General features: G+C 44.3%; 1 protein-coding gene across 3 annotated transcripts; it reads left to right on the top strand.

Moving 5' to 3' along the window:
* The first annotated feature begins 41,515 nt into the window (after positions 1–41,515).
* Positions 41,516–58,807, top strand: IRF1 (interferon regulatory factor 1). 3 transcript variants are annotated; one of them, XM_053288401.1, is made up of 10 exons: positions 41,516–41,677; positions 48,477–48,570; positions 49,373–49,472; positions 49,783–49,959; positions 50,633–50,673; positions 51,351–51,486; positions 52,133–52,258; positions 52,747–52,787; positions 53,762–53,894; positions 57,780–58,807. In XM_053288401.1, the coding sequence occupies exons 2-10, from the start codon at positions 48,484–48,486 to the stop codon at positions 57,872–57,874; spliced, it is 936 nt and encodes a 311-aa protein (XP_053144376.1). In that variant the 5' UTR covers positions 41,516–41,677; positions 48,477–48,483; the 3' UTR covers positions 57,875–58,807. The 3 variants fall into 3 exon arrangements, with proteins under 3 accessions (XP_053144376.1, XP_053144374.1, XP_053144375.1); XM_053288399.1 differs by having other exon boundaries at positions 53,759–53,894; XM_053288400.1 differs by lacking the exon at positions 41,516–41,677 and adding an exon at positions 42,582–42,632 and having other exon boundaries at positions 53,759–53,894.
* The last annotated feature ends 12,423 nt before the right edge of the window (positions 58,808–71,230 follow it).

Below are 71,230 nucleotides of genomic sequence, written 5' to 3'. Positions count from 1 at the left end.
GACCAAGTGGATGCTCTCCATCCCTGTTGCCTGTGCCCCCCCCACGTGCTCTCCTCAGCGTCTCCACCTGTTGCTCCTGCTGCTGTTGGCCTGCACACTACCGCGTTATGCAGTGACATCATTATTGTTGGAAGTGAAGGACTATGAGCTGTCTCTTGTCTCAATAACATAGGAGGACAGACTAGTGAGTCAGACGGCTAGAGGGTCAAGACATTGGTCATCCCTTCTCTACTGCCAGGGGCGTAGCTATAATTGAGCGAAAAGGTTCAAAGAACATGGGCCCCCAGCTCCTAAGGGCCCTCCAGATCCACCTCTCCCTATTTTCTTCCTTATCTCCCTTACTCTGGGAGGCCGCCAGAGAGAGAGATGAACATGGGCCCCCTCTCCCCTAGCTATGTCCCTGTCTACTGCTCTGACACTATCCCTTTGAAATGTAGTTTGCTACTCTCAGGGATACTGCCTTCCTTCCAGCCACTTCCTTCCTCTCTCACTTCTCTTCGCTTCCTTCTACCTTGTGCTCATGTTACCAAGTCAGGCAATAGTGGCAAGGACATTCCTCGCTCAAGAAAATGAATAGCATGAGAAAGGTGGCAGCAATGAACAGTGAGGTGGCACAATACTGATGAATCTCATTATCCCTGAGAGTTCCGTTCTGCAGTACAACCATGGATAACAGAACCATGGATAATGGGGCATTGTGGCAATGGGAATAGAAGGTGTTAGGTTCCTGGAGGCTGGAGGAAAGGGTGAAAATGGGGGGGGGTGTTTTGAAATAAAGTGTCTTACCATGCTCTGCGGATGTCCAGCTATCCAGGAATACCCCCTTCAGTCCAAAATCCATCATTTCCCCACAAAAGATTGCGGAGGGGAATGTTTTTTTAAACACACACACACACAAATGAAACAAAAAATGGCTAATCTCCTCAAAATGGTGGCCAGAAATGACCTTGGAGGTCATTTCCAGCCACCCCAAACCTGCAGATATGTGAAATTAACCCTTTGTGAACCTTCTTCCACCCGCCATGTATGTCAAGGTCAGGTGTCAATTACCCAACCACGGACACGCAAAAATGTGGATGTCAGATCTGCGAATGGCAAAGTTAGCCCATACTGATGGAAGGGGAGCCCAGCACTTGCTGCCCCTGCGCCCCTCCCCACATCTGAATCTGAAGCAACCACCTCATCTTGCCTCATGGAAGGGCCACTCCTGGTATCAGCCAATAGCAAACTATGATTTGATTAGACCAAGAAGACAGCAAAGGAATTTGAATGTATGAAGGGTAGTGCATGAACCCAAGGCCCAAGTGCACATGACCAGGCAAGTTATATTTTTGGATGTGGGATTTTGGATGCACATCTCTTTACTTTGTACAATTTCTTGCCTGTAACAATACAAAGCAACAGCAGAGGGCAGTCATTCAGGAATGTTGACTACATCTTGAAACCAGCAGGTGGCATTTCTGTATTAAAAACAGAATTGCCACAATTGGCAACCCATAAAAGTTCCAGAGGTGTCTGCTTGCAATGCCTTCTTCACGCCTATTTCTCATGCACTAGCACAGCTCCCACACCACTCTTTCACACACACATCAATGCTTTAAGCTATAAAGATGGCAAACTGGCTGTGCCATCAACACCTTTCAGCTGACCCCTGGGGTGCTCTAGTTAGGCCATACCCTCGAATGGTAGGGCCAGGACACCACTAGTAAGGGACACTGACATGGCCAAATTGGTATGTCCAGAGTATGGGTGAAGGATCTGTAGAGCGGAACATGTGGTGAAGCAGCTGTGATGCTTCTTCATCTTTGAGCAGAGCTTTTAATCCAGTTCACAGCAGCACCGCAAAGTGATATCAAGTAATAATTTGCATATGTGAATAACATCACCGACAGAACTTCAGTATCAAAAAACTTTTCCCCCCAGTGAGGCTGTTCACACATTCAGTTAGAGATGCTTGGGTGATGAACATGCATGCTAATCTGTGAGTCTGATTCCCCCAAGCACTTTTAATTTGGTATTGGTGTTCACCTAGTTCAGGGGTTCCCAACTCATGGTACTCCAGATGTTGCTGAACTACAACGCCCATCATCCCCAGCTACAATTTATTAAGTGTACCACCTTAAGTGGCACAGTGGAGAAATGACTTGACTAGCAGCAAACCTGAGGATGCCAGTTCAAATCCCCGCTGGTATGTTTCCCAGACTATAGGAAACACCTATATCGGGTAGCAGCATTTAGGAAGATGCTGAAAGGCATCATCTCATACTGCGTGGGAGGAGGCAATGGTAAACCTACCCCTCCTGTATTCTACTGAAGAAAACCACAGGGTTCTGTGGGAGCCAGGAGTCAACACCAATTCGACAGCATACTCTACCTTTACCTTAGTTCAGCAACATCTGGAGTACCACAAGTTGGGAACCCCCGAACTAGTAGAACTGAGCAGTGACTACACTTATAGAAAGGTATCATAATATGGAGACCATCTGGGCTAAATCATTTTACTTGTGATTATACAGAGAGTGGTGTGGGCTGGGAAGGTTTCCTTGGCTTTGTAGCTTGGCCTGTGCTACAGAACAATGTTGTGTTATGGTTTATCAGAATGTACAGTGTTGTGCTTATGTATACTTTGTATACTATGGATACAATCTACAATCATTTTGCTCTAGCCCAGTCCTATTTAAGTTAATGAGGCTTCTTGAAAGTCAGTGGATTCTAGGCTTTATATGTCACTGCTTGGTTTAATTTTGTGTATGAATACAGGCAGGGGTGTAGCGACAATTGAGCAAAGGAGGACAATTGTCCCCAGGCCCTTCCCCCTCAGACACAGTGCCCCCTTGCCCCCTCCCACACCCAGATGGTGAGCAAAGTGCTCACTGACACACCCTCATGCTGGCTGGGAAGGGATGGTCTCCCCCCACCACGGCATTGGCCCTTCCCCTGCATAAGGGGGTGGGCAGTGCCAAGATCAGCCCTGGAAGAGTTTCATTTCCCCTGTGAGCAGTTCATGGAATAACTGAAAGGAAGTGCCTAGTTCAAAGACCTAAACCCCAACTGTCCACTCTCACTCAAAAAATGGCTTATGCAAAATATATTATAAAGGACCATTAAGGTTGCATATTTTAGAGAGTTATTTGTTTTTTTAAAAGACAATTAAGGCTGAGTAAAAATTCTTGGCTCACATACAGCATGTGCAAGGGAAAGTGGGCGTCTTGAGCCACTGCCACACCCCTGCACACTCATAAACACTGTCAAGGGGTCTGTTCAATTGTGTGACATAAAGCCCATTGAAAGCATGGGCACATGGGGCAGTGCTCAAGCCACTTGTGTCTTTCCATTGCCTGTAACTGTTAATTGTTGTAATTGCTGGCTGGTCGTGGGCCATAATAGGAACATTGGAATATAGGAAGCTGCCATATACTGAGTCAGACCATGGGTCCATCTAGCTCAGTATTGTCTACACAGACTGGCAGTGGCTTCTCCAAGGTTGCAGGCAGGAATCTCTCTCAGCCCTTTCTTGGAGATGCTGCCAGAGAGGGAACTTGGAGCCTAGATGCTCTTCCCAGAGCAGCTCCAACCTTCATCCCCTAAGGGGAATATCTTACAGTGCTCTCATGTAGTCTTCCATTCATATGCAACCAGGGCGGTCCCTGCTTAGCAAAGGGAGCAAGTCATGCTTGCTACCAAAAGACCAGCGTAATAAATGATGATGATGATGCACTGTAGGTGAGCCACTATTTGAGTGCTTGAGCCACTGTAGAAACACCTTGTAGAAGCACTTGCTGTATTCTGTTCTATTGAAAAATGCTCTCTCTGGGATTGAGCTTAGGGAAAAGTGGTTTTGTGGTAGCTTACAGAAGAAGTCAGCTATGAGCAGCACTGATTGACTAGCATTAGTGTGTAATTAAGCTACCCTATCCCCAGAGCAATTTTTCAGCTCTTTTATAATTGAGTTTTGTTGGTTTTTTTAAAAAGTAAGATGAGACAAATTAACATTTTAAATGTATAAGTGTACAGGTGTTAGGCATATGGGCAGCCTACTCAAGCACAGGAAAGGACAAAACTGATGACTGAATCTGCATTTAAATTGCCAGTATGTACATCCTGTTTAAATAATGAAGCTGAGGAGAAACTAGACTCATGCAATAATAATAATAATAATCATAAAACAAACAAACAAACAAACAAACAAATAAAGTTACAGACATGTAAGCATGCAGCCTACATTGCGTCAGTTTTGACTTTCTTAACAACTGTAAATAGCAGCCTGGATTTATTTATGGGAAATGTTAAGAATTATTGGCAGACATGTTTGGAAAAACCACCACTACTACCAGAAGCTGTTCTGAGCATTCTGAAGGTGGGAATGAGGGAGTCGTCAGGCACTAGGACCCCTGATGGAGGGGTGCACAGTTAATGGCGAATGTATAGTCAAGTATATCTGGAGTGTTACATGAAAAAATTAATAAAAGCTGTAATATTTAAGTATGGACTGTCTCTGTTTCTTAACCATATTAAAACATATTTTTATTCTGCCAAGTAGTGCAGCTGTAGGCACTGGCAAACTGTTTGCCATATCTTTGGTACTAAATGATAATTCACTTGGTGAAGGCAGGCAGTTGATGGAGCCTGGCCAGGCATTGCGGACAAGGGCAGTTTCTTCTTAGAAACCGGCAGTTCCTATTAGAAATAGAGAGCCATCCAGCAAGAACGAGAGAACAGGCAGCTCCGAGCGGAACTTGCTTAGGCCTGGCTGCAAAATCTGCCTCTTCCTCAGCACTCTCAGAGATTGCTTCTACACATACCTTAGCCTCTCATTCTTCAACAGAGTTGTGCTCCTTGATCAGGAGTTTCCAAGTGGCCAGACAGAACTGCCAGCTACTGCCTCAACCCAAAACCCTCTTCTTTCTAGTACTGAAAGGACAAGCTTGCAGGCAGTGCTCAAACTATGGAAGGAAAAACAGGGAACATCCTTAATGAGACCTACAAACCCCAGCCCCTGACTCCATATCATTTTGGTCACACCTTGGCTCCCCCGTAGCTTAACAAAACAGTACTAGCCTCAGTCACCCCAATCCTGTAACTGTTCTGTAAGGGGAGAGTGTCTAGCTAGCTTGTGTTTGTGTTGGCAATAGCTTAACAGGAGCTTCCTATTTCAAATGTAATCAGAAGTTTCCTCATCAATGGCAGCAGGGGGCGTAGCAAGGCTGGAGTGGGCCCAGAGACAAGATTTTAAAATGGGCCCCCCCTCACTGAAGCTCAACTCATGAAGTAAATGAGGCTGAATAGTGGTAACAAAAAGCAGATAGATAGATAGATAGATAGATAGATAGATAGATAGATAGATAGATAGATAGATAGATAGATAGATATCTCCTATGTGCCACAATAGAACATCATCCTAAATTATTTTTTTAAAGGTTTTGTAAATTGTGGATGATACAAGTCATTTAATGGTACTAGAGAAAGACATGCTGTTCTGGTAGCTCCAGGTCTTAACACTCACATCCATTTCGGAGGATGAATACAACTGAAGGAAGCCCGGGCGGGTGTGTGGCTGGGGGAGTCAGTCATGCGTGGTGCAGACCTGAGTTCAAATCCCCATTCAGCCATAATACTAGCTGGGCCAGTCACTTCTCTCTCAGCCTAGCCTACTTCACAGGGTTGTTGTGAAAGAGAAACTTGAGTATGTAGTACACCGCTCTGGGCTCCTTGGAAGAAGAGCGGGATATATAATTGTAATAATAATAATAATAATGAGACCTGTCTCTGGGGGCAGGGCAAGGCAGTGGGCCCCCAGACAACCGTCTCCCCTTTCCCTATTATAGTTACGCCCCTGAATGGCAGACTTGTCTTGGGTACTTAGGAGTGCTGGTAATCTTCAGCAAGGGCTGTGATCCTTTCTTGTCATCAGCTGAGAATAAGTTGGCATCACAGCCATCATCTGTTCAGAACTTTTACTACCACCCTAGCCTCTTTAACACTGGGAGAGAAGTGAGGTGCTTGCAATGCATGGTGGGATAATCCTTATCTACACATCAAGGATGGCTTTGGACATTATTTATACCCCATTTGTAAGCACAGATTGGCTGCCAAAACTACCAACAGCCCAAGCATGCTAAAGACAGGGCAGCAAATGTTGCTTCGCCTCCTCAAATGCACCTCCTCTCTTTTTGTTGGTGGTGGCAGCAATGCTTGCTGCTGTTTTACTAGGTGTATGCACACCTTTGCCTTCTCCTCCTCCATGGCAGCAACCTCTCCTCCTCCTCCTCTACCCAGCATGCATCCTCCTGCCTCCATTGTGTATCACTACTGGAGTAATGAGCCCCTGGTGGCACAGTGGTAAAACTGCCGCCCTGTAACCAGAAGGTTACAAGTTCGATCCTGACCAGGGGCTCAAGGTTGACTCAGCCTTCCATCCTTCCGAGGTCGGTAAAATGAGTACCCAGAATGTTGGGGGGCAATATGCTAAATCACTGTAAACCGCTTAGAGAGCTCCGGCTATAAAGCGGTATATAAATGTACGTGCTATTGCTATTGCTATTGCTGCTATTGCTAATGATAAAAAGAGGAAGAATAAGGCAATGAGAAAAGGGCAGCGGAATACAGGAGATGCTTGAGCTTCTCCAGTAAGTTACTGCACTTTCCTCTTTTTTTTCTTCTGCTTCCTTCCCCCTTTCATTGCTAGCCCAGCAGTGGCATGCAAGGAAGGTAGGAGGGTGCACAGAGTCAGGCAGTGGCAGGTTGTCACCATGGAGATGGAGGAGGAGGAGGAGGAGAGTCGCTGAGCGGCTCTTTCCGGAGTGGTGGCTATGTCACCACTCAGCAAAGAACTACTACATGCCAGTGGGCAGCAGAAGAAGGCAGATGAGGCAGTGGGGGGCATCCTGCCACCCCAATGACGCTTCAGTGATCTGCTGTCTGAAGTGACCGTTATCACCTCGCCTCATGAAAGGTTCCTATCCAAAGCCGCTGGTAATTAAAATCCACTGCAATATACAATATAGCAACAAACTACACATGCTCAGAGGATTTCACAGACTCACCTGCATGCTTAAAAAAATGCACGTGTATTAAATATTAGCTAGAAAATATGTGGGCAAGGTTTTGCATGTAACTGGAACTTGGATCAGTCCCATGTAGAAAGCTATTTTGAAAGTACATTTGTACCGGAACTTCCCATAGGCCCAGAATGTCACTTCAGTATTAAAGAGGAAGTGCAGAGAAACGGAGGCTCAGGCGGTAAATAGTCCTACACTAGCATGACACTTCTACAAATATCAGCTTCTCTTTTTTTTTTTCCTCTGGGAAACCAACACTGCACAGGCTGAGCTGAAGATGACCCGTGACTGTGCAGAAAAGCAGTACTTTTCCTGCTGCAGCTGCTGAAACACACACTGTAAGGAAGGCATTTCCATTTTTGTGCACCTCAGCTGCTATTTCTTCAGAACCATATTATATTTAATCAATATATACCTTTCTATAACATTAATACCCAAAGCAGCTCAGTACGGAATGCCATCTTGAGTGGTAGGCCAGCCTTGCTCTGTGTGTCGTGTCGTGTGTGTGTGTGTGTGTGTGTAAATAGCACACCTAGCCACACAAACCTACACTACAACACACTTGCCCATAAAACTAACACTTTCTGTCCATCCCCCGTCCCCGAAACTTTTGTAAAGCTTCCTTGGCTGATCATCTAGAAGCAATTCTTATTCAATAATAATAATTCTTATTCAGTCATTATTTATTCTTAATTCTTATTCACTAAGCAAGTGGTTATTTACAAGCCTGCATAGGTCTACGAATATGATGAATATTTTTATACCACTTTGCAACAAAAGTTTCCAAAGCATTTTACATAGAGATAGATAGATAGATAGATAGATAGATAGATAGATAGATAGATAGATAGATAAAAATGGTTCCCTGTCCCCAAAGGGTTCATAATCTTAAAAAGAAACATAAGATAGACACCAGCAGCAGCCACTGGAGGGATGCTGTGCTGGGGATGGAGAGGGTCAGTAGCCCCCCCCCCCGCCAAATAAAAAGAATCACCACTTTTAAAAGGTGCCTCTTTGCTCAGTTAGCAGGGCCAAATGGTTGGTTGTCAGAGTCATTATATGAATAGTTATTAGCTCTCTGATTAGAAGTGCACAAGAGAGTAAAAGAAGGAATGAAATGAGTTTCATGGTTAATTTAAGTCTGCTTACATATTTATTTATTTATTCATGCATCATTTGTACACCGAGCTCTTGATAATTTGCAGCTGAATATGGGAATGGCTTCCATCAAAAAGCACTGTGTTCGCAGTGATCACAAAATCCTCCGTTTGTGGTGCATGATACCCAACAGCTCTTTCACATTGTACATATTTGTCACCTGATAACACTTGCAACATCATGTGTTAATGTAGCTGATTTTTTGTGGGGTTTTTTTGGTAAGGCTGCTGTAATCTGTATTTGATTCATCAGTTTGGATGTGTTTAAAAAGACGCGGCGGGCCTCTTATAAGGCTGGGTGAGACTGCTGCCTCAGGCAATGCACGGGCACCCCTTCTATCAGGCGACCTTCAGGGCCGCAGGGACACGAGTGCAGACACCCTGCCAGGGGTGCCACCCCACCTGCCTGCAGCTGCTCCACTGCCCCCACCCCTTGTCCTTCCTTTCCGCCATTCCTTCCCCTCCCAGGGCATGCTCTGCCTGCCTTGCCAGAGCCCACTGGAGCCTGCTGCTGAGGCCACCCCTCTTCCTTCTCATCTCCCTCTCCTGGGTGAACTTATGTGCTGCCAGCTTCCGTTCCAGCTTCCCCACCCCCCCGGGTTTCTTGCCACTGCCGTGCTGCGGCTTCAGCAGCCATTGCTCTGCTTACCCACCACTGTCTGGTGGCTGCTGCTGTCTCCCCAGCAGCACCTCACTCTGCCTGCCAATGGCTTCCCAGCAGCACCTAGAGCAGGGTTGCACAAATCCAGCCCTCTGGGACCTTCAGGACTACAATTCCCACACCTGACTATTGGCCATGGTGGCTGGCGCTGATAGGAGTTGTGGTCCAAACACAGTGCAGGGCCAACATTGTGCATCCCTGAACTAGAGAGTGGCAGGCAGGTGAATGAGGCAATGGCGGCTGCTGGAACAGCAACAATGAGCAACAGATGGGCAAGCAGGCAGTGTGCCCAGGAGGGAGAGGGAAGAAGAGGGGTGACATCATGACATCAGTATGCCCTGGCCTATGGGGCAGGGCGGCTGTGCAGGGGAGGGGGGTGTTTGCTGAGGCAAGGTAACTCCTTGCCTCAGAGGGGGGCTTTTCTTGTGCCACTTCTGAGGTGGAAGATTGACAGCGGACTGGCCATCTGGTAGTCACCACAGCCAGCTGCTTCCTCTTCTGTTATGTGCCAAAGTCACCCTGCACTCTGTGTATGCCCTGGAGCTACACCAGAGTCAGGGTAATCAGGCACACTGCCCTCTAGGGGCTCTCAAGTTCCTTCACGAGATACAGCTATCCTGGTGGAAGCGTAAAGAAAACACAGACACAGACTATGTGTTAACATGTTTACTTAGGCTAATAAAAGTATTTCAAAGAAATGAGCTGACAATGGGGTGTGTGTGTGTGTGTGTGAGAGAGAGAGAGAGAGAGAGAGAGAGAGAGAGATGGCTCAGCGGCTAACGATATCCACCTGCTGACAACATCTAGCATCATGAGGAAGAGGGGAGGGCAACGGAGAAAGAGGAGAGGAGGAAGGCAAGGCCAAATGAGGACAAAAGGGGGAAAGAGAGGAATGGAGCAGCGATGAAGTTTTGAGGAAAGAGGCGCCCATATTACGGAGACTTGGTGTGGCTTGGCAAAGGCTGGCATAGCAGTGTTTGCAGTTGGAGTTTGATGGAGGCATCAGCCACAGATTCAGGTGGGTCTCCGAGCACAGTTCCGGAACATGTTGGACAGACAAGTTAGTCATTACCCTAAGCCCTCCCCACGGAGGTATTCACCATCACCAACAAGGATTATATCTGTCACTAACTTATGGCAAGCCTGTCGGCAAGTCAGAAACGAACCCCAGAGTCCACCCTCTGCTTCTTGTGGCTGGACTTCTTATACAATTAAAAATCTTTGATCGATAGCATATGTCCATCATCAATGTCCTAGAACATTGCAAAAGTGTAAATGCATCCAACCGTAAAGGCATCAACCACATATCCAGTGTCCTGAACATTTTTTTAGTCATCAACAGGAGTCTTCCCTGTCTGTTCCCACAAGGGTCTCTTTTGTTACCAGGCGATTGCCCTTCAGATGCAACAACAGGCCAGCTCAAACTGCTGTCTCTGGTCTTTTTCTATTCCAATTACCAGTGTCTCAGTAATTCAGGGCAGAGGAGGAGGTGTGAAGATAGAGCAAGAGGGAGATCATAGAGCTAGGTGCTGATGCAATCAATCGATACACATCTTGCCAGCTCAAGGCACTTTTATACAGGATAAACATAATAAAAGGGTATATGTTTCACCAGATACAAGCAATAAAACACTGTCGCAGGGTAACTACAAACAAAATCCCTCTTATCAGTCATTCTCCAGGATTCAAGGAGTTCACACAGAGTTCAGACCAAGGCATCTCTTGCTTCATGAGAGCAGGCCTAGTAGCCATCTTAGGTTTTAGCCTGTCAGTTCCTGAGACAGATTCAAGTTGAGCCAGTTGGCGCATCAGGCTTCCCAACCTGATTCACAAGAGGCACTGCCACTGTACTCCGTCTCCAGCTTTGGAAAGCCTCCTCCACACGCTCCCTTCTACCCTTTCCCCTCTGACTTTTCAAAAGCAAGAGGAGGAGGGAGGTGGCTGCTGCCGGTACACCATTACCCAGTAAAGTGTGTGCGTGTACACGCGTGTGTGTTGGGACAAACTAAGGGAGAAGAGACAGGCAGGGCAGGGGAGCCAACCAGGGGGAAAGTCAGAAGCAAGCCTCCAGGGGACTGGGGAAAATGACACATTTTTGTGTGTCGCAAGGAAGATGCAGGTCAAAGGCCAAGGCCGGGACTGCAGCTCATTACACCAGAGTCTTGTGGGAGGAGCTTGGGCTGACTTAAATGCCCCTATTCAGCAAAGTTCTGCTGCTTAATTCAATTATTAATTTCAATAGAAGTGCTTCCAAACCCTTCTGGTAGCAGAGGCCACCTGCTTCCTCTGTGCAAAGAAGGGGTTGCAACGCGTGCAAGCAGCATCGAAAAACAAAGGAAAGCAAGCATCCATCATCAGAACTTTTATCTATGTGGGCAAATAGATACTGGTTTGAGTAAGCAGTTAGAATTCATATGATTGACTAAGGTTTAATTAATTGATAGCCAGCCCTCATTTTTATTACTGGCACATTAAAAAGTGAAAGTAGAAAGAAAGCTGCCAACTGTGTTAAATTGCTTTCCCCATAACCCTACCGCAGGACTTGGCAGAAACATTGTGGAACCTCTCTGGGTTTGGTTTTGTCCGCCCCTCCCCACACCTTATTTTTATTTTTAAGGAAGGGAAAAGGCATCTGCTTAAATTCAGAAACTGCACTGTCAGGAGGCAACCAGCAGCGGTGTCACTTCTTCCCATGTTTTGCAATCTCTGGGGTTTTCCCAGGAGATCTTCTTTTTTAAGGACACCGCCAGAGAACGGTGAGAGAGACTGAAACCCATACAACCCCAAGCGAGAACTAACTGGGGCTGCATATTCATATCAATACCGCAGACTAATCGGCTCTGCTTATACTCGCGAAACGGCAAAAACGGTATTCCTGAATAAACAGGAAAAAGACACAGGGGCGGGACAACTCCGAAGCGTTACGTAATTAACCTAGAGTCAGACTGGGCAAAGTGTACACTCTTCAGATTCCGCTAGATGGCGCGCCGTTCCAATCCCAAAGCACCCCGGCACTGGGCGGGTTCCAACAGCGCGTCTTTTGAGAAACCCAGAGAGTTCTTTAGGCTACCTTGTCCCCGTGTGGGTGATTAATATTTGTTAACATTTTAAAAGGAGATCTCATACGTGTCGGCTCCGTTTAGAAAACGGTGGAGAAGGACAAGAAAGGAAATTCAGGTGCTTTCAAGGAAGGATTTTTCCTAAGGCGACGGACTTCCCCCCCACGCCCCAGTCACGAGCTGGAACTTCCAGCAGCCGAGTTTTCCCCGCGGAACCGTGCCTGCTTCTGACTCACCAAGCAAGCAGCTGGGCAGCATGGGCGGCTGTTTATATATAGACACAGAACTGCCATCGCAGTACCAAAACGGGCTTTAGGGCATCAAGTGGTTGCGTGGAAATGGTTTGGCATGGGGGAGAAATGGAGACGGGGCGGGGTCTTCGTTCCAGCCAGAGCGCGCTGAGCCCCTGAACAGGTGAAGGACAGAGTGCCTCTGAGCACATGCACAGCATCCCTCCAGCGGCTATCTTTCTTATCTTTCTTAGACTGTGAGCCCTTTGGGGACAGGCAGCCATTTAATTAATTAGTTAATTTCTGTATGTAAAACCTCTTTGGGAACTTGGGTTGAAATGTCATAAATACTCATCGTATTTGTATCCCTTTCTTACTACTGGCACACTCCACAGCACAGCTAGCCCTCAAGTTTTGAATGAAAGATGCAAGTTCCACACTTGGATCCCACCATTTAGAAATCGCGAACGATTTTGTGTGTGTGAAGATTTAGGTCTGTAGCAGAAAATGAAGGCTATCTGCAGTGAGAGATGAAGGATGGGACTCTAAAACAGCATAACAGAATGTCTGCAGCTGAATTAATATTCATAGCCAGGGACAGCCCAAGGGCAAAGCCCTGCCCTGGGGGCCCAATGGCTGTTGTGTCCGTACACACTGGTCCCAACCACCTGGGAAAGGGAAAGTGGACAGATACTCACTCTCCTCCACTTGTTCCCCATCCCTTTACCTTTCTCAGATGCCCAGGAATCACTTGGGCCTGGGAGGAAAGAGGAGCAGATGAATGCTTCTCCTTCAGGGCCCTTGCAGTACAGTGGTTCTGAAGGAGGAGTGTTCACTGCTGTCAGCTGCTGCCACCCAGCAAACGTCCCCATTGGACCTCCGCCTACCAGCTACTCAGCTCCTTTCCATTGTGGTGCCCTTTTCAATGTTCCATATCCCAGCCCCTTCACAGGCATTTAAAATGGCACTCCCATTAAGAGGCGCATCCACTGGTGAGGATGCTCACCATGCTCATCCTCCTGGCAGGAGAAACTTACCAGGCAACAGCAGCAGCAGCAGCAACTTCAGGAGTCATCTGGACCCTTGGCTAACCCCATTCCCAGCAATTATTTAGTCACCAAGTATATCATTAGGAATAAAGGTCAGCTTACACTGGACAATTGCTTTAATTGCACTAAAAAGTGAGGGGTGTTTTTTAAAAAAGTAATAATCATACATAATATTTTAGTCAATTAATTGATCAATTAGATCTGCATACAAAAAAGTGTTCTAAAGAAAAACTGTATTTTGTTTTGATGATGCACAGACGATTGCCACCTTAGAAGAAGCATTCTCAGTTCTCCCTCACACAGGAGAGAAGACCTCTTTAGGTACCACCTGCAGTTTTTGTGAATACTACTTGTATTAAAAATGATTAAAATGTGTTATTCTGCTGATCAATTAATCAAGAACGCCTTTTTAATTGATTAAATTGTGGCTTACATACAGTCCAGTGTGCCCCACTAATCCAAGAGCAGGATGTGCATGTGTGCTTTTGTGCCTCTCCAAACTGCATCCATGCAACTACCCAGCTGACCCTGACCTGAACCCCCCCCTCAAGTTTGTTAAAAGTCCTTGGTAGAGCTGCCACCAGCCTCCTATGAGACAAAAATAACTTTAAAATCTTATTTGTGAAATATAGCAAAATGCCTTCAACCTGCTTTAAAGAGCATGTAGCCAGAGTAGGCATGTAGGGAGACAGAACAGAGCACATTTCCAGCCCAAATAAAGTTTAAAACAATCAAAATCTACTTAATTTAAGTAGATATAAAAAGTAGGGCAGTTTACAGACAAACAAGGCAAAAGTGGTTAAAATGCACGAGCAAGGTGCCTATCTTCATGTCTGGTGTTAGGGGCTCAGTAGATCTTAGGTCTTAAGTTGCAGTTCACAAGACAAATGCTTGCTTCATGTTGAACTATGCACGCTCCTTGGAACCATGAAGCATGGTCTCAGCTAACAAAGCTAAACTAACACGAAAATAACATTCTGTAAACAGCAACCTCAAGAGCCCCTCCAATGACTAACTACCATACCCGCACCTCAACTAACCACATAAAAGCTGGCTGTTTCCTTTATAGGGAAGTGGTTTGCAAATGTAGCACCTAGCCAAGAAAGAGATACAGTAAGGTGTCAATTACCTGAGCCATTTCGGAAGGGCGGTGGTATAAAAATCAAATAAATAAATAAATAAATAAATAAATAGATAGATAAATTTATTTCTTCTTCTTGGAGATATGCAAACATCCTAGGATCCATTTGCTCAACACTTATTTCAAAAGCTTAATATTCTCCCCCTGATAGTAGCAGGTTTTCAAGCAATAGGAGCAACCATTTGCATGGTATTCCAGTGCTTAAAAATACTATGAAACTTTTCTGGCATAGGGAAACACACAGATAATAATAATTTAAATAAACTTTATTTGTTATCCTCCCCCCCCCCCCCCCGCCAAATAACAAATTGTTCTCTGGGTGGTTCGCAACACTGCATTAAAACGTCAAATAAAAACATAACACATAAGAAATGCTTACTTCGATGTGGCTTTTTACTGTCTGCCGCAAACTGTATTATGATTGTCGATCTAGTTGATGACTGTAATAAAGGAATCTATCTATCTATCTATAACACATTAAAACACAACACCCCAAAAAAAGAAAGGGAAAGGGGACAAAAACAATTTTAAAACTTTTTAAAATCAGTTTTAATCACATTTAAAAATCAAAATGTAAAAGGTCTGTGTGAACAAAAGGGTCTCTTTACTTGGCCTCTGAAAGAACAATGTGATGATGCCAGGTGAACCTCACTGGGGATGCTATTCCATAAATGGGATGCAAAAGGCCCTTTTCCTAGCAGCCACCCACCTCACACCTCACTTCGTTAGGCAGGGGCACTCAGAGCAGGACCTCCGAAGATCTTAAGGTCCAAGTCAAGACATATGGCAGTCTCTCAGTCCCAAGCCATTCAGGGCTTTAAAGGTCAAAAACAGCACTTTAAATTGGGCCCAGAAACAGGCTGGGAGTCAGTGCAGCTGACGAAGCACTGGCATAATATGCTCAAAACATCCAGTCCCAGTTAATAATCTTGCAGCCCTTTTTGTACCAGCTGCAGTTTCCGGACCATTTTCAAGGCATTGCAGTAATCTAAGCAAGAGGTTACCAGAGCATGAGTAACTGTGACCAACTATCTTATCCAGGTAATGTCACAGTTGGTATATTAGCCGAAGCTGATAAAAGGTGCTCTGAACCACAGAGGCCACTTGAGCCTCTAGTGACAGTGCTGGATCAATGAGCACCCCCAGACTGTGAAACTTGTCCTTCAGGGGGAGTACAACCGCGTTTAGAACAGGCTGAACACCATTAACCTGGGCAGAGGAACCACCAACAGTACTTCTGTCTTCTTGACTGGATTGAGTCTCAACTTGTTCACCCTCATCCAGTCCATCTCTGCACTCAAGCACTGATTTGAGACAGTCACTGTATCACCTGCATCTGATGAAAAAGAGTGAAACAACTGAGTGTCATTTACACACTGATGACACCTCAGACCAAGTCTCTGGATGACCTCTTCCAGAGGTTTCATGTAGATGTTAAACAGCATAGGGGAAAGAATGGAACTCTGAGGAACCCCAAAGCATAACAGCCAAAGGGTTGAGCAGTAATCCCCAAGGACCACTTTTTGAAACAGGCTTTGAAGTAGGAGTGAAACCACCTCCAAACAGTGCCTCTCACATCCAGCTCAACCAGCCTATCCAAAAGGATACCATGGTCAATGGTATCAAAAGCCTCTGAGAGGTCCAAGAGAATTAACAAGGTTGTACTCCCCCTGTCTCTCTCTCTGCACAGGTCATTCCACAGGGTGACCAAAGCAGTTTCTGTTCCAAAGCTAGGCTTGAAGCCTAACTGAAAATCCTATCCTCCAAGAGTGTCTGGAGCTGGTCAGCCACTACACGGTCAAGCACCTTGCCTAGGAAGGGAATATTGGCCACAGGCCTATAGTTGTTTACATCCTCTAGGTCCATACTGGGTTTCTTTAGGAGTGGTCGAATAATAGCTTCCTTCAATAGAACTGGGACCACTCCCTCTCTCACTGAGGCATTTAGAACCTGCTGGACCCAGCTAAAAAACCCCTCCCTACTACTAGATTTAGTAAGCCATGAAGGGCAAGGGTCAAGCATGCATGTGATCAGCCAAACTCAACTGAACACCAGTGCAAGACAAGAAATCCACAAAAGAACAGCAAGGTCAGGTCCAAAATGCCTTTTAGAATTGAGGGAAGTTCTTATATGAAACTTGAATGAGTTTTGGGGCTGAAAGCCCATTCCGTTACAATTCCAATGAAGCATTTGATCATGCATTTTGTGTACAGAGATTATGAACACAAAGAGATTATGCACACTTTCCAAACACGTCCATCTACTTTTGGATAAACTAAGATGGTTGTCCTTCAAAATTAACTCTGGAGAAGTCCATTGCAAGCACAGCAGGAACAGAACCAAATTGTCTATTGGTCATAAGCCTACTAGCAAAATGGTCAGACCTGAATAGAGAAACTGCACTCCCGAATTTAAACAGCCTAAGGTTAGTTTCTACAGATAATACCTAATGAAGATTCCCCTCAAAGAGTTTATGAGTCAGTCCTATCAAATGTTCTTCCTGCAGAGTGGATTTCCTTAACGCAAAAATAGAACTTCATTAGAAGTTTTCAGAAAGAGGCTGAATGGCCGGCCCAAATGCTGCAGCAGATTTCTGCACAGAGCAGGGGGTTGGACTGGAAGGTCTCCCAAGATCCTTTTCCACTCAAAGATTCTATGATTCTAGAAATACCATTCAAAATTATAGTTCAACATTGCTTCTGCAATACATATGTTATTAGCAGGAACAATTAGACTTATAATACCTATACATACAAACTGGCAACATCCATTTACACAATGGCAAGGATGTATATAGAGAAGAAAGAGGACCAAAAGTCTTCTTCAAGCCAAGGTCTGGTTTGTGATGCAAACCTGATGATGCATCACTGATGATGATTAGTGATGCAAAAACTTATGATGCAGTTCTGGTACAGCTACTTAATATCACAGCCATATGATCTGAATCCATTAAGCCCTTTGGATACCAATGCCCTAAGGCAGGCGTAGGCAACCTTGGCTCTCCAGCTGTTGTTGAACTAAAGTTGTAATAAATAAATAAAGGTAAAGTTGTGCTGTCGAGTCAGTGTTGACTCCTGGCGCCCACAGAGCCCTGTGGTTTTATTTTGTAGAATACAGGAGGGGTTTACCATTGCCATCTCCCACACAGTATGAGATAATGATGCCTTTCGGCATCTTCCTATATCACTGCTGCCCGATATAGGTACCAGTGGGGATTTAAACCGGCAACCTCTGGCTTGCTGCTAGTCAAGTTATTTCCCTGCTGCACCATTAGGTAGCTAGCAAGAGAAGAAGACCTTACTCCAATTTAGTTCTAAACAAACAGAATCAAGCTTACTGATTAACATTGTTAAGCAGACTTGTACTACCTGGAAAGAGATTCAAACCCATTCTAGGGTTGCTTGCCAATACTCCAGGACTGAGCTGGAGTCCCCAGGGATCAGCATAAATCTGCAGGTGTCTATTTAAAACAGTCCTGGAGATGTTAATGGGTTGCTCTTACTTAAAATATTGGGGGTGGGGCTGAAAAAATAAACCTCTAGGGCTGGGGTTCCCAACCTTGAATCCCCAGATGGTGCTGGAGTGGACTACAAATCCCATCATCCCCAGCCGCAATGACCTGGAGTGGGGATTTTGGGAACTGTAGTCCACCAACATCTGGACCCAAGGTTGGGGAGCCCCTGCTCGCGGAGATAGCTTCAGTCAGAGCTGGCAACCCTATCCAAATATCTACTTCACTTAGCGTCCACTTAGACGCCATTTCCCCCTCCCACTGAGACACAAATCAGATCGCTAACATATTCCCCCTTTCTCTCCCATTTCGGTCGCTAAGCAAGCAATCTACATTCCTCCTCGTCCCCACTCTCCCAAGTTCCGGTGTTTACGTGATTTCATTACCCCAGGAAATTCCCACCGGGTGCTGTTTGTTGCTTGTACAGTTGCCTTTGTTTTTAGCTTTAGTGCCCTCTACTGACCCCTCGCTGGTATGACGGATTCCCGGAATTATCCTCGATTTCATTCAGAGCGCTCCCTTTAGAAGAAACCGAAACCTAGAGCCGTGGTTTGAGGGACTCTTGCCAAAAGAAGGGAGGGAACCTTCCCTTAATTCCCGCCCCGCCTTAGCGGAAGGGAGATGCATCTGTGTGTAAGCGCTGTCAGCTTGCCTCCAACTGAAACATGAACCCTCAGCTTATGATCGCGTTGCTGAGTTTCTATATATCACCGGACTTACTACCGTGGGGGGGGGGGGGGCGGGTGGCAGAGGTGACTTCAAATCAAGCAACATTTACTCCAAATAAATAGTTTTGACCTCCTGCAACCGCGGGTCAAAGGGAGTGCTGTTATTCTGTGGCCAGAAATGGTTGCCTTGATGGGAAATAAATTATTTGCAGGGCTTCGTGGATGTTTATTGAAGGTCAAATATACAGGGCTGGAAATAAGAGATGCGAGTGCCTTCTGAGGACTGGAGAAAGCGTTGCCAACTCTGACTAAAGCGATCCCTGCTGGAGTTTTCTGGTTGTCTGGCCAGTATTTATTTATTTTTGCCATTACCACAGTATCCTCTCCAAGATTACTTTCAACAGTCACCTGGCGCTTTCCCAGACAGCAGGGTTTGCTACAAGGCTTTACTGCAAGTTCAGGGCATATCAGATACTCCAACTTAATTTTTATTTTTTTTAAAAGTCGGACACTCCTACTTAAATGGATTTTTGTACCCTGAACATAAATCGGGGTAGGCTCCAATACACAGGGGGAAACCCGAATCATGTATGGAGATAGGTCACACACAGACTTTGGGGTAAACTGGCTGATATGTTAATGCACACCCTCCATTCTGGTGGAGATGTGAGCTAAAAGCCCTGTCTGGAAATGCTCCTGGAGACTGAGGCAGATTTATGGAGATTCCAGGCCAGTCCTGGAGGGTTGGCAATGCTACCTGGAGAACAACCAAAGGAAGAGAATAACCCACATTGTAACGTGAGATGGTGGCTGGTTTCCACACATGGCTCCTGTAAGTCACCAGAAAGCCAAGGTTTATTTTGTTAGATCTCTAACCAGCCATGCCAAGTCACCCAAGCATAGGACACCGGAGTTATGCAGAGAACACCCTCCCGGCATTTGAAGCCACATTGGGTTGCCAGGATCATAGCCTACTACCTATAATAATAGGACGATAATCCTATGCCAGGACTATTAATGCCAGGACCAAATGTTCCATTGGGACTCAGTTCATAGTTTATTAACATAATCAGGGGTGGCTCCTCCATGAAGCAAAATGAGGCAATCACCTCAGGTGATGTTTTTGGTGGCCTTTTGGGAGTGGCAGCATGTGTCATCACCTGCTGCTGCCTGCCCACCACTGTCTGACTGTGTCTGGCCCTGGTCATAGGCTTCACCCCTGAGTGGGAGCTACTAGTGCTGATGCTGCCCCACCCCCTTGCTGGCCACACCCACCATCCTCACAGCCCACCCTGCTGGTTGCTTGCCCCTTGGGAGGCAGCGTGCAGCATTTCGGTGGCTGCCTGGCTTCCCCATTGCTGGCTGCTGTGTGACTAAGCTAGCAGCCGCTCTCCCCCTCTCCCTCCCACTGTCTCCTCTTCCCGCCAGCATTATTTGTCCAGGGGGAGAGAGCTGCCACTGCTGGCTTAATGAGTGCAGCCATGGCAGAAAGGCCAAGCAGCCACTGCTGCCAAGGGCACACTCTATGCTGCGGGGGCGGGGGGGAATTCTCCCTCTCTCACAACACTAGAACCAAGGGTCACCCCATGAAAATGAAGGTTGGGAAATTCAGGACCGACAAGTGGAAGTACTTTTTCACACAGCACATAATTAATCTCTGAAACTCTTTGCCATGAGATGTGGTGATGGCCACCAGCCTGGATGGCTTTAAAAGGGGTTTAGACAGATTCATGGAGGACAGGTTTATCAGTGGCTACTAGTCTGGTGGCTGTGGGCCATCTCCAGCCTCAGAGGCACGAGGCCTCTCAATACCAGTTTGCAGGGGAGCAACAGCAGGAGGGAGGGCATGCACATACCTTTTGCCTGTGGGCTCCCCCGAGAGCCAGCGTGGTGTAGTGGTTAGAGTGCTGGACTAGGACCGGGGAGACCCAAGTTCAAATCCCCATTCAGCCATGAAACTAGCTGGGTGACTCTGGGCCAGTCACTTCTCTCGCAGCCTAACCTACTTCACAGGGTTGTTGTGAAAAAGAAACTCAAGTATGTAGTACACTGCTCTGGGCTCCTTGGAGGAAGAGCAGGATATAAATGTAATCATCATCATCATCTGGTGGGCCACTGTGGGAAACAGGATGCTGGACTGGATGGGCCTTGGGCCTGATCTAGCAGGGCTGTTCTTATGCTCCTATGCTGCCTCCTGCAGGCACCCTGGGCAAACATCCGGAGGCAGCATGGCCTGCAAGGAGGAAGGGGGTGTTGGCATGGGAGGCAATGGTGGGATGGGACCCTTGAGGGGGCCGTGGAGCACCATTAGCACCAGCTGTTGCTTGGGGGTGGGGTCGTGTAACCAGCAGCTGGAACTAGTCACACACATGAAGGCAGCAGGGGCAGAGCCTGTAGCAGGAGCTGGGCAGCTTGCTGCCATTCACTTCTGCTGATGAATGGTAATGAGCTTGGAATGGTGGAGGTCACCAAGCCAACAGCATCAAAGGAGACATTCCTTTGTCCTTTGTCCCACCCCACTGCAGAGCATAATTTCTCTGTATCACTTGTGTTGCCTCTCCAGAATACATTTTGCGCTGCCCGCCCAGCTCCTTCTTCTCAGTGCATTCCGTTGTCCAATGGCTGTCTTATGCAGGGCCAACGTGGCAAACTTGCTTTCAGAAACTTACCACCGTTTCAGCATAACAGCTATAAATCTGACCCCTTGAACTAACACCGAGTCTCCAGCAGCCTCCAATCTTGTGATCTGCCACCACTGTACAATAGATAGGAGCATAGGAAGCTGCCATATACCGAGTCAGACCATTGGTCCTCTAGCTCAGTATTGTCTACGTAGACTGGCAGCGGCTTCTCCAAGGTTGCAGGCGGGAATCTCTCTCAGTCGGTCCTATGATCAAGCTAAGATTTCCCTTGCACTTCAAGCTATTCACTTATAACCATTTATTTAAAAATGTCCCCAAGGTGGCCAAGTGACAGCAGAAATCTGTTTGGGTGATTCATCCCCAGTCCTCCTCCTTTAACATCCAGCTTCTCGGCCACATATGCAGCAGGCTGGCTGGCTTGCCACAACCTGATTATCTTACAATGTCTCACAGTCTCTTCCCATTTTTGCACACCCTAGCCATGCTATTGATATCTGTAAGAGCACAGAATTATTTGTGTGTACATTAGTTTTATTTTAAAACACACATGCCTGTCCCAAAGAATAGCCCATTGTTGCTGTAACAGGAAAAAAACACATAGATAACAGGACTATCAAAAGATAAGGAGGAAATATAACACATGTTAAGACTGGTACAGTCTTCTCCTGAGTAGCTCTCTCATTGTAAGACTGCAGTCCTATACAAAATACTTGAGTGAGCCCATTCAGAAAATAAGGGTCATTTCTGGCTAAACATGCATGGTTTCCCAGCCAAAAATCTAAATAAAAACAGTTCAGTAGTTGCAGAAAAAGTCCTATTGCATGAGATGGGATTAAGTGTCACAGGTGCTATCAGGAATAAAAGTAAATGATGCAATTATCATTCAACAAAGTTTTTTTTAAAAAAACCACTGACTAACCAGGAAGCAGTCAGGGTTCCCTCAGGGCCAAACATTGGACTGCTGCTTTGTAAAGCTAGCTTGACATCGTCTGCATAACTAAACACGCCAGGGAAGGGGCACTTTGTGGCAGAGGTGGGGGAAATTAGATTGTCCTTTCTCCTGCCATCTGCCTTCCCAGTCAAACTCCTCCCTCATGCTGCTTTCCCCCTTCAAGGGATTCCAGATCCATGAGGAAACACACACCTGAATCACAGACAGCTAAACAGTCAGATGGCGGGAGTTTCAGGAGGAAACTCCCCTGAAGCAGGGTGAAGGTTGAGCACCCTTTCCCTTCCCAACTGCAAGGTGCCCCCCTCCCAAGTGTGTTTTAAAGCAGAGACTGGAACACTGCTAACATTACACATTGCTGCACTAGCACATAGTTTGGCCCTCAGATGCCATTAAATGCCGAGTCATCAATGGCTCTGCAGGCAGCTTCTCAGTTTTCTGACAACATCTGAGATAATTTCCCCTCTCTCGAAATATGCTTTTAGTCTCCAAAGAGACAATGGTGGTTGTCACTGTGAGTTCTGAGGAACTAGGCCAGTCTTTGTTTGATTGAGACAGGAAATATTTGTGGCCCTGCCCAGAAAGCTAACTGTTACTGCATACACATAAATAAGAACTCTTGCAAGGGAGCAACCCAGGAGTAGTCACAATTTCTTTCTTCTGGGAGTTTTAGAGTATTTCCCTGAGATTTTGGCAGGGGAATCAAAGAACACTGATGATGGATTTATTTCATTGTAGTCCTGGGCTAAATCTAGGGGGTTATTTTTTTGATAGGCGATGAAAATATAACAATAGATTCATTCTGGAGTGTGGAGAAGCATTGGAGTTTCTTCTTAAGAACGCTTGCAGGCTCCTTGCATAGCTTAGGCCAGATGTACCTTAAAGTCCACCTGCTCACCTAGGCTCAAAAGCTGCAGGCCTATTGAAAATAAAGCGTGCCTTAATGTGCCTTCTCTGCTACATTAAAATGATTACCCTCAAGAAACACCAGGAACCCTATTTTAGATATACAGTTCTGCTGATTTGTGCGGCATGCAATGCAGCCTGATGACTGCCTTCTCAGTTATTGCCACCAGGCTTTGGAATGTTCTCTTGGCTGGCATCCACTCCTTGGCCTCCATCACAGTTCTGAGAAAACAAGTAAAAACTTGGCTCTTCACCCAGGCTTTTATATGAGAGTACAGTTTTGATTGCTGCTTCTTTGTGTTTTGCATGTTACTGTCCTATATAGGTATTTAAAGTTTAAAATCGATATATATTAATTTTATATTTAATATCTGTACTTTTTGTATTTTAATTGTGCATTATTTTAATTATATTATAAGTGGCTTTGGAATTATTTTAATGAAAAGCAGTATAGAAATTGAATAATAAATTCATAAAAGTAAATAATTCATAAAAACCAAGATAAGCAAAATGGTTTAGTAAGATTTACAAGTAGCTGACTTTAGTCAAATTAGTCAAATCCCCTGCTAACTGGGCAAAGAGGCACCTTTTAATGTGGTGATTCTCTTTATCTAGCAAGGGGAGAATAACTGGCCCTATCCACCCCCAGCACAGTATCTCCAGTGACTGTTGCTGAAGTCTTATCTTATGTTTCTTTTTAGATTGTGAGCCCTTTGGGGACAGGGATCCATCTTATTTATTTATTATTTCTCTGTGTAAACCTCCCTGAGCCATTTTTGGAAGGGCGTTATAGAAATCAAACAAACAAACAAACAAATAAATAACTCAGGGCTCAACAAGCCCCAGGCACCAGCTCCTTATGGTGTGTGGAAATTTAAGTTTGGAGCCTGAGCAGGCAATGCATACTGTAGGTGTGACATGCCTGAGCCAGATCACACACACACACACACACACACACACACACACACACACACTCACCTGCAACCTTGCTTGATCCTCTCTCCTCCTGGCTGTGGATCCAGCCAAGAGGAGAAGTGATCAAGCAAGGTGGGCGGGGGGGGGGGGGTAGGCATGGCAGGGAGTCCATACCCCCATAGAGCAGAGGTTATTGCTGGGGGCAAATGATGAGTCTGCCCACCATGGAGCGGAGGGCATTGTTGTTGTTGAGCAGTGAGTCCATTCCCTCCAGGGGAACGGACTCTGTAGGTCTTGTAGATCATGTGAGCTATTGACAATAATCTTCACAGACAGTAATCAGTCTATGACAAGGGTATTGTGCCAACAGCATACACGCCCCCAGAGCACTATCTTTCTAGCATAGAACAGCTGCAAAAAGGGATGGACCAGCTGGGATGAACCAGCTGGACATTGAAACACGCCTGTGATTTATTTGTTGGTTGGTTGGTTGGTTTGTCATATTTGATTTTGTGTGTGTGTGTGTGTGTGCACGGTGTACATAATGCAAATTATAATATAAAAATAAAACAAGCAATTAAAAGAAACTTTCACAGAATAAACAAAAATTAAAAACAATTCACAGAATAGAACAATTAAAACAGTTCACAGAGTTAAACAATTAAACAGTTTAAAATTAGTTTTAATTAAAAGCCTGAGAAAACAGGTGTGTCTTAAGGGTCTTTTAAAAAGCAAGCAGAGATGGAGAAGCTCTTAATTTGAAGGAGTGCATTCCAAAGCTTTGTGGCAGCCACAGAAAAGGCTTGGTCCCAACTCGCCACCAAACAAGCCAATGGCAAATGTAACCAGACCAGAGGATTTTAGTAGGTGACCGTGACACTGACAGGGTTCATGACAAAGGAGGCAGTCTTTTAAGTTTCCTGGACCTAAGCCATTCATAGTTTTATATGTAATGACCAGCACTTTGTATTTCGCTTGGAAACATAGCAGCAGCCAGTGCAATTATTCTTAAAAGGTGTTATATGATCCCTTTGGTTTGTCCCAGAGACCAACCTGGCTACAGCATTCTGGACCAGATGTAGTTTCCAGACTACAAACAAAGGCAGCCCCATGTAGAGTGCATTATAGTAGTCAAGCCTGGAAGATATCAACATATATATTACTGTTTTAAGGTCCATTACCTCCAGAAATAGGCACAGCTGACGTATTAACCAAAGCTGATTTAAAAAAAGCACTCCTGGCCACTGCCTCATCCTGAGAAACCAGAGAGAGTTTTGGATCCAGGAACACTCCCAAACTACATACCGGTTCTTTCAGGGGGAGTGTAACCCCATCCAGAACAGGCAGATCTAAACCATCTCTCAGGTCTTGACCTCCCACAGTGAGTACCTCCGTCTTATTTGGATTCAACTTCAGTTTGTTATCCTTCATGCAGCCCATTATTGACTCCAGGCAGACATTTAATTTCGTGATTAAGTTGATAGGGAGAACTAGACCTGGGTGTCATCAGCATATTGATACTATTATGCCTCAAATCTCCTGATGATCTCTCCTGATGAGTTATGCGCCAAATCTGATGAGTTATGCGCCAAATCTCCCAGAGGTTTCATGAAGATGTTAAAGAGCATTGGAGACAGTATGGAGCCTTGTGGAACTCCATACTTTAGTTCTCACATTGCAGAGCAACAATCTACACCATCTGGAATCTACCCAAGAGGTAGGAACGGAACGTCTGTAAAACAGTACCACCGAATCCCACCTCCCTCAGGCAACCCAGAAGAATACCATGGCTGATGGTATCAAAAGCCACCAAGAAATCAAAAAAGATCAGCAGAGTCACACTCCCTGTGTCAATACCTAATTGGAGATCATCCATTAGACCAACCAAGGCAGTCTCAACCCATAGCCTGCTCAAAAGCCAGTTTGAAATGTGTCTAGATAATCCGTTTCTCCCAGGACTGTCTGGAGCTGGGAGGCCACCACCTTCTCAATTACCCTGCTCAACCATGGGAGATTAGAGACAGGTTTATAGTTACCTAACTTTGAGGAGTCCAATGTAAGTTTTTTTCAAGTATGGTCTAATGACAGCCTCCTTAAGACAAGGAGGCATCCTACCCTCTCTCAGAGAAGCATTTGTGATGTTTACTAGACCTTTACCAATCATCTGATTGTTAAAATAAAAGCCAAGTTTAGCAAGGGTCAAGAGAGCAGGAGGTAGGATGCACAGTCTGAAACAGTTTGTCCACATCCTCAGGAGTCACAAATTGAAAGGGATCAGTCTGACCACATAAAAGGAGTTGCTGGATACCTCTATAACAGATTATTCCCTAATTGCAGAATCCAGCCCAAATATAAGAGATTTTGTCTGCGGAAAAAACATTAAAAGCATAACAGCGGGTAACCGATGGTTCCAAATTTGGATTCAAGGGGGAGGGGCTCATATTAGCCCTCTCACAACCCTAGACAAATCCACTGGACATGAACTTGCGGATGCAATACGGGCAGAAAAGAATTGCTTTTTTGTTGCATGCATTGCCAGAGCACATCTGAAGCACATCTTCAGATGTGTTCTATGTTGTAACCTGTTGGATTGGAGTCAAATCTCCATTTGTGCTCTAGTCATCTACCTGTGATTATTATCATGGCAGCCTTCTAAGTCACATCTGTGAAGTTCCTCAATACCAAAAGGTTGGAAATCGCAACACTAAGTCCAAGATCACTCACATCGACTCAAACAGGAAATCTGGAAGAGTGTCAGTACATTAGCAAAATCTCTGTTCTATCTTCAGAGCCCAACAGCAAAAAGAAGGATTCGGCCTGGGTAGTCTTTCTGTCCATGATCTGGTGCAAGGGACTATATCCTTATGTTTCACTCTGACTCTGACTCCACTGCCCACTGCCCTAACTTGTGTTGACCAGAGAATCCAGCTGGACACATCATGGTCAGAGTTGGTTCTTCTCTCTCCCATTACTCCCTCAGTAATGCCTGGTCTGTGCTTATATCCAGAACTGAATCCTGAATACATTTATTTTACTGGCCACAGACCTGGCTTTACATAGTACCAGCTGCCAATTTAATAGCCATCCAATGACAACCCCAGAGTCCTCAGAGCAGGGTTGACAACTGGAAGATGGGGAACCCTCAGTGTTGTGTTACACCTTCCCTTATCTGGCTTAATCTGGCCAGTCCTCCATCTCACACTTATCCCTTCTGACTGGGCAAAGAGGTACCTTTTCGAGTGGTGATTCTCTTATATTTAGCAGGGAGAGAACAATTGTCCCTATCCAATCCCAGCACAGTACCCCTCCAGCAGCAATTGATGGTATCTAACTTGTGTTTACTTTTAGATTGTGAGCCCTTTTGGGACAGGGAACCATATAATCTTGCTAAGTAAATTGCTTTAAATTTTTTGGTTGAAAAGTGGTATGTAGATACTCTTAACAACACCCATATCCTTTCCTCACCCAACCCCTCCACCATAGTCTCCTCACAGGGACACCCTCTCCTTCCTTTCCTTCCTTCAACCATCTACTGAAAAACATATCATAAGCTGCCGATCAGTTAAACCAACCAGGTTCAGCCCCCACTAAAAACCTTATGAGGGGAAAAAACAGTGCTGAAACCAATCATGGTCGCAAATATGACTATAATAAAACAATTAACTAAGTTATTATACCTTTGGTCTTATTCCACCCTTGAAGGCATGGCCCTCAAAGTTTAGTCCATTTGGGGGTCATCCTTTCAGTCACATTTGGGCTACCTTTGTACTTGGCACTGTCCCACCACTGCTTTTAGGGACAGTGAAAACCTATTTCTTTTGCTAGATAGTTGGCAGTAAGTGATAAGGGTGATGCTGAAAGGACATTGTTTATATTGATATGTGGTTACCACCTTAAGTGGTGCAGCGGGGAAATGCTTGACTAACAAGCAGAAGGTTGCTGGTTTGAATCCCCGCTGGTATGTTTCCCAGACTGGGAAACACCTATATCAGGCAGCAGCAATATAGAAAGATGCTGAAAGGCATCATCTCATACTACGCGGGAAACACCTATATCGTCGGGCAGCAGCGGTATAGGAAGATGCTGAAAGGCATCATCTCATATTGCACGGGAGGAAGCAATGGTAAACCTCTCCTGTATTCTACCAAAGAAAACCACAGGGCTCTGTGGGCACCAGGAGTTGAAATCAACTTGATGGCACATTTTACCTTTACCTTTATACAGTTATAATCTATCCACTATGTTTTAATATGATATTTACTACTTTATTTTGCATGTTTTATATTTGAAGATATTGTAAAGGGTTATCTGAAAGATGTTCTGGCTACAGGGTAGATATATAAGCCAACTATATCGATACAATGCCACATTCCTAGTTTATGAGTAGCTTTTAATAATGGGTTTGGAACTGGCAGGCAGCATAGCAGTATGCAAATATGCCAAGCATAGGATACCATGAAAGCGACCTTGGCACAGAATGACCCCGAACAACCATACAAAACTGTAGTCTGTTGCAAGGAATGTTACTGACTTCCATATTGGTATTTATTACTTCCACTTTGGCTGGAAGTGCCAAGAAAGTTAATGAGAACCTTTCCAAGTCCTCTTCCAGATCACTGATGATTCTCTGAACACCTCTCAGTTCAGGCTTTGATTAACAGCACATTATATTTTTTTTGGTGATAATCAGTCACAATAAATAAATAAAAGTATACAGTGTACTGTGCTTCACTTGCCAGCAAACTCGCCTGACCTGAACCCCATAGAGAATCTATGGGGCATTGCCAAGAGAAGGATGAGAGACATGAGACCAAACAATGCAGAAGAGCTGAAGGCCGCTAATGAAGCATCCTGGTCTTCCATAACACCTCATCAGTGCCACAGGCTGATAGCATCCATGCCACGCCACATTGAGGCAGTAATTGCTGCAAAAGGGGCCCAAACCAAGTACTGAATACATATGCATGCTTATACTTTTCAGAGGTCCGATATTGTTCTATTCTACAATCCTTGTCTTCTTGGTTCCATGTAATATTCTAATTTTCTGGGATTGTGGATTTGGGGTTCTCATGAGCTGTACGCCATGATCATCACAATTATAACAAATTAAGGCTTGACTTATCTCGCTTTGCATGTAATGCGTCTGTCTCATATATCAGTTTCACCTTTTAATTTAATTTTAATTACTGAAATTAATGGACTTTTGCACGATATTCTAATTTTCTGAGTTTCACCTGTACTCTTCAAGGGCAGCCCCACACAGAATGCATGCAGTTGCCACATGTGATGTGACTAAGGCACAGGTAGCCAGATTGCTCTTCTCCAGGAATGGGCACAGCTGGAGCAGCAGCTAAAGCTGCACAGAGGCATCCCTGGTCAGCTGACTCTTCCCTACTTTGATGCTTGGATGTATGCGATTCGCACAGTATGAGAGAAAGCTCCTGTGCTTTTCATCGTTCAGTAGAAGGATGAATTTTGGGAAGTGCAGCTTCTCTCTTTATAGTACTACAGAATTAGGGAAAGTTCCACTTGTCAAAACTCTTACTGAATCAAGCAACCTTGTACAGGGCCTAACTCTTACAAACTCATATTCCACCTTCGGGATATTCCATCAGTATTCCACCAGGATACCTGAGAAAGCAACTTGCCCCATATGTTCTGACTTGGACCTTAAGATCTTCGGAGGTCCTGCTCCAAGGGCCCTGCCAAACAAGGTGAGGTGGGTGGCTACTAGGGAGAGGGCCTTTTTGGTGGTTGCACCTTGCTTATGGAATAGCCTCTCTCCAGTGAGGTTCACCTGGCTTCATCACTTCCTTCTTTTAGATGCCAGGTAAAGACCTTTTTGTTCTTTCAGACCTTTTAAATTTAGATTTTAAAATGTGATTTTTAAAACTGATTTTTAAAAACAGGTTTTTAAAATTGTATTTTGTATTTCCCCCCTCATGTTGTAATTTCATCTATTATGTGTTTTTACTTGATGTTTTAATACTATGTTGTGAGCCACCCAGAAAACAATTTCCAAGAGAACAATTTGTTCTATATTACAAAGTGTTGTTGTTGTTGTTGTTGTTGTTATACTCAAAGGGGTAATTCTTCAGCTTGGAAATTCCCTTCCTCTTAAGAGTCACCAAAGCCCATGCGTGGACATCATTGGGAGTTTATCTAAGACTCAGGGAAAACACAATGATCAGGGATCATTTTTCATTTTTCACTGGCTGTCATCCAGACTAATACTGCACCCTCACCCATTCCCTTCTGCCTAGAACCCATTGTGCCTCCTGAAAATATGTCTCTGAGGGCATCATGACCCTCTGGGACATTTTCCCAGGATGCACAGTGGACTTCAAAGATAAAGGGAGATTGGATGTCAGGCCTTATTTAAATTTTTTAAAAGCAGATATGTTTTGTTATTGTTTAATCCCATTATGGTTTTCAAATCAATGGGCACAGTCTCAGGAGGCACAAAGTTAGATAGAGTGCTGGACTAGGACCAGGGAGACCCGAGTTCAAATCCCCATTCAGCCATGATGCTAGCTGGGTGACTCTGGGCCAGTCACTTCTCTCTCAGCCTAACCTACTTCCCAGGGTTGTTGTGAAAAGAAACTTAAGTATTTAGTACATCGCTCTGGGCTCCTTGGAGGAAGAGTGAGATATAAGTGTTAATAATAATAATAATAATAATTCATTTGGGAGCAGATTCCATTGAACATGGTGGAACATTTTCATTTTCATTATAGTATTCTTTTGGAAATCACCTTCAGCCTTTGTGGGTAGAATGGGCTATAAATCTCAATCAAGATAAGAACAGCAGAGTCTTGTAGCCCTAAAACACTAATGGATTTGTTGTTGTGATATGACGTTTGTCAGATACCTGGAATAAATGTCTTCCATGCCCCTGATAAAGACAGCTCTTGCCTGCAGGGACAGATTAAGCTTTTTGCTGCCCATAGGCAAAAAGGTTTTTGCCACCTTTTTACCTTAAACACAAAAGGTTTGCCTTTTTAAAAAAAGGTAAAAGGGGGGACTTTCTCCTCACCCACTCCACCCCTGTTGCAGCAGCCGCTGCCCACAGAGAGGGGCAGCAAATTTTGAGGAGGGGCAAAATTTGCTGCTCCTCAAATTTTGCTGCCATAGGCAAATGCCTACTCTGCCTCTCCATTAATCCATCACTGCCTGCCTGAAAATTTAATCTTTGAGATGCCTTAAGAGTCTTCTTTTTGCTGCAACAGGCTTACACAACTGTGCTTCTGGAAGAAAAACAATCATGTAACCTGCTGTAGACTGTTCATATGATTAAACCCAGAGTCCCAAACAGAAATCTGGCTGCAGACATAGAGTTCCACTGACATTATTTTGCAACTTATCAGAGTCCCTTATCAAGAATGGAGAGGGGACCATGTGAGAAATCAGAAGTGCAAAGGGTAGAAAGACTGGGAGTCATTCATCATATTGATGCTGATTCCCAGTCTATTTTTAGACTCGGGTACATGCTGGCTGACCCATTCATTTAAAAGGAGGGAGCAACACACTCTGTGTGTTCAAAGGAACATGCATATGGATCTTTTCTTACTATTTAAATCACAAGGGGAGCCTGAATAAGGCTCCTGCATAACAATTTCCTCTCCTCTGATATAACTGGAGTACATGTCTACAACTCAAGGAGAAATGCACTCTTTCTTTCCAGTGTATTTCCTACTGCATCTCAGGGCCAAACTACATGAAACTACCAAACTACCATACTGTTGAGGTGTGCTGCCAACCGCCTCTCTTTGTGTGTGTCAAAAACAGCCCACTGCAGGGAAGGAGTGACCCACTCAGGACCAGGATGGGTGGGAAGTTTCATTCTTTCCCTGTACCCCTTTCTCTTATCAAAAATCACCCCCCCCCATGCAGTTATCTGCTCCTGAAACAGAAACCACTGCTTCAGGGGCAAGCTGTGACCTCAAGGGGCAATTTTCCTTAGGAAAAATAGGAAAAATTTCCTTAGGAAAATAGGGTCCAGGGAAAGAGGGAGCCTTCCTCTCCTCACCTGCCCTGGTCCAAACCAAGTTTTCCCTCCCACACAGCAGTTTTGGACAAAATGTAAAGCACATTGGTGGCCTAAAAGAAACAATGTATCAGTAGAAATAATACTCCCTCGAGAGGATTGAGAAACCCCAGTTTCCCTAGGAGTGAAATCTTAGTTTTACTATGAAGTTGCCTTGCATAATGCCTGTTCAAAGGATGGTACTGCAAGGGCAAACACTTCACCTGTTCACCAGAATGAGATAAAAGTCACTCAGCCTTTTCTGTAGAATAGCCTAGCAGTCAGACAAGCAATCATGTACAGTGTTCATGGAATATAAATATATTGAATTTCCCCCTGCAGGCTGCAGGTAGTTCAAGGTGTTAATTGCCCAAGGACTTAAAAAAAAAACAAAAAACCCACCAACTAATTAAAATCAGCTCAAGGGTGAATTAGCCCTAGTTTAGGAAGCTGTAGTTTCTGGGAAACAATCATCAGCCCATCCCACGACCTGTTTACTTCAGGCTATCTCTAGCAGTCAACATTATTATCTCATGCCAGCTGGGCAGTACTTCAACATTGTTCACATCATTCATTTCCCTTTGTGGAGCCAAGATCCTTCCTCATAGCTTTCTTATAGCAGGGCCGTTTATAAGAAACAGAAACAGCTTAAAGCTGACTCAACTGATCAGGGAGGAGTTTTAAAAAAAACACAACCACACACAATCCTTTTCCCTTGCCTCTCTTTGCCAGAGCCACGGGATACGTTTTGTGCTGCTGACTCATCTGTTGGCCTTTTAGGGCACAAATACCTCAAACCAACCAGCACTCACTGGCGGAGAAACCAACATGCCAAGGGAGGAGCAAAGTCAGTGCTGAACAGCAACATTCAGCTATGGCTATTACAGTCCCTCCTCCTCCTCTTCTTCCTCCTCCTCAGCCTGCCTCTGCTCTCACACAGCTCATGACTATATTTGCTTGCTTGATTATTAAGAAAAACCCAGTTTGCCCAGCAGCACCGAGTCTGCATCCTGGTGCTTCCTCAGTATTAAGCCCCTGGAGCACTCTGCTCACAATGCTCAGCATGTGGTTTACCCAGAAGTCAGTCTCTCGGAGTTCAGTGGCACTTGCTTTCTGGTAGGTATGTTTAGGATCGCAGCTCCAGGGTAGAACTGATTGAAGGTCTACGGAGCCCAGTTCATCATGTTGGAGCAGGGGTTTCCAACCTGTGCGTCACTCCAGATGTTGCTGCACTACAACTCCCATCACCCCCAGCCACAATTTATTGTAGCAACATCTGGAGGACCACAGGTTGGGAAGCCCTGGATTAGAGAAGCAGGACCGAAGAAAAAGGAGAACCTGAACAGAAGGACAGAGAACAGAGAGTACAGGAAGGAGAAGTGGAGCACTTCATGGCACGTCCATGTTTTTAGGGGCATGGGATTTGGAAAAGGCAATAGGGACATTTGGACATGGTCCATGGGGATTCAGAAGTTAACATGTAGGCATGTGCCTGAACTACGGTTTGAAGGGCAGTTCGAGCACTTTTAGAGAAATTCAAAAGGGAACTTTTAAGAAAAAGGAGAGCAGTTCCTCACCTGCTCTCCACCGCCCCATTCAGCTTCCTACTGGGGCGGCACACATCAGCACACACATGGCATCCATGCATGCACAGACACCATGTGCCTCCTGACACCAGACGAGCGGGGGCGGGGGTGGGGGATGTGTGCCGCTGCTGCCCCAGTAGGAAGCTGAATGGGGCGGTGGAGAGCAGGTGAGGAACTGCTCTCCTTTTCCTTAAAAGTTCCCTTTTGAATTTCCCTAAAAGTGCTCGAACCACGCTTCACACTGCAGTTCGGGCACACCCCTAACAGCATGCTTGGTCCTTCAAGATCACAATCTTGGAACATAGCCAGAAGATCTACATTTTGCATCTTTCCAAACAGGATGTTCAAAGCTTTTGCTCAAGTTCCAAGTGTGATCTTAGTCCCTGTTTATACACAACTACAGGCTTCCCCACGAGGTCCTAGCATGATCTTACTCTCTGTATGCATGCTGAGAAACATTTTGCAGAATCACCTGCTGGTCAGCTCTTGCATTTCAGTAAAGACCCACCTTTCCCCCCAGTTGCCACAAAAGTAATAATGACAAGTTGTTCTAGTAAGAACGAATTAGCCTACTTTCCTTTCACTGTCTCTACAACTGGACTAAATTTGGTTCAAACCGAGGTCCACAAGTTAGATCTCTTGCACTTCAAATGTTCATGCTTCTGCCAACTTGAATCGGGGTGGATGACATCATTACAAACTACACCATTGAGGTGCCCCTGTTTGTCACTCACTACAACTGTACCAAATTTGGTTCAAATCGGTTAGACAGTCCTCAAGTTAGTGCACTTGCAGCTCAAAAGTTCACACATCCCACCATCTTGGATTGGGGTGGATGACATCATCACAAACTACACCACTGGGGCATCCCTATGTGTCCCTACAGCTGTAGCAAATTTGGTTCAAATCAGTTAAGCGGTTCACAAGTTAGCTCACTTGTGCCTCAGAAGTTTATAGTTCCACCATCTTGAATCAGGGTGGATGACATCATCACAAACTACACCACTGAGGTGTCCGTGTGTGTCACTCACTACAACTGTACCTAATTTGGTTAAAATCAGTTAGACAGAGTGTCAGGCCTTCATTCGAGGATTCAGAAGAAGAGTGGGAGGAAGTGAATCTACTTGAGGATCCCATGGGCCAGCTCTGTGATCGATGGGAGGAGGCACACGTGAGGGGCCAGGAGGAGGGCTTGGTGCAGGAGGCAGAGCAGAGTAACGAATCCCAGGAGGAACTCTAGCTGTTGGTGTTATCTCCCAGGGCACGCAGGTGCAAGAAGCGGCATGACCAAGTCAGGGGTTTGAGACGCAGCAGTCGCTTGCAGCATGCACAAGACTGATTGAGGGCGGCTGACTGAGCGGAGCCAAGCGCTGATTGATTCCAGATGGCAACCTGCTATAAATTCTGCAGCTTCACTTGAGATGGGCTGCTGGAGACAACTGGTCAACAGCCTCAATACCACCTCCCTCTGTGCACCCAGGACCTTGGAGATCTGGTGAGTGATGTTGGTTGTGGGGAATATGGGTTGGACTTGATACTCTGTAGTGATTTGTACTCTTGTGCTTCTTTACAGATGCCGGACGAAACCTCATGCCTTTCTGGAAGAAGTGTGTAACCAGAGACATCTCTTCACTTGCTACTGCATCATAAATTACAGACGGCTCATTGACTGTGGTAGGTTTATGACACAGTCCACAAGTTAGCCCACTTGCACCTCAAATGTTCACATGTCTGCCATCTTGGACTGGGGTAGATGACATCATCACAAACTACACCATTTGGGCATCCCTATGTGTCCCTACAGCTGCAGCAAATTTGGTTCAAATCGGTTAAGCGGTTCACAAATTAGCCCACTTGCGCCTCAAATGTCTGCCATCTTGATTTGGTGTGGATGACATCATCACAAACTATGCTACTGAGGTGTTCCTGCATGTCATTCACTGCAACTATACCCAATTTGGTTCAAATGGGTTAGACAGTCCACAAATTAGCTGGCTTAAACCTCAGATATTCACGTGACCACCATCTTGGATAAGGGTGGATGACATCATTACAAATTATGCCATTGAGGTGTCCCTATGTGTCTCTACAGGTGTAGCAAATTTGGTTCAAATAGGTTAAGTGGTTCACAAGTTAGCCCACTTGCACCTCAAAAGTGTACACGTCCGCCATCTTGAATTGTGGTGGATGACATCATCACAAACTATGCTATTGAGGTCTCCCTGTGTGCCCCTACAAGTGTACCCGATTTGGCTCATATTGGTCCAGGTTTTGCAAAGTTGATAGGGAAGGACACATGGACACACACATAGACACACACACAGAATACCGGGCGACCTCATAAGCCTACTGGAAAGTAGGCTAAAAAAGGGTGAGTTCTTCTCAGAATGCAAGAGCTAGCCAGAAAACAACAAACAAACAAACAAACAAATAAACAAACAAACAAAACCATTTATGAAGGTAGAATTCCAGCGGGGGGTGGGTGCTTCCCAGTGTATTGCACTGAGTGTTGCATTTATGACTATCTGCTTGAGGAGCAGAAGTCCTGGGTGTGTGCTCTGTGCAAGGAGCTCCTGGCTCACAGGGAACATGTTTGTTCCCTCAAAGCCAAGGTGGCTGACCTGGAGAAGCTCAAGGAGGCGGAGAGGTATGCAGATGAGACCCTCAGGGATATTATAGAGGCATCCCACTCCCAGGCTGACAACTCCTCTATTGTCATGAAGAATGGAAGTCTCAGGGAAGGAGGACATCAGTCTGAGGGGAACGCTCCCTTAGAAGGGACTCCTTCCTTGGGTGATGTGCACATCTCCTCTCACACAGAAGATAATTCTCCAGGGGTTGGGGTGTCCTATTAGTGGGTGATTTGATCATTGGGGCATAGAGAGATAGGATTGTGGTCCATGTGTAGACCACACGGTGACTTGCCTGCCTAGTGCGAAGATGGCAGATGTCACACAGCTGTAAGGTAGGCTGTAAGGCAGTGCTGGAGAGGAGTCAGCTGTCATGGGGCACATCAGTGCCAACTATGTTGGGAAATAAAGTTAGGAGGTCCTAGAAACCAAATTTAGGCTGCTAGGTAGTTTATTGGAGTCTAGGACTCCCAGGGTAATGTTCTCTGAAGTGCTACCTGTTCCACACATAGGGCACACAAGACAGGCGATGCTGAGGGGTCTCAATGAGTGGATGAGAAGGTAGTGCCAGGAGGAAGGGTTTAGATCTGTTAGGCATTGGGATAGATTTTGAGACAAGACAAACCTGTACAAAGGGGATGGGCTCCACTTGAACCAAGATGGGACCAGACTTCCTGAACTTAAAAGAAACATTCACATAACAGCTTTTAAAATGATGCCTGGGGGGTTGCTGACAGCAACTGAGTGGTATCTGGTTCAGCAATCAAAATCCCCAAAGGTGGAGCATGCAAACTTTTCAGATAAACCAGAAGGGGACAGAGTAGAACCAGGAGTAGAGCAGATGAAACACATGACAGCTGGTCAGAAAGGTCAAATGACAGCGAGATAGCAGATGCCAAAACCAGGTAAGAAACCTGGCATATAGGTATGTATATACCAATGCCAGAAGCCTCTGAGTCAAGATGGGCGAGCTGGAGTGCTTGGTTGCTAATGAAAACAACTCGTAGATATAGTGAGCATAATGGAAACCAGCTGGAATGGTGAGAACCAGTGGGACACAGTAATTCCTGGGTACAAACTTTACAGAAAGGACAGGGAGGGGTGGGGGTGGGGTAGCACTGTATATTAAAGAAGGGATACAATCCAACAAGCTAGAAAACCTAGGTGGACCGGAGTCCTCCACAGAATCGTTATGAGTAAGAATACGAGGACTGAAAGGAAATGTGTTACTAGGGACGTGCTATCGCCCTCCAGATCAAAACACTGAGAGTTGGAGAAGCAAATCAGAGAGGTGTCAAAGAGAGAAGGAGAGCTGTAATAATGGGTGACTTAACTTACCCTAACATAGACTGGGCAAATTCACATGCGGGTATTGATAGAGAGGCCAGATTTCTAGACGGGCTAAATGATTGTGCCTTAGAACAGTTGGTTGTGGAACCAACTAGAGATAAAATGATCTTGGACTTAATCCTGAGTGGTGCTCACTCAGGACCTGCAAAATATCAGAGTTGTAGAACCACTGGGGAATAGTGATCATAGTGTGATCCAATTCAGCTTATATGTGAGTAGAGCATTGACAAGGAAGTCCAACACTTGTGGGACCAGAAGAGGAAACTTCTCAAAAATGAGGGGACTGGTAAAAAGGAAGCTGAAAGGGAAAGTAAGGAAGGTCAAGTCCCTCCAGAAAGCATGGGACTCATTTAAAATCACAATAATATAAGCTCAGTTGGGATGTATTGCTGGCAACAAAGGGTATCACTGACTTCAGGAGGACGCCAGCATGGCTAACAAGTAGAGCCAGGGAATCAGGGAAGCTATCAAAGGGGAGCCGACTTCCTTCAGAAAATGGAAATCCTGCCCAAATGAAGAGAATAGAAATGAACATAAACTCTGGCAAAATAAATGCAATGAAACAATAAGGGATCCACAAAGACAGTTTGAGGAGTATATAGCCAGAAGTGTCAAGTGGAATAACAAAAACTTCTTTAAACATGTCAGAAGCAGAAAACCTGACAGGGAGGCTGCTGGACCCTTAGATAATGTGGGCGTGAAAAGGATTATTAAAGAGGAGGAGATTGCAGAAGAGCTGAATGAGTTCTTAGCAACTTTATTCACGATGGAGGACTTAATATTAAAATTAATAAATCACCAGAGTCAGATGGTGTCCACCCAAGAGTTCTGAAGGAACTCAAATGTGAAATTGCTGATCTCCTAGCAAAAATATGTAACTTATCCCTACAATCAGGCTCTGTACCAGAGAACTGGGAAAGTAGCTAATATAACTCCCATTTTCAAAAAGGGATCCAGGGTGGGATGTGGGAAACGACAAGCAGGTTAGCTTAATGTCTGTGCTGGGTAAATTAATGGAAAGTATACTTAAGGACAAAACTGTTAAACATACAGAAGAAAAGGCCTTGCTGAAGGAGAACCAGCATGGCTTCTGCAAGGGCAAGTCTTGCCTCACTAACCTTTTGGAGTTCTTTGAGAGTGTCAACAGACATGTGGATAAAGGTGATCCATCTGATTGACGTAGTATACTTGGACTGCCAAATAGCTTTTGACAAAATTTCCCACTAAAGGCTCTTGAGTAAACCTAGCAGTCATGGGATAAGGGGACAGGTTCATGTGTGGATTGGTAACTGGTTGAAAGACAAGAGGGCAGGAATAAATGGACAGTTTTCATAATGGAGGTAGGTAGGAAGTGGGACTCCCTGGGATTGGTACTGGGACCAGTGCTCTTTAACTTGTTCATAAATGATCTAGAAGTTGGGTAAGCAGCGAAGTGGCCAAATTTGCGACGATACTAAACTATTTAGGATAGTTAAATCCAAAACACACTGTGATAAGCTCCAAAAGGATCTCTCCAAACTGGGTGAGTGGGTGGCAAAATACAAATGCAGTTTGTAAGCAAGTGTAAAGTGATGCATATTGGGGCAATAAACTCCAACTTCATATATACTCTGATGGGGTCTGGTGACTGACCAGATCTTGGAGTCATGATGGACAGTTCATTAAAAGTGTCAACTCAGTGCATGGCTGCTGTGAAAAAGACAAATTCCATGCTAGGGAGTGAAAATAAAATTGCTAATATTGTAATGCCCTTATACAGTTCTATGGTGTGGCCACATCTGGAGCACTATGTGCAGTTCTAGTCACCGTATGTTAAGAAGGAATTGTAGAACTGGAAAAGGTGCAGAAGAGGGCAACCAAGATGATCAGGGGCCTGGAGCACCTTCCTTATGAGACAAGGGTACAGTATCTAGGGCTTTTAGTTTGGAAAAGTGGTGACTATGGGGAGACCTAATAGAAGTGTTATAAAATTATGCATGGAGTAGAGAGAGTAGACAGACTGGCATTTTTCTCCTTCCCTCATAGCACTAGAACCAGGGGTTATCCCATTAAACTGAAGGCCAGAAAATTTAGGACCAACAAAAGGGGGGGGGGGATCGCACAGTGCATAATTAATCTATGGAATTCTCTGCCATGTAATGTAGTGATGGCATTGGCCACTAGCTTGGATGGCTTTAAAAGGGGCCTTACACAAATTCATGGAGGACAGGTCTATTAATGGCTTCTCCATCCTCCCCAGTCAGTGTTTCATTGAGTTAGAGAGCACAGCATTTTCATTGAAACTCTGACTGGCTGGGCTTTTTCTGTCAGCCCAGCCGGCCAGGGGCGTAACAAGGCTGGAGTGGGCCCAGAGACAAAATTTTAAAATGGGCCCCTCGCTCACACACACACACACACACACACACACACACTTCACAATATATAGTCATGTGACTTGCCTCTGGGGGGGCCCCAGGCAGCCGCCTCCCCTTGCCTAATAGTAGTTACGCCCCTGCAGCCGGCATTTCAAGGAAACACTGGCTGGCAAGGAGATGGCGTGCCTCGTGCTCCAAGCTGGCCAGTGCTTCATTCGCCGGCTGGGTGTGGGGGGGGGGGGTAAGGAGGAGGGAGGGAAGAGGGAGAGTGACTAGATGTTTACTCACAACAATCACATCATTTGAAAAGAAAAAGTGTTAAATGAATCCATGTATCATACAAAGGTTTGGTATTTTGCTTTCACTTGCATATTTTCTACATGTGCCGCATGTGTTATGCTCAGAAGAGAACCACCGTAGGGCTGCGATTAAAGTGTAGCTCTCCCTCCCTGTATCTTTGCAGCTGTTTGCTGTGGAGGTGGTGGCTAATTGTAGACTTATTCATAAGCCTCACCGCATAGTGCCATGTCAAGCGGACATTAAATAACGCAGAGGCTCAAAGACTGCCTTCCTAGCCTCTCTGCTCATTGCTTAGGCCTTGCCTTCTTTCCATCTGCCTCTGTTGCAGCAGAAGCAGGGTATGACTGAATGGCCCAATCAGTCCTCAAGTACAGAAGCAGCATAGTTACCTACCTACCCTCAAAGGAAGCCACAGATTAACTGCTCTGGGCTTTTCTCTTCAGTCAGGAGGCATGCCCAACAGAATGTCTCATGCAGTCACTACTGAGGTCACATCACAGAGTAAACCATGTTGGGTGCCAGCTTCCGATTTAACTAGGAAATTAGTGCACCACAGGTCCCCCTTGCTTCAAGCATTCCAGCAGTGGGGCGCAGGAGCCGCTTTCCCATGGGTTCAACCCATGGCACCGTTATAATGTCAAGGTGGGTCTGCCACCACACCGGCAGGGCCAATTTTACTGGCCCTTATCACACTATTGCCAGCCAGCCACAATCTGGGGCCATTGGGGCCAAGTGTGACTCATCCTTGCCCATGTACTTGTGGGCCTTTAAACATGACAGCAGTGCCATGGTGGGGTGGACCATCACCATGGAAAGTCGGTGGTGCTGTCAAGGGCAGGTGTCAGGAGTCTGAGAAACACTGTCTAGCAGCAGTCCTTGCTATAAAGTTTCATACTTTCCCGTTTATCTGTAGGGCGTGTGTGTGTGTGGGGGGGGTGGAAGTGGGAGGATTTCCAGGGCTTGCCGAATCTCAGGAACTCTTGCACTTGGTCGCATTGTTCAAAGTGTCTCGTGCACAGATTCCCCCGCCCCCTCCGCCTTTCCTTTTCGAATTTCTGCCTGCGCTGACCACCATTCTTGCAGCCCTCCTCTGCTTATATTGCGCTGCTTCTCCAGGCAGTAAGTGCAGAACATCGAGCGCCGGCGTGCTACTGGCGCCTGAGAAAAGGGCGGAGGAAGGGAAGCCGGACTTCCCCTTCAGCCGCTTAGTGCTACAACAGTGTGATTTCCCCGAAATGATGCTGCAGCCGCCGGCCAATGCGCGGCTCGAGCTCCATCTAGAGCGCTGATTGGACGCCGCGGCGCTGCTTGAGGCGATCGGTAGGGGAATCCCAGACTTGTTAGAATATACAGCTAGCTCCTGGACCGCTTGGCTGCAGAAGCTGCGATTCTCTCGCCTGGGAAGGATCTGTTTTCTCCGAGAGAGATCCTCTGACGCTCCGGCTTTGCAGAGAGGGGGTGTGACCCTAGGACGAGAACAGGAAGGTGGGTCATGTCAGCGCCCCGCTGCTTGCAGAATCCCCGTTAAATTAAACTGCTATCCCAAACACGCTTACAGGAAGTGAGAGACCTCTCAGACGCAATAGAACTCACTTCTGAACAAACATGCATAGGATTGCACTGCATCTCAGTGCAGAATGCGTTTTGGGCTGGTGGCGGGCGGTGCGCGCGTATCTGTCTGTCTGACTGAAGTGCATCTTGTGTGGAAATCCGAGTAGGGCTTGCTCAACTTTGCCATGCAGCAGCTTGTCGTCCTTTCCATGCAGTCTTCGATCGGAGGAGAGGCTGCAGCCCGCAATCGCGCTAAGCTTAGCGAAGCAAGCAGGAAGTTTAATAAGTAACTGTTGCCTCTGCGAACCTGCAAAAGTCAAGCGCTCGCTCGCGTTAATTCAAAGTTGGTTAGCCGGGAGGATGTGGCAACCGCGTCTGCAAGCTAACACACCACCAGTCGCTCTTTCGTGTGAAGAAAGGGGCGAGCCTTGTCAGTTTGTTGCAGCGTGAACAACAGATTTCAGAGTTTGTTTTTAGATTGTGAGCAGTTTTTGGATTAGACTGCGGACCATCATTTCTTTTCTATGTAAACTACTTTGAGAACACTTTGGCCGAGAAAAGATATATAAATGTGCTTAGTACTACTTTACTGTGGGCCAGTGCTCACCTTACAAAATGCTCGAGGTGGTGGTCGGATATATGCACATCTGTGCAGACACACACGGACATACACAGGGGCGTAGCTATGGGAGAGGGGGGTCATGTTCAGCCCTCTTTCTGGCAGCCCCCCAGAGTGTGGGAGATAATGACGAAAATAGGGAGGGGTGGAGCTGGAGGGCCCTCAGAAGCTGGGGGCCGTGTTCTTTGAACCCTTTCGCTCAATTATAGCTACGGCCCTGGACACACACACAGCAGAGAGAGAAGAAACCATTTTTCAGTTTTTATCAAGGTGAGGCCAGGGGTTCAAGCTATGCAAGAGATAGCAGTAGCTGTGTCAAGGGACACAGAATAATACAGCATCCAATCCAATGAATACAAGATCCAGTCGGTGTGGGTGGGATTCTCTTGTACCTAGAATGCTTATTATTATTATTATTATCATTATCATTATCATTATCATTATTATTTTGCTATAGAGGAAATGTTCCCCCCCCAAAATGTATTAATGCTTATTTAATTAGCTATGGCAGGGGGGAAATGGTTTATAGTCCCTGCTTATTCTAGTTTTGTTTGTTAATGAAGAATGTGTTCATGTGACTGACCACAATGGGTGGTGTTGCTTGTTTTGTTGTTGGACCAGGAAGTAAAGCTTGTAAAAAAAGAGAGAGGTGGGGAGAGAGGGTGGGGTGGGATGAGGTAACTGAATACTCTACTTTTGCACCCTGACACCCACCCTTTGCATCCAGAAGGTCAATTAGAAGGAATGCTGGGGAAAGCTGCATGTTATCAGAGGTCTAGATTATTGTTTCGGAGGCAGCAAACTGAATTACATTGCTCTCTTGTCTAGAAGGAAAATTAACTTTCGAGTCAATGGGAAATTTGTTGGCATGAACTGACCATAATTTTTGTTTTTAAATGCATCAAATTATTCTTCATATTTTTAGGATGAGGGAGGGCTACATCATTTCAAGATTTCAAAAGGGGAAATATGTCACTTTATTCTATGCATGCATAAGTACCATTGAATTCAATGGAGTTATGTCCAAGTAAATGTACATAACATTTGCAGTCTGAAGATGAGGCTGAAAATGTTGTTGTGCTCTTTCTTCACCTAGTGGAATCTACTATTTTGCAGCAAAGGAGTTCTAAAGAGTAGTGTAACTCATACATTAAACTTGGTAGGAGGCAGCCAGAAAGCCAACCAAGGCAAAATAATAATAATAATAATTCTGGAGAAGAACAATGTGAATTTGTACTATGCTTTGAATCAGTTCTTAGTTCTCTGAGCCAAAGGCCAGATTTTGAACATTGGGTTGTATCCTAAGTCCTGAAGGCACTTCTTTTCCTGTAAGCAGTAGGCAATTGTTGCCAGTCCCTCTTTTCCCTGCACTCCACAGTATTGGTTCCTGAAAGCCAGGAATCCCTCCCTCCAAAGGAGAATGCAGCAGGAAGGGTGCAGCAGAATCAACAAAAATTAAGCCCCCTTGTCCTAATGGAACAATTTAGGACATAAACTGTATGCCTTTACTTTAGGGAGCCAAGCTAAATCGCCACCTCTAGCCTGATATAGAGACTTCTTCCTGTTACAAAGGTTGTTGGAACAGCAGGAGGTCTCCAGGGAGTTGTACACATTCTTGAACAGTTCATAGCTGCTTTTGTTTAAAGATTAAAATAGTAGTGACTGGGCCCTTATTAGTATCTCTTCATTATTATTAGATCTTTTTTCTCTGCTTGCTGGTAGGCAATCTGAAACAATCAGGCCCCAATCCAGAAAAGAGCAAGCAGGAAGTCGACAGGGCTTCTGTTTACTTGTGCCAAACAATAATATTGCCCACTGTATCTCATGCTTTTAGAAACATTCCCCAAGTTCAAGAAGCCATTTGAAATGCTGTGTCCTGCTGCACAATGCAATCACTTGCACACCAAAGGGTGGGCTCATTGGATCCTGTGGGGGCATTCCAGAGAAAGCTCAACTGTAAGCCCCATTGAACTTGAAGGAGACTTACAGCTTTAGCTCAATTCTTGTTATGTGCAAGTAAGTCTTATTCATTTCAGTGGAACTTATTTTCATGTAAGAGGCCTAGAATTGAGGTGCTAAAGTGCACAATGCACTACTTGCATCCCATTTATTTCACTGGGATTTAAGCATGCTTAACATGATCTGAATTGCATCCATTATGTGGAAGGAACAGCAGTTTCACATGTTGTTTCCCCCCTACAATTATCATTTTTGTGTAGGGAAACATTTACACCCTAGAACAGGCCATCATGAAGTATGTTTTCTTTGTTGCCAATACAGTATTGTGCTTCAGTGACTTGCTTCCAGTAAGTTTATTTCGAATTGCACTGTTTGTATGCAGAGTACTTTTATCATCCTATCCCTTTCATTCCCAACCATAACACTATGAAGTAGGTAATGATTGTGCCAGTTTTTCAAATGGGAAACTGAGAGCACAGGGATGTCCATACTGCAGGTTCTTTCACTTTATGATGGTGTGGTTCCTTCACTAGTTATAATGTATTCGCCCTTGGTTGGGTCCTTTTCCCTTCTTCTCAAATGTCTTGTACAACGCCCCCCATATATCAGGGTAATGCTGCAGTAACTGGATTGTCATGGGGTGATTGTTTTTTGCTGCCTTTCAAAAGTACCCTTTAAACAAACTCCCACAGAAGAGTGCACACATTCAGTGTAATACTGAGTTAGCTTGCTTGCTCTAACTCATGTTGCAGCTTTGCACAACTGCATAAGGAACAATGAATGTTACAGATTAGATGGTGTGGGGAACACTTAGCTGAGGACATAAATTGTCTGTGGATATGGACAAATGCTGTAAGCTAATGAGGATGGCTTTTAAATTGTATTCTAAGAAATGTTAGGATTTCTTAGGGGCTCTTCGCTCAGAAGAGTAGTAATGGCGGACAAACTTGCCTGCAGGATCACTTGCAGTCTGCAGCTGCAGGCGTGAGTTGGTATATTCTTGGTGGCGTTCGCAGTTCACGCAGGAAAAGCATCTGGCTCCAGAAGCCTGGCAAGCGTATTTATTTCCATGAATTGCGTATGTCTTGGAATGCTCTGGAATGCACAGGGGTTCCATTGCAGACAACCCGATGTGGAAAGAGTTCCCTGAAAGCAGAAGCTCTGAACATTGCTGCTGTGGAGAAAAGACAAAGAAGGAAGAATGTGATGGCAATGGCCATCCTCTGTTTGTTGTTTGAGCCTTATTACCTGTATGTGGAAGTTCTGTTTGTAGCACTCATGGCTCATAGCCATGAACCAGTCTTTCCTCCATAAATCTGTCTAGCCTCTTTAAAGAGCTGTCCATGGCACTGGACATCATCATCTTCTGTGGCAATGATATCTATGATTGTGATTTCCCTATGTTTGGTAGATCTTCCGGTCCTACTGTTTTGAGGGTGGGGGAGAGCGAGAGCTTTCTCTCTGACCCTACGGTTCATAAAGTTAGAGTCACAACCTCTAAAGAATTCTTTCTTCATGTGCAGTGTGGGGATCAGTTGTGCGAATGAGCACATCTGCTGCTTAAAATCAGCAATGCCCAGGCACACTTTCTAACCCTTAGACTACATTGGCATACATTAACACTTATTACTTGCTCTAATAACATATTATTGCTTGTTTTAGCCTAGAGGTTTTTACAGTAAGGTAACGGTAAGATAGCAATAAATTTTCATTCAATATAAGATATCTTTAAAGATTCTTTAAAATAATATTTTAATTAAAACGTACAAGAAATACTACCAATATTGTTTTAAGCTGTACAGTCTCATTATATGTCTAAATCCTTCGTTGTAGGCATTCAGTTAAACATTCCCCCCCCCCAAAGAGATATGGCATGTAAACGCTGCATGGGAACTTTGGGAAGATATTTAGCAAACTCGCCTCACTCTTAAAAAGAGTCATTCTATTTCTGCTGCTTTGATGAGGTGGTTCAAGAAAATATATTTTCAGATAACTGGAATTTGGCAGAGTAATGTCATATTTTGGTATGCCAATATTTTGGTATGAAAGAAAACAAGAAGGGAAACACATTTCTTTCTAGGAGCTGCTGCTAAACAGGTGGCGGAGTGAAAAGCGTAAAGATCAGTGGAAATGCTTCAAAATACATAGAGTGTTATTTGTTACCATGTTGGGAGGGTAACCGATGGGCACAGCAGAGCCATGTTTGAGCCCCACCCTCCCCCGTTTGGTGTCACAACCAAGCAGCGCACTGGGGCAGTTCAGGGAATAGCAGTTCTGTGCATGCCTGATATCACCATCAACATGCATTCATTTCTCCTCCTTTGCTTGTTCATGTTATCGGAGTTCTGGAGCAGAAGGGAGGGCTGAATGGTGACATCATGGCTAGCATACACACAACAGACTTCCCATTCCTCTAGCCCCTTCATTGCGCTGTTTGCGTGCCTCAGAATGGACCGGGGTGGGGGGGGCGGAAATAAGACTCTTTTGAAGCCCTCCATGCATGGATATGTTCTTGCTTAGGGAGGAATATACCCATGATACTAAGGTGTTCCTTATGCTTACTTGCTCACACTACAAATTAAAATAATAAAGGCAAGTAAAGGGGGAGAATATTTTGTTTCTTGGCCATTTGTCTGGGGCATGAGGTTGAATAAAGCCTGTTTGCTGGTCCAATTAAACAAGTATACAGTTATTTGGAAGGCCAACATCGTTGTTTTTACCACATATTAACATGGCTACCCCTCTGGAATTAGTATTTTATGTAAATGTGCCCTCAGAATTTCAGGCATATATTTCTTAATTGGGTTGAATAAAAACATTATTTTAGAGCGGTGGATTTGAAACTGGGTGCTGGGAAACCTTGTGGTTCCTCAGAAACTAGTCAGGAGTTCCCTGGTGAGATCATCAGTAGCAATAGCAATAGCAATAGCACTTACATTTATATACTGCTCTATGGCCGGAGCTCTCTAAGCAGTTTACAATGATTTAGCATATTGCCTTCAACGTTCTGGGTACTCATTTTACCGACCTTGGAAGGATGGAAGGCTGAGTCAACCTTGAGCCCCTGGTCAGGATCGAACTTGTAACCTTCTGGTTACAGGGCGGCAGTTTTACCACTGCACCACCAGGGGCTCATGTCAGTAGTGACAAAGGAATAGACTTAGGAAGGCTACTGTACACCCATGGCTACTGTAAGGCCATTGGTCCATATATTTGCGTATTTTCTGCACTAACCTACCTGATACCTGAACATAGAACCTTCTGCATGCAAAGCATGAGTTCTATTAGTGAGCTATGACCTGCCCCCCGCGACCTGAAAGACAACCTGACCATTGCTGTTGCTCTTCCCATGCAGTATGCAGGTGGTATAGTTCAAGAGGGGAAACAATAAGACTCAAGAAGCCCCACATGAGCTATAAACCCTATAATATATCCTAGAATCCTCCGACATGCTGGGGTTCTGTGGCAGGCTTCAGAGAGTCCATGGCAGACAAGGTGATGTACAGCCTGAAAACCACTGATTCAGAGTCACCAGGCAACACCTGATAGTAAGCACTTCCTAATCCTAGTTTCCTATTCCAAATAGACAGTGTGGCTACTAAGCATTTACCACTAGAATTTTGGGGAAAATCTATAGCTCCTCCTATTGCAGTTCTGACAGCTGTCTGCAGCAGCCTTATTTTCTGAAATTTGGTGGGTTCTTACCTACCATCCTCTGATCAATAGGCAGTTAGCAGAGTACTAACATCCAGTCTGCAAGGCTCCAGTTAGCAAAGTCACTTATGAAATTAGAAAAATATTATGTGATTTGGAAACATTAAGGAAGTGAGAACCCATGTGGTACAGTGGCTAGAGTGTTGGGTTTACCTATGAAAAGTTCAGGTTCAAATCCCTGCTCAGCCATGTAATTAGCTGGGTAGAATTGTGTCAACCACTGACCTTATTTTACCTCACACACTTGTTTTGAGAATGAGATTACCCTATGTAAGGCCCTGTTTTCCTTTCTAGGTAATAAATGATCTTTATTTCTTGTGAAACCATATTGCCCACTACAGTAACATTCCTAGTAAACAGTGAGCATTTGGTCCTATGATATTCTCAGAAGAGAAGAGTATTTAGTTTTGTACTGACAGATTCAAATTATTATCATTTCAGGTTCAAAATGCCACAACCAAGAATGCGCATGAGGCCTTGGCTGGAATTGCAGATTAATTCCAATGAAATTCCCGGACTTATCTGGATCAACAAGGTATGCTCCCCCCCGCCCCCATCTCTCACTCATCTAGTTCTTATTTTAAAAATCCCAAATGTACCTATGTTATGATAACACCAGCTGATGGTCAGAAAAAATATTGCAAACTGAGCAATTTGTTGCCTGTTACAAATACAATAGACCTTTCTTGAAAATACAATAGGTTGGACAGTGAAATTGTAAAATGTTCCTATGGTACAGGTGACAGTCCTAGTGGTTCAATGGGATCAGGGCTAAAATACTGAGAGGAACTGAGCATGGAAATCTAATTTGCCTTGCTCAGAATTTATTGAACATATTAATCACTTAATACTTTCTTGTATGGCTTACGTTTAACCTAGTGATTCTTATGTTATTATTTCTTGCCTTTTGGATGTTTTGAATTCTAAACATTTTAAGATGTAAGATTAGACTGAGCTAACAGGCAGGATTTCCCTTGGTTAACATCCATGTGCCACAATGCAGTTTGTATTTTGATAAACTCTGTGGATCAAAACAATAAAATCAAAAAAGGCTGATACTGAAAGCCCATTTATATTGTATCGTATCTTATTGTATTATATATCATATCATATCATATCATATCATATCATATCATATCATATCATATCATATCATAGAAACCATAATGGAAGAACCACTGTCTCACTGAAAAATCACATAGAACTATATAGAAACAGTATATAGACTCCAGTCCTTACTTCATACAAAGTTTCTTTATCTTCTCAAATGATACTGGACATTCCTTTTCTTATACAGTTAAATGGTGCCTACTCAGAACTGTGTTTTTGAATTTCAGGAAGAAAAATTGTTCCAGATCCCATGGAAACATGCAGCTAAGCATGGCTGGGAGCTTGAAAGGGATGCTTGCCTTTTCAGAAACTGGGCCATTCATACTGGTATGTTGTTTTCAGTATCATAACATTCATACTGGTGTGTTGTTTTCAGTATCATAACATTCTTCTATGGCTGCCTTCTGTGCAGCTAGAAATCAGGCCAGTATCATTACAAATGAGGAATGAGCATGTAAACCAATTTGTGAACTTTTATTGAAAAGTGGTATGTGTATATATATATATGTGTGTGTGTGTGTGTGTGCGTGCGCGCGCACGGGGGAAAGCGATAACTTCTCTATACACCACCACTTTCTCCCAGGTCACATGAATACTTGTCTTCCAGCCCAGACTTACACTGTCTTCCATTTTACAGGGAGATATAAAAAAGGTGAAGTACTTCCTGATCCTAAAACCTGGAAGGCAAATTTCCGCTGTGCTATGAATTCGTTGCCTGATATTGAAGAGGTGAAGGACAGAAGCATTAGCAAAGGTTCCAGTGCCATTCGAGTCTACAGGATGTTACCTGCTTCAGCAAAGTCACAGAAAAAAGGTATCCCTCTTAAAAATAAAAATAAAAACAACACACTCCTCAGTCATTGATGTTGACTTCTTTCAAAACCAGTTTTTTTGCAAGGGCAACCAACCTCTGAAGTGTTACAGTTGATTTTGGCGGGTGGGGCTGGACACAATCAAATTGCCACATTACATGGTGGCCATTTTTTAAATAGCTCCCTATGGAACCCAACACATGGTGCTGAGGCATGTGTCTGGATCAGCACATTGGACAGGAGGCTGGCTTTCAATATGCCACCAAAAACTCATCATGGCAAAGGGGGCTACTCAACCTGGAAAGTATTTCCATGATCTGACACATGGAGGTGGCCTTCACAAGGACCAATTTAATGTGGTCACTCCATGGGTGAGTGTTTTTGTTGTTGTTTTTTGGTGGCTGAACCTGTGGTCTGCCCATTTTTCCTGAAATCTGTCGGAATGCTTTTAAGGAAGGGGCTTATCCTTGCAAAGAACAAGGATGCCATCAGAATTGCCTTCTTTATGAATACAAATACAACGATATTCTTTCTTATCCAAGTCTTGAAAGCATGATAACATAAGATTGGTAATGTCTGAATTACCTATGCTTTCTGAAATATCTGCACCCCCTCTTTTCTTTTCACAACTTATCTTGTTTTCACTGACTCTGTGCTTTTGTCTTTCTTAAACAGAAAAGAAGTCAAAGTCCTTAAAAATCAAGAATGTGAGAAAGGTATGTATTCATTCTGACAGTCCAGAAAGTGAAATATTCAGATGGAAATGTAGACACAGGCAGCATAATACATGCACATTATAATTCTCAACTGAGTAAACCTTTTTTAGCCAGTTATGTTGCTCTTTATGGAGCTAACTAGTTCATTTGCTGATTAAAATATCAGGTATCCCAACAAACAAAGCTCTTTGTAGATTGTTAACTGGGTTTATGACTACAGTCTTAGTGATTTTGAAGGTTTCTTTCAGTTGATTGTCCAACTGAACAGGCAAGCTAGCTTCAAATGGAAAAACAGCTTGCCAGTTCTGCCAGATAATTGGCTGCAGTAAAATCTTTTCAGAGCATCCCCAGCTGAGCTTGCTTCTTCTGCATCCATGTTCTGGCTGTCTAGGATTGCAGTGTATCAAGCTTATCCAAAACAAACAGATACTTAATTACACTGAAAATAATCTCAGACACTGAAATGGAGGCATCTGCAGATTATTTATGTCAACGCTTTTGGCATTAGAAAGTCCATTGCCAAGAGATGATTCAAAATTCAATAGAAACTTCAGATGTGTCATCTGTGGTCAATAAAGTGATGACTCAAACTGATTAAGCAATGCTTTCAACCTGTTATTTCTATATATAATGCATAAGTAATATTTTGACACAAGAAATCCTTGGTTGCTTTGCAGTCGGTTGAAGATATCAAGACGGAAGAGACAGCTGAAGCAACAAACAGTATCCAGCTGCCAGATGACCACAGTGGCTATATTCTACCCAGCTATCAACCAGAGGAAATGGAGGCAGAAAGCACTTCCATCACGTTAGGTGAAATACAGCTTTGTCTGTTTACGTGGTTTTCAGAATGCTTGAATTCACTTGGTGTGCAGGCCAGGCCTGTTCGGTGGTCTTGCATTGCATGTAAATAGAGAGAGAACTCAAGAACAACCCATAGTTGTACATTGTATGGGAATATTAGCAGCAGTGGGTGGGTAAACTTCTTTTCAGGGGAGTTTGGTGATATGTGGACTTCTCACTAATAGACTCCTGATAAACTTTCTGGGAATCCCAGGGTTCTCTGAAAAATTATTGATCTGTTTGAACCACAGAAGAAAATTGAATTATTCCTGCTAACTGGGTAAAGAGGCACCTTTTGAAGTGATGGCTGTCTTATATTTACATGGGGGAGAGCAGCTGTTTCTACTTAATTCATCATAGTGTCCCTTCAGTAGCTGTTCCTAGTGTCTCTTTTGTGTCTCTTTCTAGATAGTGAGTCCCTTTCAGAACCATCTTCTCATTGTTTTCATTATGTAAACTGCTTTGAGAACATTTTTCTTCAAAAAACTGTGTATAAATATTGTCGATAACTGAGATTTGCTTGGAATGTAAAAACTCTAAAGAGTTCTAAAGAGGCATCATGGAGAAGAGGTTCTTTGATATTAATTCTGGCTTTTTTTCCTCTTGGATTCTGCAGAACTCTCTTCATGTGACATGAACAATACACTGACTGACTGGAGACGCCCACTAGATATTCAGTTGCCTGACAGCACAAACGACATGTACCCGCTTCAAGTCTCGCCTCCTACTTCATCTTCTGATGGTTGGTATTGTATTGTTGATAACCTTCAACTGATCTTAACTGGGTTGAGAGAAAGAACCAAGAATGGCAGGGTTTAAATAGATTGTGTAGCTTAGCTTTATGTTTTGAAGGAGTTTGAATGAGTTGACTGTTCCTAAGAATGTTTGCTCAGAAACATGTTCTACTTTGTTCATTGAGATTTAACTTGGTAACTGTGCATAGTACCACAGCCCACAGGTGGCTCAGTAGCTTTCAGCCACTAGTCATTGTCATAAGGACTATAAATTTGGATCTTGGTCTTGGGCATGGTGCCAGGACACAGAGGGATATACACAAGCATAACAGAGCAAAGTTCTGCCTGAAAAGACTGCATTCTGCACTTTTTCTGACTTTCTGCAGAATCAATGCAGGCATATGGGACTGAGAAATAGATATAATACCAGTTTAATTGGGATGAACTCTGAGCTTTACTGAATGTGTTTTTCTCTCTCCAATTCATATCATCATAGGAACAGATGAAGATGATGACAAATTTAACCACTTCTACCAGGTAAGACTGCTCTCTTCTTTCAATAATAACTTTGGGCATAAGCAAGATAGCCATGTCCACAGCACCCTCAAATTAGACATTTCCTTATCAGCACCAGTTCCTGTAGGAGCTACCAAAGTGCTTTTTAAAGTCCCGTGTTTAAGAAAAGCAGTGTGTAGGCACCCACAGCCCAGATAGGATTACATCATAGCTCAGTAGCAGAGTGTATGATCTGCATGTATGAGATTACAGGTTCAATTCTCATCATCTCCAGCTAAGGGGGCTGGGGGAAGCTCCTACTTTAGACCCTGGAATGCTGCTGTCAGTCAGGAAAGACTGAAGTCATTCACAACATCAAAAACTGTATTCTACCCAGGTTTAGAAGGAAAAGCTACCCAGGTTTTCCTTCTACCTTGCTTCCACACAACTGAAAATTGGGAGCACACAAAGCTCCTAAACCCAGGTAGAACACTGCTTTTGACTGTGTTAATGACCTCCATTTTGGGCTGGATCAGGGGTTTCCAAAGGCCGTTGTAGCTGAGGATGATGGGAGTTGGAGTTCAACAACCTCTGGGGACCCAAATCTGTCAACCTCTAGGCCAGATAGGGGTTAGGGTCAATGGTCTGACCATTGACAGTATATCTGACCATTGACAGTATAGGGTAACTTAAAGTTTCAGATGCCTTTCTCAAGTAAATAAAAGGGGGAAAGGACTAAGCTATTATAGAGAGAAATAACAAAAGAGTAAAGATATAACATAAGGAGGAAGGCTTTTACTGACCCTTTCCATTTTGCCTGTCAGAGAGTTCTGGGTAACTCAGAAGGTTCACTCACATACACTCACAATGCAGAAGGTTCAGTGCATACACTCACAAGTGTTTGTTCAATAATAATATGGCCTTAACCTGTTTTGTAAGATGAATTACAGTAGCTGTTGACTGAATAAAGACATGGCTGGGTGATTTACCATTTCCCCCCCATTTGTTTCTAGCAGCTCCTTAACAGCTCTGATTGGCACCAAACCAATGTTGGCGGGAAAGGTTTCCTCAGCAATGAGCCTGGCACGCAAAATCTCTACTTTGATTTTTGCTTCCAAGAGCAGGATGCTGCTGCTGATACAAGCTCAGGTACAAATACCTTCATTTCTGCACTTGGGATACAACTGAAGGTAGTCAGGAATGTTAGGGGTTAAAATGTTCTTTTAAGCTTGCGATTGGCTCTTGTATGCTTATTTTTGTTCCTATTTTGCTAAGCAGCAACTGTTGGAGTGATATGGATTGTGAACCTGGCATGAGGAGTGGGGGGATTTGAGCTCCCCGCCCTCACCCCCTGCCATCATCCCACTCTTGATTAGATCCCCTCGCAGTGTCACTTGCCCTGAACAAAAAACTCCCATTGGTAGCAATGGAAGCTTCCTATCCAGAGCAAATTGGGTGAGACCGTGCAAAAATAATGGTAATGATAGCAATAGGAATTGATAACACTCCCAAAACATACAGCACTATCAAAACTCTTGTTCATAAGAAGAATCCAACCTATGCATTATTGTGACAAAATCCAAACACTTTCAATGTTGTGAAAATATCCATTATTATTTTTTGAGTATATACAAAAAAAAGACCTCAAAGGGTTTTTGATATACAAATCACTTAAACTTTCACTGCGTTAAAGCCCTCTTCCTCCATGTTATAGTCCAAGTCTGGATCATGTCCCAGACAGCTGCCCTTCATAAAGTACAATACAATAGGTCCATACAACTAAAAAGCACAGCCATGCAACCATAAAAGCCATACAAAGGCTTGTGCAAGGCACATGCGTCAAATAAAATCAGCCCAACGAGGTCACTCGCACAATCAAAAATGGAGGTTGTTCACATGACTGGATGGGCAGGGGAGAAGGCTGGTTAAACTCACCTTCTTCTCCCACCACCCGATGACTGCTGACCTGTAGCGCAGAGCACAGACTGATATGTCCCAGTTTCTGGATATCCCACAATGCACTCCGCGACATGTGCAATGTATTGGAGGGATTCCAGTCACTGTGTCTGCTGGGGCTCAACATAGCCCCAAGCAACACACAAACCCAGAGCCTGGGTTAAGATCCTGGAACACACGAGCCCGGGTTAAGGGCTCGATTGAGCCCTTCATCCTGAATAAGAGCCAGGTTTCAAAGCGGGGCTGCCCTGCCGGGACCAGGCTTGAGCCTGGCAGTTCTCATGCGCAGCCTAACCCAGGCTGGGCTTCCCTAGCCTGAGTTGGGGTGTGTATGAGAATAGTCTCACTGTGTTGTGCCTGGATTTGGGAGCTGTGTGTGCTACCCAAGTTTTCCTCCTACCTTGCTTCCACACAACCAAAAATTGGAAGCACACACAGCTTCCAAACGCAGGTAGAATACAGTTTTTGACTGTGTAAATCATAATTTACAATCATTTGTAAAACAAATGTTGACATTTGTTGTGTTGCTGTTTCAAGCATCAACATTATTGATGCAAATTCCATAAAATGTATGGGGTTTGTATCAATTGTGTGGATGCATAGGACCACAGCCCATGCCATTCATTCATGTACATTTTTTCCTATCGTATCCTAAGGGCTCAGGGCAGGTAACAATATAGCCTTATGCTATTTTATCTTCAAAACAACCTTAGTGCAATTTGCAAAATCTAGGCATAAATTTTTCAGAGATTGAATCTGAATATACATGCCTCACATAGCTTTGAGCATTCAGTTATGAGAACTAACAGCTTTATGTGTGATATGGTTCCATGCAGGGCTGTCCTTAGGGCATGGCACAAGCAGGGCAACTGCCCTGGGCCCCGCTCTTTTAACTCCCATTAGAATTAATTAGAGGGGGGGGCAGGCCTACACTGGCTGATTTGCCCTGGGCCCCACACCCCGCCAGGGCTCTCTAAGGACAACCCTGACTCCATGGGAAAGCTTTATGTTCAGAGTTATGTGAAATGATGAGGCAGTTCACAAGATAGTAGAAAATCGGGCTAGCCTCCACTTGCCCGATTTCATCCCACCATGGGAACCACTGGGCTTGGCTATGAGCCTGGTGGTTCCTAAGCGGGTAACCTGCTCAAGTAACTCTCCCCTTAAACTGGGTTTGTGGCGCAAGCGCTCTGCAAACCCGGGTTTTTTTGTGTGTGAGTTGCTGCGGTGCGGCTCTGCACCACGGCTACTCATGAGTAGACCCCCAGCCGGGAGGCTTAAAAACAGGCTCCTGGCTCAGGAGTCTCTCCAGTATGCCCTGTGTGCTCGCACAGGGCATACTGGACCTTCCAGGGGCCGCATGGCCCCTGAACTCCCCAGCCCCGGCCGGCTCCATGGCAGAGCCGGCAGTCATGTGGGTGGCCGCTGCAGCCGCCCAGAGCAGACTGCTTGCCCGCTCTCCCCGCTCAGCCTCCCCAGGCAGGTCTCTTTGATCGTGAGACCCGCCTCTGTGTTTCACACATTTATGCTGATCATTTGATGATTTTGACATCCACTGGGTGACCTGCATGCATCTGTAATAATGGTGTTTGATCTGTGATGATTCAAGTACAATAGCTCTTTTCACACACTGAAGCTATTCCCACGATCAATAAGAGGTGGGCTAATGGAGCCTAGCCCATTTTCTACTGATTGTGGGAACCACCGGGCTCGCAGATGAGCCCAGTGGTTCCAAGGTTGCTAGCCCGCCTAATCCCCCCTCCCTTAAACAAGGTTAATGGAGCGAGCGTTCCGTTAACCTCATTTTTTTGCTTGTGTGCCACTGCAGTGCACGGTGACACACAAGTAGACCCCCGACCAAGAGGCTGCAGCCAGCCTCCAAGGCTTGGGGGTCTCTCCAGAATGCCCCACGTGCTTGCACGAGGCATCCTGGAACTTCCGGGGGCTGGGCGGCCCCCAATCCCTGCAGCCCCCACTGGCTCCATGATGGAGCCGGTAGTTGTGTGGGTGTCCGATCCGGCCACCCAGGGGTTGGAGGCTGCTCATGTGCGGGGTAAGCAGGCTAAGCGTGTCATGTGAAGTGCCTCATAATGTTCAGCAGTTGGGGAATTTGTATATACTGTACACAGGTAAAGAACTGTACACAATTGTTTTCGATCACTGTGGCACATCAGCAATGCCATGGTGATTGGCAGAGCAGCGAGTCGGAGAAGGAAGTCCTCCAGCATACCACAATGCACCATGTCAGGAGCATTGAGCTATCCTCTTCAGCCAGGCACTCTTGCCACCTGGCTTTGTGTGTGCGCACGGGCTGCCTGCAGCCCGTATGCACACACATGAAACCATACCTGGGGTTAAGGGCACGTTCGCACCCATATACCCAGGTTAAAGCCTGGGGTAAATTCCTGGGCTTGGGACCAAGGTAGTGCCAAGATTGGGGTCAATGCTGGCAGTGCACACAGGCAGCCAAGCCCAGGCTTGGCTGCCTGTGTGAATAGCCTCAATGTCTGAATCAGCCTCTAGTAGATGCTGAAATAATCATGTAGTTATTATGTACCAGCCTTAAGTTTATCATATGCACAGCAACAACCTATTCAGCGGACCACGTTGTATCTTAGGCAGAATGGCCCCAATAGAGTGAATATAAAATATTTCAAGCATTAAAACAGGGTTCTGCTTACCTCACTTAAGGGCTGACAGAAAGGTTCCTTGTGAGGAATGCCATGAATTTCATTTTTAAAAACACCACACTTCTGGAAAAAAACTGTCTGAGCAGGACACGCACATGGCTGTAAGTGGCCATCCTTGCGTTATCATATGTCATACCAAGTCTTGGGGCTTAGACCAAATTTAAAAGAGCTGCTGTGTCTGTGTAATGATGCTTTTGTCTAAATTTCTGTGCCAAATACAACCCTACATATGCATGACTCTCGTTGTGTTATTGAGTAGTCTGTCATAAGCAAGATGTTTGGTTAATATCTTTTAAAAGTATGTGATATGTTTCTAACAAATAAGGGGGTGTTCTATGGTAGTCACACAACCAATAAGAATCACTGCAATTTCTTCTTGTTTCTGCAGAAACAATTCAAAACGACTCAAAAAACAGCCTGGAATTTTCTTTGCTGGAATCCCTACGAATGACTAATTTACATCCTATATCTTGTGGCATGTAAAGTGTCTTTTTACATTCTACACTGTTTTATTTTCTGCGTCTCCTGTGAAAGTGAACCAAGAGTTGCTGATGCACCTCTCAGTGTTTAGAACTGAAAAGTCATAATCAAAAAAACTACATCTGAATGGAGAAGAAAAGCTCTCTGTGGTAGAACTGTGCACTGTTAAATTGTTTGACTACATCATGGGCGAATTAAGTAATTTGCTACTTTCCCCTAAATTGTCAGCATATTAATATGATAAGAGTTGAAAATATTTTTAGCACACCAAAGCACATTAAAAGGTGCTTTGTCCTTGTAACAAATGTACACACATGTTAGTGACAGACATAGCTTATCCTGACCATTGTTGCTTAACAGTAAAGTAGGCAGTTACTAAGTTTGGACAATTATTATATGGTTTTATGTTCAACCAAATATCTCCATGGGGACCTTCTGTGAAGTATATGTCAGCCTCGGCAAAGGACCCTTGACTGTGTAAATATGTTTATATAAATAAACTGTGAAGATCAGGCACATGCTTTTTTCACATATGACATATTCAGGAATTTTATTCATAAGACATTCTTCTGGTTTCATTATAACATTTTTCATATAATTGTCCTATCAGTTTTTCAGGCAGGAAATATGTTTGGCCTTCTTTCCTTGCTGGACTGTGGAATTTATTTATCTTGTTCCATTAGTAAGAGTCTTCATTGTGAGTCCTTCAAATTCTTAGTAAAGTGTGTACTTGTTTAGCTGCAGAGAACATGGTCAGTGGCTCAACCAGAACCCTGAACTAACTTCAAGATGATGGAAAGTGTTGATTTGGGTAACCTATCAACTCACTTGGGCAACCAAGAATGCAAGATGGCAAAATTATTTGTCTCTTTCATGTACATATGTTTGTGTATATAAAAGTTAAACAGATATTTTAATAAAGATTTTATATATTTAGTTTCCTGTTTCATTTCACATTGCTGATGCTAGAAACAAATGGACCAAACATTACAGTGCTAAGAAGAAAGGCTACCTTCAGGTCTTTACTAGCAAATAAATAAATAAAGTCAATCTCCTAATACTAAAAAAAACCCGAAGTTTGTGGCAGGTACATACTGTTTACATCAAAGCAATAAAGTACTTGTGTTCAGTTCCCACTTCTGCAAACTACATCTGATATAGAGGTTGTTAAATGTAAAAATCTATACATAACCTGACACTCTGGGTGGGAATATGGTGGAAAGGCATGCCTTCATCCACCTTGTATGTGAATAGGAGGAGAACTGGATGCCTTGCATCCAAATGCACATCGCAGTGCAGAGAATTCTGCAATCAGTCCTGCAGAGGAATCGTCTCACAGAAACTGCATTCAGACATCACCCTCATCCTTGCTGGTTAAGAGCCTACATGTTTACCTAGACGGATGTTTAAAACCAGAAAATTTTAAGTTTCTCTGACAGGATGTTATTGTTTTTGCTAGGAGTGTTTTACTATTGCTACCCCTCCCCACAATGGCTCAGGTTGCAAGTGGTGATTTGGTCCTGTGCCCAGCTGATCCCTGCAGATCTGTCCTATTCCGGAAACTGATGAGTTCAGAGTTCTTTCTACCTATTCTCTTGTAATTTTTACAAGATAGGTCAGTATTCTCAAATTGCAGATGGGAGCAACTGAGATGGAAGGAAACTGTGGCTTACCTAAAGCTACCCTGTGAGTTCATGGTAGAGGCAAGATTTGAATGAGGGTCTTAAAAAACTTCCCATTGAGTAGCTTGGTGGTGTAGCTACTATTTTTTAGCAGCCCTTAAAGTTCTAAAGGTTCATTCGGTCCAAGATCTAGTTTCCTGGTATTATCCATGTTTTGTAGTAAAAATCTCTCCTTCCAGCAAAACACTGGGAAAGCACTGCCCCTGGCCTCCATGTTCTGACAGTAGCTCACTTCACAAATTATTTTTCTAATTATCAAAGATGTTTATATACCATACTACCAAACCCCCCCCCCCAAAACCATCTTATCTAAATTGTGCTGTGAAGTGAGGTGATGGCCTCAGGCAGTGACTGTGCAGGCCCCCTGCCCCATCTCTCCATGGGGCATCACCTTGCTGCCTTTTCATTGCCGCCACATTATCCCACTACAACACTTTCCCTCCTGCCCTGCCAGCGATACAGGCTGGTCCCTCTTGCCTTCAGTCCGTGTTGTCTCCTCCATTTCAGGAGTAGACAAAGCATGTCGGAGGGGAGAGAATGTACGTGAGTCAAATGGCTGATGCTCAATGCCTTCTAGAACAAGCAGCAGGTATTTCATTTATTTATACAGTAGTTCAATTTCTATACCGCTTTTCATAAAATTTATCGCAAGGGGGTTACATCTAGCATCTATCTAGCACAGTGATGTTGCAAATTCAGAAGTGCAGGTGATCTCTATGACAGACTTCATGGTTATGCCCACCCCAACAGCCAGAAAAGCCAAGAAGTACTGGCGCTCCACTCCTGTGTGTCCGCCCCCGCTCCGCAGCAGCCCTGATCTAGCATCAGCTGTTTCTCCTCTCCACTTGAATGCAGTGAGTCCGGTGGCTGGAGATGAGACCCATGATATGGTGAGTGGGGCAATGCCAGTCCCTGGCTGATGCCGGGGGCAAGGCAGCAAGCCTTGCGTTTGAGTGGCAGGCCAGTTAAAACCTGATCTCTGGTTTTAAACATTTAGTCATACCCCTAAGATAGTTTAGGTGTGCACCTAAAAACGTGAACAAATATCAACTTCCAAATGTGTATCATGGCACATTTTTCAGGCAGCAGTGACTGACTGCAATTTTTTTTTTTTAAACATATAGCAGCAGTCTCTGGTTTGCTTCTGTGACATACTGCATGAAAATTCAAAAATGTCAGCTGAGGTCAGGTTTGGGTACCTTGCTGTTATGTGGTAGCAAACATACAAAGTTGAATTGCTGCTTCCAATACCTACCAAGATCTTAACCAGCTACTTTAATCTTTAAAGAGATAATTGTATTTACAGTACTTTGGAAATACATCAAGGAACATTTAGTCAAGGAGCGATTTAATTAGAAACTAGGCACTCTTCCCTTGAAATACTTCAGCAAAATAATGTAGCATTTTCGAGGCCTAAGAATTAGTACACATACTTTAACATAGCCTTATTAGGAATTTTCTTGGGCAAAAAGTTCTGTTGGGTGAAGTTCTCAGGTAGACCATGAACTACACCTTTGCCTCAGAAAAAAAATAATCCTGCATTGTAGGGACAGAATATTACGTTATGGTATGTAGACAGGAAATATAGCAACATTTAATAGCAATCTGATTCTTTGCCAGGAAAGGAGCTGTACAGTTCTAAGGCATGCTGCCTCATACTAGGTTCAGGGTATATTTAATCACATTTCAATCAAATGGCTTGGATCTGTAAAGAGTTTGAAACGTGACTGTGGTCACTTCTTTAAACAAACCAGAGTGATATATCTAATAATCTCTCCAATTACTTTAATAATAATCTTGTTCAAACCTGAGGGTGGACCTCGCTTTGTTGAAAAGGCCGACTCTATGTAACCTTTGTGGCCGAGATATGCTGTGAAAACTGCTGAGAGCTGATGGGGCTGAGAACTGAGCTGAGAAGAAAAGGATGACACATTTTGATGGCACAGCTGATGGCAATGCCCAACCAAACTGAGGAGCAGCGCTGAGCCATAACAATACTGAAAAGAGATATGGGTCTGCACACATGGTGTTGTTGTTTTCAGAGAGACCAGATATGTTGCCCCAAGAGAGGATCAAGTAAAATTGGGTAATAAATGTGTGGGAACATTTGCCTCCTCCTTACACACTGTGGCAGCTTGTTGTCTGTTGCCTCTTGAGGTGATTTGCAACACATTGCCCACACACTCTGGCTGGCCTCAGGCGAGCCCGCTGCTGACACCACTCTGGGACTCAACATGCTGCCTCACCTCCCCCTGCCCCCCCGGGATAGGGACCAACACTGGCAGCTGCCACTCTTTCCCTTGCTGGCCTCTTCAGCAGCAGCAGACTCTGTCCTCCGGCTGGCATCACTTCTTGCTGTAGCAGGCAGGCAGTATCTGTCTTTGCCAGTTGGTCTGTCTCTCCCTGCCAATGCTGTGCGCCCCACCCCACCCCCGTCCACTTTGTCTCCTTCCAAAATGAAGGAGACAAAGTGGACAAGTTTGGTGGAGGGGGGATAAAGAAAGAACGCACGTGAACTCAAGCAATGGTGCAGTGGTAGCAGTGAGAGGCAAACCAGCTGGCAAGGTGGATAGTCACAACCCATCACAGCAAGCAACTGCATCAGCTGGATGATAGAGCAAGCTGCCCAAGGGTGTGGATCAGGGGCACCCACATCCTGGGCATAGGGCAATGATGTATCGGGGGGCGGGGCCAGCAAGGTGGGAGAAAGCCAAGATATGGAAGGTGGCAGCAGAGATAAGTTGGGGCGGTGGTGGCAAATAAATGAGATGATGCCTATGGGGTGGGGGACCCACATTAACTACTCTGTGGTGCATTTGCCACCAGAAACCATAGTTTCACTTGGATTCATAGGAGAGCCACACATGTTTACGTAACTTCTGAGAGCAGGGTATTACCTTTGACCAATGGGAAAGGTATAAAAGGTTCAAAGTTCTGGGAAAGGGCATGTTGAATGTGTGTTCTCTCTCTCTCTCTCTCTCTCTCTCTCTCTCTCTCTCTCTCTCTCTCTCTCTCACACACACACACACCTCACACCCATATGCACGTCCCCCTTCTTTTCCTTTTATTTCCATGCCTCTGTTTATCTTTTGCCCAGTGAGATTTTTCCTTTTTTCATCAGAATCTGCTGGCCCACGACCACCACGAGGGCAACCACTGAATCTCCAGGACATCCCTAGAGTCCTGGATCTAGGACCTATGAGACTGCTTTGAAATGTAGACCAATTTAGTTTTTAATGAAGTCCTGAAGGTGATCAGGAGGTTAGAATGCCTTTGTGGTAGTGCTTAATCGTGGTAGGGCTTAGATTTAACCAGTTAAATATTTTAAATACTTTATTCCTAGTTGCTTTGTCCATAGTGTCCCCAGTCTGGGAATCCATCTCTCCATGGCCCATATAAAATGTATTTCCTTATTTGCTTTGAGTGTTTAGAGCCTGTATGTCACTTTTGGTCATTTTACTTTACCCAACCCACTGCTTGGGAATGGAATAATGTGCCTCAAACTGTTTAAACTAGTAACTGTTTACTGGTTGAAATATTAACTTGTTTCATTTCAGTTGAACCACAAGGTTCATACTGGTTCAGTGCCACCCACTGGATGAAATTCAATCCAATTTCCCAGGGAAGACGATACAGGACTACTGCATCAGGAAGTTGATGTTCTACAAATTGTAAATACAACTCTTCAAGTCATCTTACAAAAACATAGAAAGAGAAACCTTGCTTGAAATTTGAGTAGGACCCAGTTACAATGGACATTTTTAAACCGGCAGCATTATCTAGTGATCTTCATTATGAAGTGTAATCAAGGATGGCTCCAGAGGCTGGGGGGGGGGGCAAGGGGAGGCAAGTGCCCCCTCAGCTAAGTGGCTCTCCCCCACAACTGCCCCATTTCTGTTTCAGAAATCTAATATATGGGACACAGCTTGCCAACTTTGTCCCTTCTGTCTGAAACACCTGATAAATACATTAAGTTGTAATCCCCCACCCCACCCCATCCCCTTGCCTGAGTTCACATCTTGACACAGAGAGGCCATGTATTGTCTGGTTTCTATTTTGCTGCCTCCCTCAACTACTTAAATTGCCACCCCTCCAGTTTCTACAAATCAGCACCAATCAACAGGGACTTTTACACACAGCAGGCTTTACCAAAGGTTTACTGGGAGGCTTTACTGCAAACTCGAAGTTGTCCCCAAAAACTGACACCAATAGTGGATTTTTTTAGCCCAGAGATAAATCAGGCTACTCTCTGATTTATAGAGAGTTGTGAAAAACCCGGATTGTGTCTGAACTGCTCCGCGATAACTCGCAGGGACTTTGAGGTAAATCTGCCCGATATGTGAACGCACCCCCTCCATTCCGGAGGATATGCAAGTAAAAGGGCTTTAAAAGCCCCATGTGAGAAACTTCCAGGAGACTACTGGAAAAAATCTTGGAGATTGTAATGGCTTGATTTTGTGAAATATATTGTTAGCATATTGGAAGATATAATCTCCAGAATTGCTTCAATCAGAATTAGCAGCCCTAATCTAGAGACAGAACCCAGATAAGCAGCTACCACAGAGATTTCTGAGCATGACGCCAGGATATAATGAAAGCAACTGGGGTCTACACACTGATCTCTGCATCTCTTCCAGCTAGCTGCAGACTTTTACATGTTTTGTAACCTATGACATTTTTGTGGCTTTACGTTTTCCCTACTACAACTAACAGCAACTTTGGAAAGGGGTTGTTGGATCAGGGCTGCAGTGCAGGGGGAAGGGTTAGTCTATGCACATAAACATTAGATGCAAAGGTCAACAAAAGAGCCTCCATAGTTAACTTCACTTTCATGAACAAAATCCATTGAATACTTAACAGAATACATGTTTACCATTAGTCATGTGACTTATCTTCCTTTCATGTGACAAGCATTAATGTGATGCAAGAGGGGTGAATATATGAACTACTTTTGACACTGCCTTTTACTAGCCCTGTGCTGACAGTCATCCCATGTAGAAGTAGGTGTGCTTGTGTGCATGCATGTACAGTAGTTTAGTCTTACTGCCACTGGAGTAGGGGAACAGGACCTTAGCTCGCCATGGGTATTATGATGTAAAATGTGGAGTGGAGAGAATTCCAGGGGCTGTGTGTTACAGGCTAGCTATAACTGTCATATATTCTGGAAAGAAAAGCCCATCCCACACTATACCTATTAAAGGAATGATTAAAGACAAACAATGTACAGTATGTAACATACCCAGAGGACAATGAGAGTAAGAACCTAAGATATCTCTTTGGGGATGTAGGGAAACTCCGGGTTTATTGACATAACTATTTGACTGGGGACAAGTCGTGCCTGCAGCTATTAAGGCTGCTGCAGACTTCTTTATTTCCATTAGTCCCAGTGTGTGGGGTGAACAGACAGTCATTTCAACACTGCAATCAGCTCAGCATTTTCCGAAGAGCAACTGGTAAAACCTACCACCAAATCAGCTGCCTGTTCATCAAGTAGTTATTTTTTGTTTGTTTTAATGGAATGAACTAATTGTTACACCAGTTTCATCTTGACTTGTGAAGCAGTGCTCCAAATGGAACTAATAAACCCCACAATTCAACTGGTAGCTTATATCAAATTAATGCTTTTAAAAAGAGATTATTGTAAGTAGTCAATTTCACAATAGTAATGTCAAATTATAAGTATAAACAAAAAAGTTAATTGGTTGTTTTCCAGTGTCTACCAAAAAACATCCTGGCTACAATAACCAAGTTCAGAATCAATCAATCAATTAATTATTAATTAAATTAGTAAAAATAGCTTGATGCAATTTAAAATATCGTAGGCCACATGCAATTTATTGCCAGTAATTTATTCAATTTGATGATTACTTCCAAATTCAAGGTTGGTATTTTCACTATAGGGAGATAAAGACAACATTTTGTCTCATTTTGTCTCCCGAGTAATTTAGTAGTAATTTGAAATTAAGTAGTCCTCTAGGATAACTCCTGAGAAGTACTATTGAGTAACTTACATTACAATTCAGATAAGTTTATTATTATTTTCTTACATTAAAACTGGGAGTCTTTTGGTGAAAATTAATTCAAGTATGTGGCCACAATCCAGCACAGGACAAGGTCCACTTTAACCCATTGTTTTAAATAGGCTCAAGTATGTTTAGCTTTCTGCTGGATTATGCCTTTAGTATTTGATAACATAATGATTGCTTGTTCATGCTGTGCCATTATGCTACTAAGTATCTCACTAATTAACAGATTAAATACACTGGGACTTTGCAAATATAAACAACATTATTTTCTGGTACATAGTTCTGTAACTAAGCCTTATCATTATGATTCCTCTACTATACAAAAACACATATGTACCTATCCTTTATTATGCTTTAGAGCTCACTTATTTGCATTTGCTGACATATGTGGCACTGCACACTAAGTGTCTGCTTTGCTGCATTTCAGAAGGAAGCATTCACAAGGAAAACAGCAATCCTATTTAGACTGGAGTTTTCAGCCATCAGTGTGGTTGCAGTAAACAAAGAGTCAGGAACACCATTTCCCCACCTTCCATGTCCTTGTTCTGAGGCACCACTAAGACGATTCCCACTTAATGCATCAGGTACCCTTGGACATGCACACTAGTGTTTACAGAGCTATAATGTAAAGTGTGAAAGGCCAGGAGATGGGCATCTTCAAACAAACAGCAGGGGATTCTGCAGTCCAGTCACAGGCCATGGATACATGCCCACTGCATGTCCCCAAGTTTTTATATTTGAGATGCACACCTTACCTTCATACTTACAGTGTTTGATATTATCCTTTTCTCACTCCAAAAAGTTCACAGTCGGGGGCATACTACTACTGAGGCAAAGGGAGACGAATGTCTCCTGGCCCACAGGGATGGGGTGTCAGATGGACTGAATGTATCTTAAAGAGCGAAGGTTTCTTTTTTCTCAGGGTTATATTAATAGTTATATTAATAGCCACCCAATGCTTTCTGAAATAGAAGGATCTGGCACTTTCTTTAAAAATAATCACATTGAGGGCTTTTGTAAACCACTCAGAGAACTGAGTTCCCTAACTGGGAAAAGCTAGCAGTAAATTTCTTTATGGGAACGTGATGCACAGCTGGTTGATTTTAGGCTGAGATAATGGAGATGGTCCATACGAATGTATATAGAATACTCTGAAGTATGTGGTCAGGTTCTGGAGTCCCAGCCCTTTTAATTTACTTTTTAGGTACTAAGGCACCTTGGCCCAACAGTGACTCTACGCCCTTACTCCCAGGAAAAATCTAACATTTGAAATGAGTATAACACAGTCAACGTTAAATACATGTAAGCCTCACCAATTTTAGTGGAAGAGATTTAGGCACATGTTTAATTATTAACTTAAAATCAAAGGGACTTCACTGCTTAATACTGGCTGGACCATGTCCCATCCAAATGTTTTCATATCTGTTAACTCAGTCAGGAGGGGACACAATGATATTCAACAACTGGCAAGCTGCAATTCACACCAGTTTCACTCTTCTTTTTCAGATTATGATGTCTCATATGCTATAGGTGTTTGTTCATCAGAATACTCTTCTATGCTTAAATTTTCTACCTGCAGAAGGTGACTAATTACTGCAAGCTTGAACACCAGGGTGTTTGGATCTCATTTACTTCATTGCAATGGGAATTGTATACAACCAAAATTAAGACATTCCTAAGGGCTAGTTGGCACAAAGTGATGTCAACAGTGGCTAACATATTATGTAAGGGCACTCTTACTCTTATGTAACATCATTTGTGCACTTTTTGCATTTGTGCAGTTGTACAGATTGCACAATATTGCTTGGCTGACTGCTGTAACCTTGGGCAGTACATCAGCCCTTTTTGGCAAAGGCAGAAGACTCTGGATGTAGAGATAATCCTAGAGTTGGGTGATGAGATGGAAACTAATAACAAATTAGAAGGTACACACATTGACAAAAGAAGCTGCCAGCATTCATGTTAAAGAATGAATGGCACTTGGTGAACATTTTGTCAAGCATGGATGTATACTGCCTCATCACAAACCTAGCAGCCACAAACATTTCCAATTACAAAATAACAGAGGCATCCACAGGATGGTTGAATATTTAACCATGTCATTCCCATAAAGCAAACGTAACAAAAACCTCTTGTTTGTTTATTGTAACACAACCATATAGATCTGCTGAGCCAATATATACAGTCAGTTACTGACAGCCAGGCTTGATTACCCACGTAGTTCTTTAGGGTAACTTCTGAGTAGTACTATTAAACAACTTAGTTTGGATGTCAGCCAATAATTAGCCCCCTTCGGTTGACAAGAAAGTGTCCTAGTTTTTAAATTCACCTTTAGGAAATCCATTTCCATCCTTTATTATTACATATATCCTTTTTAAAATGGAGTGTGATGTGTTTTAAGCATCAGACACAAAGTGACAAAGGGATATCTTGAACTTTCATCTTACCCAAATTTCAGTTTCTAACACATTTCAAGTGTTTTGAGGGGCATGTGAATGAACAACATTACCAAGAAAGTTATAGTAGCGCATGGAGCTCAACAGGTCTGATAGATTTTATTAAAAGTGGGCATAACATACTTCACTGTATCCAGTCTCTTGTTTTTGTGTTAAACAGCTTCAAAAATATATTTGCTTTTGCCCTTCTCCCCACCCTTCACATAATTAATGCCAACCCACAATCATATTGAACTCTATTTGCAAGACAGTTTCACTATGAATTCATTGTGATCAGTCTGACTCACAACATTACAAACACCTCCTCGGAAGTTTCTACTCCCAGGGAGAAGTGGTGTGTGTGTGTGTGTGTGTGTTCAGCAATTTTTCAGTAGGTGATAATGCGTGTCATAGCTACAAGCTTGAGAAATAATTATACCTAGTGCTGTATAGTGCATTTGAGTGCTCAGAGCACTTCACATGTAGTTTGTAAATTCTGACAACCATCTTGTAAGGTGAGTAAGTTTCACAGACTAGTGCCGATGAGGAGTAGGGGCTGAGACTGAAAGGGAGTGGCTTACCACAGACCAGCCCCTTACCTAATAAATTAACTGCAGAGGTGAGATTCAGACTGGGGCATCCTGATTCATCAGACAGTTTTTTTGCCACTATGCTACATCAACTCATTTGGCTTAAGGTAGTTAATATCTTGCTGGGTGCTTCGTAACTTCCATGAATGCACTGATTCTCAGAGCTTGTACTGAGCATCTGTAGAGAAGCACCAACTGTTGTCAGATGTGCAACATGTGGCCCAGTGAACAGAGTGCCCCACCCAAGCATTGCAGTACAGCTCTGTGTGTGTGTGTGCCTTGCCCTTTGAGTAGTTCGGGGATTCATTGGGCAGCTGACTTGTACCTCAACTTCTCTTTTGGTCTATTTATGCCAGGCTAAGAATTAGCAGTGGGTGTGTCTGCCCAGAAGCATGGCCCATTCCCCACTGGGGCCTGAGGCAGCACAGTGTCCCCTATGGCACAGAGGATGCCATGCCCCAGCTGATTCTTTCCACACCTGCGACATACAGAACACACCAATTTCCCCTTCCCAATCTCCCTCCCTACTCCCCACCAGTTCCCCTTACTTCACCCAATCTCCCTGCAAATTGTCTCCAGCTACCACCAATTCCCCCCCACTCCACTTGATCTTACTTCCAATTCCTCTCAGCCACAGCCTGATCTTCTTCCTTAACACCCAAATTTTCCTTTCCCCCTTAGTAATGGGGGTGGCAGCAGCCATTCCTACTCCCCACCCCTCTCTGCCTCCTCACCAGACAATAAGCAGAAGACAGAGTGGCAGGAGGTGATCCGAAGATACTTCCTGCTGTGCTGCTCTGCACTACAGTTGAAGGTGGCGGTGGCGGCAGCAATGATGGTGTCTGGCATGTGTTGCCACTGGTTGAGGTGTCACTCTGCCTCAGGCACTTGCTTCATCCAGACTTGTTAGTGGGCTGGTTGCAGCCCTTGAATACCTGGTTTTCAATTTCTGATTTGCCACTTGAGGAGAGCTGGTCTTGTGATAGCAAGCATGACTTGTCCCCTTAGCTAAGCAGGGTCTGCCCTGGTTGCATATGAATGGGAGACTTGATGTGTGAGCACTGTAAGATATTCCCCTCAGGGGATGGAGCTGCTCTGGGAAGAGCAGAAGGTTCTCAAGTTCTCATCCTGGCATCCCCAAGATAGGGCTGAGAGATATTCCTGCCTGCAACCTTGGAGAAGCCACTGTTAGTCTGTGAAGACAATACTGAGCTAGATGGACCTATGGTTCTACTCAGTATATGGCAGCTTCCTATGTCCATATCCTCTGTGTTTCTGTATGCTCCAAGACCCGCACAGGGATAATACAGGGCAACCCAAAGCAAAGAGCAAACACACATTAAAGCAGCAGCCAGAGAGCCATCGGTGAGTACATCTAACTGTGAGTACATTTCTAGCTACCAACAGCTGTTTAGAATTGGATCACCCCCTACAGCAGGAAAAGTTTTCCTGTAGCTTTTACCAAAGAGGGAATTGTTGGCAAGTGTAGAGTGAAGAGGAAAGTGAAGAGGAAAGTGGTATCTGCTGAAATTCTAGCTTCTACCCAAGGCACAAGTTTCCCCCCTCTGCAGCTAGTTACTCTAGGCTGGAAGACAAGTATCCCTACTCCTAGGCAAGCACTCAAAGCTGCTGTTTCAAGAGGCAAATACGAAAGAACAGTGGCTGATCTCACAACTAAATACCCCCGCGGGCTTAGAGTCATGCGGTGCTAGCCCCCCTGCCCCCGTGCGAACTCCCTGGGCCCTCTCTCACATGAGCTATTGCAGCCGAGGGTGAAGAGTCTGGAGAGCTGCCTGTGTACCAGAAACACATCGCTGGCCCATCTCATGGACGTATTTCCAGTCTTGCTGAGCCGCTGCAGGGTGTGGGGAGTGCTCCAAACTATTCACCCCAACTCTGCAGGAGCTTGAAACAACCATGCTTTGTTAGTCGTGATATCATATAACCCTGCTAACTGGGCAAAGAGGCAACTTTTAACATGGTGATTCTCTTTTTTTAGCAGGGGGAGAGTAACTGGCCCTACCCACCCCCAGCACTGTACCTCCAGTGACTGTTGCTGGTGTCTGATGTTTCTTTTTAGATTGTGAGCCCTTTGGGGACAGGGAGCCATCTTACTTATTTATTATTTCTCTTTGTAAACCGCCCTGAGCCATATTTGGAAGGGCGGTATAGAAATCAATCAAATAAATAAATAAATAAATAAATAGATAAATAGATAAATAAATAACAGCCTCTTCTTTTCAGTGTTTTTCAGAACTTGAGAACCTTCTGCTCAAACCTTATAAACCCCTGCTAACTGGGCAAAGAGGCACCTTTTACCGTGGTGATTCTCTTTATTTAGCAGGGGGAGAGTAACTGGCCCTATCCACCCCCAGTACAGTACTTCCAATGACTGTTGCTGGTGTGTGTCTTATGTTTCTTTTTAGAATGTGAGCCCTTTGGGGACAGGGAGCCATCTTATTTGTTATTTCTCTTTGTAAACCGTCCTGAGCCATTTTTGGAAGGGTGGTATAGAAATTGAATTATTTATTATTATTATTATTATTATTATTATTATTATTATTGACAGATGCAACTCTTTCCTTCCTAGGTTCCCCATCCCCATGCCCCATATAATACCTGGAAG

The sequence above is a fragment of the Hemicordylus capensis genome, chromosome 2 (assembly GCF_027244095.1).
Source record: "Hemicordylus capensis ecotype Gifberg chromosome 2, rHemCap1.1.pri, whole genome shotgun sequence".
Taxonomy (NCBI): domain Eukaryota; kingdom Metazoa; phylum Chordata; class Lepidosauria; order Squamata; family Cordylidae; genus Hemicordylus; species Hemicordylus capensis.
This window is presented reverse-complemented; position numbering and strand designations above follow the sequence as displayed.

Bases quoted from the DNA above. Each gene is read 5' to 3' on its own strand.
- IRF1 (XM_053288399.1), top strand. From the start codon at position 48,484: ATGCCACAACCAAGAATGCGCATGAGGCCTTGGCTGGAATTGCAGATT. The intron at 48,571-49,372 runs GTATGCTCCCCC...TTTGAATTTCAG, and splicing joins GACTTATCTGGATCAACAAG to GAAGAAAAATTGTTCCAGAT. The intron at 50,674-51,350 runs GTATGTATTCAT...GTTGCTTTGCAG, and splicing joins AAATCAAGAATGTGAGAAAG to TCGGTTGAAGATATCAAGAC.